This window comes from Rosa rugosa, chromosome 6, assembly GCF_958449725.1.
Source record: "Rosa rugosa chromosome 6, drRosRugo1.1, whole genome shotgun sequence".
In the NCBI taxonomy this organism is placed as follows: domain Eukaryota; kingdom Viridiplantae; phylum Streptophyta; class Magnoliopsida; order Rosales; family Rosaceae; genus Rosa; species Rosa rugosa.
In genome coordinates this window covers 1,715,664-1,786,279 of record NC_084825.1, presented here as the reverse complement: position 1 = coordinate 1,786,279, position 70,616 = coordinate 1,715,664, and the positions used below count along the sequence as shown (strand labels likewise).

At 39.2% G+C, this 70,616-nt stretch overlaps 6 protein-coding genes and 1 long non-coding RNA gene across 12 annotated transcripts; 1 reads left to right on the top strand and 6 right to left on the bottom strand.

Moving 5' to 3' along the window:
* Positions 1-4,440: 4,440 nt before the first annotated feature.
* Positions 4,441-6,556, top strand: LOC133718570 (uncharacterized). The gene is made up of 3 exons (XR_009850379.1): positions 4,441-4,590; positions 4,763-4,896; positions 5,471-6,556. It is a non-coding gene; the product is annotated as an uncharacterized LOC133718570 (long non-coding RNA).
* Positions 6,557-12,160: 5,604 nt separating this feature from the next.
* On the bottom strand, positions 12,161-15,460 carry LOC133716056 (uncharacterized). The gene is made up of 6 exons (XM_062142793.1): positions 15,130-15,460; positions 14,994-15,046; positions 14,806-14,861; positions 14,110-14,715; positions 13,442-13,616; positions 12,161-12,642 (listed from the first exon to the last, which is right to left on the bottom strand). The coding sequence occupies exons 1-6, from the start codon at positions 15,275-15,277 to the stop codon at positions 12,406-12,408; spliced, it is 1,275 nt and encodes a 424-aa protein (XP_061998777.1). The 5' UTR covers positions 15,278-15,460; the 3' UTR covers positions 12,161-12,405.
* A 1,415-nt stretch (positions 15,461-16,875) lies between these two features.
* LOC133715444 (E3 ubiquitin-protein ligase BIG BROTHER) lies at positions 16,876-21,653 on the bottom strand. Of its 6 annotated transcripts, XM_062141938.1 has the most exons (9): positions 21,378-21,648; positions 21,174-21,219; positions 20,663-20,845; positions 19,832-20,056; positions 19,383-19,417; positions 19,167-19,211; positions 18,348-18,475; positions 17,648-17,756; positions 16,876-17,526 (listed from the first exon to the last, which is right to left on the bottom strand). In XM_062141938.1, the coding sequence occupies exons 3-9, from the start codon at positions 20,805-20,807 to the stop codon at positions 17,476-17,478; spliced, it is 738 nt and encodes a 245-aa protein (XP_061997922.1). In that variant the 5' UTR covers positions 20,808-20,845; positions 21,174-21,219; positions 21,378-21,648; the 3' UTR covers positions 16,876-17,475. The 6 variants fall into 6 exon arrangements, 5 of the variants coding, with proteins under 5 accessions (XP_061997922.1, XP_061997920.1, XP_061997923.1 ...); XM_062141936.1 differs by lacking the exon at positions 21,174-21,219 and having other exon boundaries at positions 21,378-21,646; XM_062141939.1 differs by lacking the exon at positions 21,378-21,648 and having other exon boundaries at positions 21,044-21,183.
* Positions 21,654-39,699: 18,046 nt separating this feature from the next.
* On the bottom strand, positions 39,700-42,930 carry LOC133715194 (ADP,ATP carrier protein 1, mitochondrial-like). Its single transcript, XM_062141587.1, has 4 exons — positions 42,145-42,930; positions 41,070-41,566; positions 40,607-40,978; positions 39,700-40,250 (listed from the first exon to the last, which is right to left on the bottom strand). The coding sequence occupies exons 2-4, from the start codon at positions 41,556-41,558 to the stop codon at positions 39,954-39,956; spliced, it is 1,158 nt and encodes a 385-aa protein (XP_061997571.1). The 5' UTR covers positions 41,559-41,566; positions 42,145-42,930; the 3' UTR covers positions 39,700-39,953.
* Positions 42,931-47,105: 4,175 nt separating this feature from the next.
* LOC133714524 (uncharacterized) lies at positions 47,106-48,854 on the bottom strand. Its single transcript, XM_062140645.1, has one exon. It carries the CDS (start codon positions 48,852-48,854, stop codon positions 47,106-47,108), a length of 1,749 nt encoding a protein of 582 aa, XP_061996629.1.
* Positions 48,855-52,288: 3,434 nt separating this feature from the next.
* LOC133715193 (ADP,ATP carrier protein 1, mitochondrial) lies at positions 52,289-55,800 on the bottom strand. The gene is made up of 4 exons (XM_062141586.1): positions 55,640-55,800; positions 53,671-54,167; positions 53,205-53,576; positions 52,289-52,847 (listed from the first exon to the last, which is right to left on the bottom strand). The coding sequence occupies exons 2-4, from the start codon at positions 54,157-54,159 to the stop codon at positions 52,551-52,553; spliced, it is 1,158 nt and encodes a 385-aa protein (XP_061997570.1). The 5' UTR covers positions 54,160-54,167; positions 55,640-55,800; the 3' UTR covers positions 52,289-52,550.
* A 1,839-nt stretch (positions 55,801-57,639) lies between these two features.
* LOC133714520 (uncharacterized) lies at positions 57,640-58,662 on the bottom strand. The gene has a single exon (XM_062140637.1). The coding sequence runs from the start codon at positions 58,660-58,662 to the stop codon at positions 57,640-57,642; it is 1,023 nt and encodes a 340-aa protein (XP_061996621.1).
* Between the last annotated feature and the right edge of the window lie 11,954 nt (positions 58,663-70,616).

The window sequence follows — 70,616 nt, the reverse complement described above, 5'->3', positions numbered from 1 at the left end:
AAGGCCACTCGAGGCCGGCTGTTCTTCTTTCGCAGCCTACTTCCGGGGGCAGACTGTCAGACTTCTGTCATTCCCCTGGAGGTAGATGTGGTTGTGAATCGCGCTCTCCTGCAGACCATCTCCATTCCGGACGATAAGCCACTAGAAGGTTTGAGATGGAGATTTCCTTCCTTCTGCCTCTGGTACAAATGAGAGCAGCTGCGACTCACACCTAAAAGATCATGTGGGTGAAGAGAGGAAGACTATTCATACCTCAGCCACCCCCTTTGTCATCACAAGATCCAAGATCCAAGATCCAGAAATTTTCAGCAGACCTCTTATGATTATTAAGCCACTTTTGGCCTTGTAAACCGCAAATGCAATTATTTTGATTTGTATTGCTTCTGGCCGCAAAGCCACTTTATGAATGAAAAAGTTTCTGAGTATGAATTTCTGTATAAAAGAAAACTGTTCTAAAAATAAAGCCCCATATATGGGCCATTGTAAATAATTTTCAACACATGTTGTCAAAGGATTCAAAATCACTGTTAAATAAAATAAGGCCTCATGTATAGGCCATTACATAAAATTCTTAACACATGTTGTCAAGGAATTTAGGAATATTGAAATAAATGTATAGAGTGGTGCCCCCCTAGTATTTGTAGGCGAAGCAGATCCATGAAACAAAGGCCACAGGAAAGGCCTAAAGGGATGATGGGAGCCGAGGAATACTATGGTTGCCCCCCAGGCTGGGAGACAGGAGGATCTGCAGGGTCCTCATATTCCCAAACACTAGGGTAATATTTCTTCAGGAAGCACCCGTTAATGGGATTGCGATGGATGTCGCCGTCCAAATCTTTGAGGTGAAAAACCCCGCGCTCCAGAATGCGGTGAACAACAAAGGGTCCTTCCCATCGTGGAGTCCATTTACCGCGACCGGTCAATTTCTCGCCAAAAGGCAGAATTGCTTTCCAAACGAGGTCACCTTCCTTGTAACTGCGGCCACGCGTCCTCTTATCATAGGCGCGGGCAACACGCTGTTTTTCCATCACTAAATTATCCAAAGCCGCTAAGCGCTGCGCGCTCAAGTCTTCGTGCTCCTGCCACATCGCTTGGACATAATCTTCGCCAATCAGGTGATGCTGATCCTGGACGCGCAAGGATTGAACGTTGAGTTCTAAAGGTAAGACTGCGTCATGACCAAACATTAGTCCATAGGGTGTGGTAGCAGTAGGGTTCCTCTTGGAGGTGCGATAAGCCCAAAGAGTCTCATACAACGTGTTGTGCCACAAGCGAGGGTTCTCAGTAAGCATCTTCTTGATAATGGTGATAACAATCTTGTTACTGGCCTCTGCTTGACCGTTGGACTGAGCATAATATGGTGTACTGTGGACAAACTGGATGCCCAAGTCGTTGACAAGCTTCTCCACCTCACCGCCCATGAACGCTGCCCCCCCTGTCTGAGACAAGCACTTCAGGGATGCCAAACCTGCAAATGATGTTCTGAAAAAATAAATTGTCTGATAGTGGCACCTGAAGCCTCTTTTAAAGGCTCAGCTTCGACCCATTTGGTAAAGAAATCAGTGGCCACAATGATGAACTTGTGTTGGAGGGAAGAATGAGGGTGAATCATCCCAATCAAGTCCAATGCCCAGCCTCGTGCAGGCCAAGGCTTGATAATAGGCTGCATGGGAATGTTAGGAACGTGTTGCACTGGACCATGTGCCTGGCACTCTTGGCAGCCTTTCGCGAACGTAATACAGTCCTTCAGAATGCTGGGCCAATAATAACCATGGCGGCGGATAAGCCACCGCATCTTAGGGCCCGCTTGATGGGCGCCACATACTCCTGCATGGGCCTCGCGCATCAGGCGCTTTGCTTCGCGACCAAAGACACACCGGAAGTCTATGCCATCTTCCCCTCGTCGTCGCAACTCGTCACCCCTGAGGAAATAGTTTAAGGCAAGAAAACGTATCTTCCTGTCTGTTGTAGGATCTGGTTGCTGAAGGTAGTTGATCAACGGAACTCGCCAATCGACGTCAATAGGCTCCAAGACAGCGACGACCGGATCGTCCGGCGGGTCAAGCCGCTCAAGCCACGAAGGCAACGTGCGACGCTCGACTTTCAGAATGCGCTCGCGAACCCCGTACTTCAATGTGATGCCTGTTGCCAGCTGAGCAAGCTCATTGGCCGCAAAATTGCGTTCGCGAGGTATGTGTTGCAAATCCGCATCATCAAATTGATCCAGAAGCTCAATGGCGCGATTCAAATAAGGAATGAGCAGACAGCTTGCACACTTGTACTTCTCTTGGAGCTGACTTATCACGAGCAGAGAGTCACCGCGTACCTGAACGTCCCTTACGCCCAATTCCAATAACACTTCTAATCCAATGATAAGGGCTTCATACTCGGCTTGATTATTTGTGCATTTGAACTCCAATTGGAAAGAGTAAGAGAAATGATCGCCTGCTGAGTTTTCCAGTACAATCCCAGCCCCTGCTAATGTTTCGGTTCTGGAACCATCAAAAAATAATATCCAGGGTTGTAAGGAGATTGTAGCTTGGTGCCACATGGCATACTCTGGAATGCGCGCCAAATCTGGTCGAATTGCGGTAGCGGTAGGTATCTCTAATTCCTTCACTGGGGGAATATCCAACATAGGATGATGAGCCAGAAAGTCTACAATAGCCTGTCCCTTCACTGCCTTCTCTGGAACATATTGTAGCGAGAATTCGGATAGAGCCAGTACCCACTTACCAATGCGTCCCCTTAAAATAGGTCGCGATAACATGTACTTAACCAGGTCGGTTTGAGCAATGATGGCTGTAGTAAAGGATAGCATGTAGTGTCGCAACTTGCAAGTAGAGAAGTACAATGTGAGACACAATTTTTCCATAGGAGTATACCTTGTCTCGCAATCCGTAAGTGTCCTACTGAGGTAAAAAATGGCATGTTCGACACCTCCTTCATCATCTTGGGCCAGTAGGCTACCAATGGACGCCTCAGCTGCTGAGATATAGAGCTTCAATGGGAATCCAGCGCGATGAGGAACAAGCACTGGTGGACTCGCTAAATAGGCCTTGATTTTGTCGAAAGCCTCTTGATGCGGAGATTCCCAGACAAACTCTTTCTGTCCTTGCAACTTCAGCAATGGAGAAAAGGGCTGGATTTTACCTGCAGAGTTAGAAATAAAGCGACGCAAGAAGTTGATTTTACCAAGCAAGCGTTGTAGCTCCTTCTTCGTTCGTGGGGGGGGGGGGGGGGGGAAGCGTTGATGACTGCGCTTGCTTTATCTTCAGGTACCTCAATTCCCCTTTGATGGACAATGAAGCCCAGGAAATCTCCTGCTTGAACTCCAAACACGCACTTGGCGGGATTCATCTTAAGTTTATGTTGCCGCATGCGCTCGAAGACTTTCCTGAGATCTGTGATGTGATCCCCTTTCTTCTTAGACTTCACCACTACATCATCGATGTAAACCTCTAAAATCTTTCCCATGATATCATGGAAGATCAGGTTCATGGCTCTCTGATAAGTCGCCCCAGCATTCTTCAGCCCAAAGGGCATAACCACATATTCGAAAACGCTCGCGAACCCAGGGCACCGGAACGCGGTTTTATGTCTGTCCTCCTCAGCAACTGGAATCTGGTGATATCCTGCTGTGCCATCCATGAAGGACAACAATTCATGTCCTGCAACGGCGTCTACCAACATATCTGCCACTGGCATGGGGTAAACATCTTTAGGTGTCCCGAGATTGAGGTCTCTGTAATCCACGCAGACCCTCATCTTGCCGTTCTTCTTGCGAACCGGCACTATATTGGATAGCCACTGATTGTATTTGGCCACCCTGATAATGCCTGATTTATGCATTTTCTTGACTTCTTCCTTGACGAGGACTTGAGTCTCTGAATTCATTCTTCGCGGCTCTTGCTTCACAGGCCTCTTGTCAGGGAGTGTTGGCAGCTGATGGCAAACCAAGTCCTGTGACAGGCCGGGCATATCTTCATATTTCTCTGCAAAGCAGTCTTTGAACTCCAATAATAGCTCAATAAGCCTCTGCTTTTCGCTGGGCTCTAAGTAAGCGCTGATAGCCACTTCCATAGGCTCAGCTGTTGTTCCAAGATTGATCTTCTCGGTAGGGTCTCTGACCTTGGGGGGTGTATCGTCCAGCGCTGCCGGAGCTAGCTGAATTTCGACCTCATCTTCGTGTGTAATGCCCCGTACCTTAAAGTTTTTACTAGTTACATTTTACCGTGGTTGACCGAAGAGTGACTTTTTCTTTAGTCCGGTAAATTAGGAAATTTATTTGAGAATGTCGTAGTATACGAAAAATCGAGTTCGTGGATACGTAGTCTGTGTTAATCAGAGTTATATCGGGAAAGTTGTGACCAAAAAGGGAAGTTACTATTCATAGTTATTGTTTTTAAAAGAATTTCCATTTTGGGATTGAGGTCTCAAGCTGCCAAATCGGGACAGACCCGACCTTCCCCTCCTATTTTCTTCTTCTTTCGCCGTTTCTGGTTTTCCGGCGATTTCGTCGCCGTCCGGCCACCCCAGGTCGAACCGCTTGGCATGGCGTGATCCTCTCCTCCTTCTCTACTTAGTCATGTAAGTTTTTCCTCTTGGGTACCATGGAGTTTTGAGTTTGAAGAGGAATTTCCAGAAATGGGAAAAATTGGATTTTTGCTTTGATCTCCGGTTTCCGGCGATTTCCGGCCGGATTCTTTTGGGGGTTTTGGTTGTTGGGGAAGTGCTGAACGTGTTCCTAACCTTGTTGCAGCTCGTTTTGATCGGTGGAGGAAGATTTGAAGGTGTTTGAGACTGTGAACAGTACCGTGAACAGTAACTGTCGAATTCTTGGGTTCTTGTTTGATTTTTCCGGACATTTCTACTTGAATTTGGTTGTTGTTGCAGGTATAGAAACTGTTAGATTTAATCTATGAATTTTGTGTTAGATTTAAGGTTGTTTGGATGGTGAGTTTCCTTGGAGTTTTGATGTTGGATGTGGTTCTAAGGGTGTTAAGATTTTAATCTTGGGTTGAGAACTTGTTGTCATATTTTTAGTGATGAGTTGAGATTGTTGAGAGGTTGGAGAAGTAAAATGGGTTTCGAATGTCAAAAGAGAAATTGGAAATTTGGAAGAAAATGTTTTGTTATAACCTTGTTGGCTAATTGTTGGTGGAGAAATTGGAGAAAGAATTTGGAAATTTTGAAAAGGGAATAATTTTATAATTTGGTGGTTAAGTATAGTTAAGGAGTTGGAATTAAATTGGCCAAGTTGTTGAGCGATCCTTGTAAAGGTTAAAGAGTAAGTGAGGGTGTTGAATCGTTAAGGAAATTCCGATTTGGGAATTGAAATCCTAAATTGAAGAATTGGTTGTTAGAGGAAATTTCTTTTGAGTAATGAGTATTAATTTCCGAAGGATTAAGCTCTGTCTCTTAGATTAATTTCTTATTGAGGGTAATTATAACCCGCCAATTGTTACAGGACGTACTGTGCCCTCGAGCGAGGAGGATACGGGCAGGCAGCAGGATTAGCTGCGAGACTCACCTGTGAGTGGACTTTTATTTTATTTAAATAATGCATGCAGCATGGTATTTAATTTATAATGGAATGTTATTTGAGTAAATGTGGTTTTCATGGAAAGAAAAGAATTTAAGGAAAGGAGTTGGGAAGGAGGCTATTCTCGGCGCATGCGTACATTACCTAGTCGGCAGTCCCCTCTAGGTAATAGTCTGGTCGGCAGTCCCCTCCAGACTATATCCCGGTCGGCAGTCCCCTCCGGTGAGTCATCTGGTCGGCAGTCCCCTCCAGATGAGGTAGTTAGTCGGCAGTCCCCTCTAACTACCTGTGGTTAGTCGGCAGTCCCCTCTAACCACCGCCTCCTAAATCCGGTCGGCAGTCCCCTCCGATGCGTCATCTGGGCGGCAGTCCCCTCCAGTTGGCATGAGATGACTAGACAGCAGTCCTCTCTAGTTATCGAACGAGTTTTCTTGGAAATGACATTTTAAAAAGGAATGGTTGGAAATGTTTTGCAAATCTCGCTGCATGCCGGATTTTGTTAACAAGAAAATGGGAAAGCATTCAAGCATTGGTTTCATAGTTTATTTTAGTTTCGTCCACTCACTCTTAACGGTTTTTAAATGTTTTCCCCTGGGCCCTTCGGTTTCAATTGCCCAGATTTCAGATTGCCGAGATTGCGTCCAGGAACTAGAGGCTTGGAAATCAGCGCTTCCGTTTTGTTCGTAGGTTATTACTTAACCTACCTTGTATGATATCGGCTTAGTTATGTAGAATTGCTCTGATAACCCCTTTCAAATTTGGAGAATGTTAATGCTTGAGAATATGTTATCTTATGGAGGTTAACGTGGAATTCGTACTTCCGGAATGTAATATATACGCTTGGAATGTAAATGTTAGAATGTATCTTCGTGTGTGAGCTTAGTTTTAAGCATGTCCAGGTTTTGCAAATTTTTGGGTAGCTCATTTTAGGGGAGGTTCTGCCGATTTTTCGTCAGAATTTCCTTTAAAATGGGTCCCGCAGGCTCGTATCCGGGTTTCGGGGTGAAACTTGGGTCGGGTCCTGTCATCGTGTTCGTGATCAGAGAGTTCTTCATTGACGGTTTCTAAGGTCGCGATTCGATCATAGGCCTCTCTTTCCACTAAGTATGATGATAGTCGTTCATACAACGAGTGGAGGGCCTCTATTCCTTCCTCCGGAAGGTCGTAATCCATTAATCGCTTAAGGGTTTGGGCACAGCGTGGCCAGGCCTTTCCAGACCTTCTTTTGCGAGCGTGAGCCCCCACTGTGCCAATTCAGAGGCCGTCACCCTTGTGGGGCGGCCCTTGTTATCGACGCCACTCACCTGCAATGGAGTAATAGGCTCCAAGTAATATCTGGCATCTACATAGTTCGCGGACACTGGGAATGGACGAGGGTCCGCTTTGATCACCTCAGCCTTATCTGTTTCCCTGTTCCACATAACGAGTTCCTGATGGAGAGTTGACGGAACACAGTAGCTCCGGTGGATCCAATCTCTGCCCAGAATAGCGCTATAAGCTGCATAGCAATCTGTCACAAAGAACGCATAAACTCCCTCTGCAGGGCCAACCTTGATGCGCAAGAAAAGCAGCCCTAAATTCTTTGTCACAGTCCCCGCGAAGTTCTTGAGTGTAAGGGATGTAGACTGGATTTTCTCGTTCTTGATCCTGAGCAAGTGCATGGTCCTGGTAGTGATGACGTTTACGGCAGCTCCGGTGTCAACCATGATCTTGCTAACTTTGGTACCGCCAACTTCTGCTGTAATGTATAAAGGTCGCATGTGTTGGACCATAGCAGGTGTTGGCCTGGTAAAACTCATGAAGAATTCGCTGCTGGTAGCATCTTCTGTTTCAAGAAAGACAGCCTATTCTACAGGTGCCGTAACTGCTGACGTAATCTGCAAGGGATGTGCACTACTTTCCTCAGCTTCCACACAATCCTGCGCGGCGACGGGCAGTGCATACCTCGCGGGCAGTACGTAAACCATGTTGCAGGACGTATCAGCCATAACTGTTGCATCCATGCCCTCATCTAGGTCCAACTTGGGTTCGTTGACAGGGATGTCAGTGTTGAACTGCTTAGCCAGCCGGTCCACCAACGATTCTTTGGTGAGACCTTTTACCTCACATTGCTCATGTTCCTGCACTCCGGTAGCCGGCTTGGGAGAGTTTGACTTTGGTTCCCTGGCCACATTCCCTTCAACAGGGACAACGACTATACTCTGGACCTGTTTAGGCTTCCACTGTAAAGTGTCGGTAGTCCTGTCCTTGCCCCCCAATCTCTCAAAGACTGAAGATTTGGCCTCTGGATCCTCACGAAACAGCTTGCGTCTGACAGGCGGTCGCCTAGTCGGCGAGCTCTCTTTTCGAGCTGGCGGAGGTCTTCTTTCGTCGGTGATCCTGCAAAAGACACTGGGCTTAGATGCCCCTGTTACTGAATTTGCCTGCTTCTGGAAATTGCGGGGAGTCATTAAGGGCTTAGCAGCGAGGGCCTCCATCTCTTTCTGATATTGCTCAGGTGATTTGACCAACTGCGAAGGTTTGATCAGGCCCTGGTCTAGAGCCTCTAGCGCGCGCTTGGCTTCTCCAAACCTGCGCTGCAGTTTCCGCTTCCTGGAAGGACTTATTTCTACTGCCTTCCCCTTCTCTCTTGTATACCACTTACCTTCCTTGATGGTGGTGGTTGAAGCCGGTGGAATATAAGGCTTAGTCAGAACGTCTTTGTGCTTGATCGTAGCCTTCTCCTCTTGTGTTCGATCAACCGCGGCCGCTCTCAGCTTCCTAAACAGATTAGAATCTTTTGGAGATGGCGGTGACCCCACTTTCTCCTTTTATTTTGGGCTGGCAGGCTGATAGTTTCGCGGTGGCGAGGCCCACTTGATGGGCGGGAGAGAGCCAAAGCGAAATGTCTGTTCGACCTCTTCGTGTGACACCTGGATGCCACACTCTTCCTTGCATCGCGAGCATAGGACCACAGATGAAGCTTGGCCTGCTAGTTCAGCCTTCTTCTTTGTAGGGGCCTTATCACTGTCAGATTGGACTCCTTTCCCCTTTGTATTCAAATCAGGGTTAGTTTCCTTTGGTGCTGCTTGGCCCAGTTTACATCGACCATGTTGATCCTAGTGTCCGGGAAAGGGTTCAGGTCAACGAGCGCTGCGGCTGATACTGGAGCTTCAACCTGCAAACTGCCATTATTAAGCCATACCTGAATATGGTCTTTGAGTTTCACACAGTCGGCTGTATTGTGATTCCACAGGTTGTGAAATTTGTAGTATTTCTTCCCTTTCAGCTGATCTGGTCGTGGGAAAGGTCCGAAGTCAGTCTTCACCATCTTCGCGGCGATCATCTCATCTAGAATTTCATGCGCTTTATTGACATCATATGTATATGTCGCGAATTCAGGTTTAGTGAAGGCCATTGATTTGAGCTTGACAGGTTCCTTGGAGATTTTCAATTGTTTCAAGGCTGGATTCTTCCTCCCTGTCAGCTCATAAGCAGCGATGTCATTATCTTCTTCTTCATCTTCTTCCTGCACCAGTTCTTCTTCATGATGATGGTAATAAGGGTCATAGGTAGCTGGCTGGTAGTGAAGGGCTGCAACTGTATGATGTTTTCCTGGCACATATGTCCCTTTGGACGCATTCTTTCTTGCATCAGTTTCTCTAAGAAGATGCTCAAAGCTGCCCACTTCTGTGATAAGCTCTCCCATTGACTGGATCATGTTGCTATGTTGCTTCTTGCGCTGGCGAGGCTCCAGCCCTTTGATTGCCAACTTGATCAACTCTTTCTCAGGCAGGATCACGTTCAGTTTGGCCTTCTGGATCTGGAAGCGCTGAAGGTATGCGACAGCGGACTCAGTAGGTTGTTGGGCCATCTGAGTGAGAGAAGCCAAATCCACCTCAGGCTCAATGGCTCCAAAAGTTTCTCGAAAGAGCTTTTCCATTGCTGGCCAATCTGCCACTGTTCCTGGTCGGAGTTTGGAAAACCACCTAAAGGCAGCTCCAGAGAGAGAAGTGCCAAAGATCCTGCACTTAAGGATGTCATCATTCTGGTACTGGCCGCATTGCACCTTGAACCTGGCCAAGTGAGTTATTGCATTTTCGGTGTCCTCCCCTGAAAAAGTAGCAAATATGATGTTTTTATAGCCTCTAGGGAAAGGCGCGAGCATTATATGCGGCGGGAAAGGTCCCTCATAGACCCCATCCATCTGGGCCCTAGGGTTGGCCAGCCTGATCATCTCCTCTACCTCATCTCGTCTCACATATTCTGGACCCGGAGGAGGAGGAGGTGGTACCGCCATCGTATGGCGAACAGCCTGCACAGGTATTGCTTGGTTTGCAGCTGTTGTCCCTTCTCCTATCTGTACAACGCGGGTTGTAGCTGGTTGTTGAAGAGTCACTACTGGCATAGGCATCTATTTTGCCAAAGCTGTTATCTTGACCGGGTTACCAGCCTGGTCAATCCCATAATAGCTTCCTGGCAGCTCTTGATATACGTTCTCTGCCCCATCGCTGTCGTACTGAATGAACACGGCGGAGTCGGAAGACGTTTCAACACCTTTTGATACCTGCTGCTTCTGTCTGGCGGTCTGCCCACCTGACAGCGTGGTCTTTTCATTGCTGCCGCCAATAACCAGGGCTTGCTCTTTACCTTTCGATTGCGTGGTAGCAGCGGTTGCGGCGGGCGTAGCGGTATTGCTGCTAACCTTCTCTCGCTGATTTGGCGGCACATATTTGCCTGAACCAGATGGTTGGCCAAGGAAACCAAGGATAGCGTTAGGATCTCCTAACGTCTTATTCAACAGTTCTTTGGCTTGGTTCAACTCAGCTCTTTGCATGGCCACCTCGGTTGCGAGAGTCGCTCCATCTTTGCGAAGACCTGCCATATCTGACGCTGTCTGCTTGGTATGGTTTGCAAGAGCATCAATGATTCTTTTCTGCTGCTGACTCTGGGCATCTGCGATGCTTGTAGCATGAGCCCTTAATGCACCCTCAGTTTGTGACATTAGTTGCTTAGTTTCCACAGCTTGTTGGGAAATACGCTGGTTTATTTCGCGTAAGATCTTGTCTGTTTTCGCGTTTTCCCTTTCTAGATCAGCAGCCATCTTCTTGCAATGGTTTTCAATATTTTCCGAGATGATCGCGCATGAGACCTCGACGGTCGCTCCTTCTGGAATAGGCTTCTCAACGAAAGCCTCTCCTTCTTCACTCTCCACTGTATTGGAGACAGCGGTAGTGACAGGCTCATTGGCCTGATTATTAGTGACAGTTTGACCCTCAGCAGCGGTCGGGTGATTTTCTCCCTTTTCAGTTGACATATCGGAGTATTGGGAATGGAGAGAAAATCTTTGAGTCACTTGTTATTCAGAAAGACCACGACAATCCGCGCGAGGATGCGGTTTGTAACTGGAGGTCTTGTGTTTTGAGCAGTTAGCGTAGCTCTTTTGGTAAGGGTTTTCGCTTGACTTCCCAATGGCTAACGTTCACGAAGAGACACTTAGTGGGTCCCACTGGGCGTGCCAAAATGTTTGACGCGGAAACCAGTTGGCTTGCAAACTGTCTCTTTTGCTGCTGTGCGCGGGCGTGCCAGCACCGTGGGGTGCAGTCGTCGGGGTAGTCCCTTGACCTGACTTCTTCTTCAAGCGTTTGTGGACGAGGAGAGCACCAACCTCGCCACAAGGTTCTTCTCTAGCCTTCCGAGAAAGGACTTTCTGCCTTACGGATAAGGACTTTGGGTGTGATCTCTTCGCGTCACCGAATCGATACTTAGTATTGTAGACTAAGCAGAGCAATCACTGGGAAGTTTGGAGAAAGCACGGGTTGCGCTAAAGCGTGACTTTAGCTTCGCTGGGTTGCGAGGGCGTTACCCTTGCTTCGCTGGTAGTAACAGTGGCGGTTGAGCTCACAGTCGGCTCCTGGGGAGACTGGGACTGGAAGTACGGTCGCCGGGTTTCAACAAGGTTGAAGGTTTGCTCCGGGGAGGCTTTGTAATCGCTAGGATTGATTGATATGAGAGAGGTCTTTACTTTGTCCTTGAAACCTGGCATATATACCTAGGGTTTCGACTGTTCCTTGTCATAGAAGGGATATTGATTGAAGTTTCCTATTCAATCCTCGCTACCCGACTCCAATAAGGTTTCGTTTTCCTCATGGATCACGGAATGGGTGAAGCTGTAACCCAAACCCGAGTAGGTTTATTTTTGGGCCACAGGTATCGGCCCGCTATGCTAAATCCACTAAAGGATCTTGCCAAAATTACTTTTGGGCTTAAACAGTCACAAGCCAAATCTCTTCAGTTCTGTGATTATATATAGTTTGTTGTTTGATTTGATCTTCTGAATATTGATTAGGTAATATTTGACCAACACTAACTTCATCAAAAGAGACAGCCAAAGCCATTTAGCTAGCTCTCACAATGGGAAGGGCCGACCAATTTTATTAGATATTATTTCTATACTCGCCAATGCACTCAATTGGTAATTCCAAGAAACTCATTGAAACAACAGATAACAATCTCCACCTATTTGTAGTGAAGCAAAACTATTAGAAAATCTAATAAAAAAAAGTAAAACTCCATGCTCTGCACTTGGATCCCATACGTGTGTAAAACAGTACCACAATGTTAAAAATTGAAACTTTATTCATATTACCCTAATGCAATTCTTAGGAGGCTGTCATTACATTACATTTACATTTATTCAACTCTATAGTAATTCTAGATGCTTTTATGTAAAAGAAGAGCAAATGGTTACAAATGGTTACTAGAAGCTACAATGTAAAAGAATGAATGAATGGTACTGGAAATAATGAAAAAGAATGAATGAATGGTACTGGAAATAAAAGATATAATGAATATGAATTTCTTAATCAATCTTAACCACTTTAGGTAGATAGTGTGCAAGGTTTTAAAAACCAGAAAACGTCCAAGGTTCTTGCTTCTTTTCCATCAGCAATATAAACGCTTTTGGCTTTTTCTGTGGAATCATCCTTGGTTATCAGTTGTTTAGAATCATCCTTGGTTATCACTTGTTTAGAATCATCCTTGGTGATTACTTGTTTAGAATCACCCGTGGCGATCACTTGTTTGTTGGTCTGCCCTTGAAGGATCCCCCCCTTTTCCTGCTCATTCAATAACCAATCAATCAGGGAAAGCTGAAATGCTTGATTTATATTATAATCTTGTAGTAAAATTAAAATCTACAAAATTGGCATGAATGGTCCTTATGTGAACATCTTTATAGTTCCAGCAGGATAACAAGTCAAATCCAAAATTGTACTGATTTTTAAGTTTTTTTTTTAATCTGTCCACAGTTTAGCAACAGAACTTGGTGGCTGATAGAACAAACCTATTGGAAAATCTCAAGCATGTTAATACACTGTTCTGCATGAAATGTCAAACATGTGAATCAAGCATAGTTCTTCTGCATGTGTTCGTGTGCATATAAGTAAGCTTAGCTAGCGTGGGTGAGGTGCAAACATAATTTAGTTTCAAGCATCGAACTTCAGTGACAAAACTATTGGAAAATCTCAAGCATGTTAATACACTGTTCTGCATGAAATGTCAAACATGTGAATCAAGCATAGTTCTTCTGCATGTGTTGGTGTGCATATAAGTAAGCTTAGCTAGCGTGGGTGAGGTGCAAACATAATTTAGTTTCAAGCATCGAACTTCAGTGACAAAAATCAATTCCTGTGCAAGCAGAAGAATGAAAGACCGGAAGGAAACAGAAGTTTAACATCCAGTGTGTTTAACAAAAATGTCAAACCTTAATTCGTTTAACAAAGATATAATATGTTTGCATTCAAGGACCAAGTGTGTATAGTTTAGTTTTTCATCCAGTGTTTATTATCTTGGTGCCTTAATTCGTTTAACAAAGATATAATATGAAGAAGCAGAAGGATACATCTAGTTACATACCATCAGTTTGGACTTCGAAGCTTTTGAAGGTGTGATTTTGCTGGGGGGCCTTGTAGCAGAAAAGCATTGAGGAGAGGGAGGGTTGGTCCGGATTTGCAACAAGTCCTCTCCCCCTTTACGCTTTACACTCTCCAAATTTAAAGAGACTGGAATGTTCTCTGCATTGTCAACTCTTCTGCAGAAAGTGGTCTAAAAATTAAACCATGCTTACAATCATCAACGGACAGCAAATCAATATAAAAGATCAGTTGCATTCACTGACTACCAAAAGGACCCCAATTTTTAGCTAATCAGAAGTTTACAACCATTGGATCATACTCTGTTAACTTCCAGCATAGAAGTTATGAAACAGGAATCCTTCTGATCTATTACTACTTGACTAAATGAAAGTAGAATCATGTTTAACGGATAACTTTTATGCATAGTGTTACTGTAAGTCATCAACTACATGAAGGTTAGATGACTTGTGAACATTCTTTCTAGATGTGGAGTCCTTGCCCTCATACCATCTGCACCAACTGTTTCTCCTATCTCAACTAAAAGTGGCATGTTCATCCAACTAACACTAGACAAATTTATACTTGAAGACACAAGCATGGCTTTATATACTTGCAAACCAAATAAATGTATATACTCCAGGACATAAAATAAAGGTATAGTAAACTTACTTCTTAATCCTCTTTCCCTCCTTTAAAATTCTCCCCTCAAATCCTTCAGTTTTCCCTTTATTCGCATCCATCAATGGCATTCTTTCTCTTTGCTTCCCATTCACCTCACTCCCAGCTTCGCCATTACACTCCTCCTCCTTCACCATTGTTTCTGTTTTCCCTTTTCCCAATTTAAGCAATGGCATTCTCTCTCTTTCCCTCCCATTCAACTCACCATTAGACTCCACCTGCTTCACCTCCTCTTCCTTGTTATTCACCACACCTTTCTCCACTTCCTCTCTCTCCTTTGCTCTCGCCATCGCCATTCTCTTCAATTCGCTGCAGAAGTCAGTGATCTGATTCAGAATCTCCTTTCCTGCGAATAAGTTCCTCGCCGACAGCGTGCTTTTCAGCCTGGGGAGCACCTCATTGTTCTGTGGAGCAGTGTCAGTTGGTTGCTTCTTCTCTGTACTTGATTTGATTGCTTCCTTCATGGCCTTAGCTTGATAATTTGGAGGGGTTGATAGGTTGGGGTTCTGATTTTCACTATCCTCCTTGAATCTTGAATTATTATTCGTCGGATGAACTGAAGAGCTGGTGAGCCCTCTTCTTTTCAATTTCACATCTCTACATTACAAAACAAAGATATTAAAGTTACATATAGAAGAAGAAAAAATGAACGAAACGGGAGTATGAAAGATGGGATTCATGGGTTACCTTTGGAATTTATCACCAAGCGGAGAGACCCCAGAAGCATCAGATGGGCTCGGAACCTTTCCCAAATCAAGAAACACAGATACAGAAATGTCAGAAAACCAAATTAATGAAGCTTTGAAAATTCTATATTTGGGTCACAGTTCCTTAATTACTAGACAAAACCAACAGAAAAGGAAGAAAGAAGAAACCTTGAAAGGTGAGGATCTAAGAAAATCTTCAGCCGTCTTTGGGTGATTGCATTCTGTAATAAATATATGATATTCTTGGTGTTAATAAAAATTGGAGAAAGAAAAAAACAAGAAGAAGAAGGAGGAGGAAGCTGACCAGGTGTGCAAAACCAGGCGTGGTCGTCGACGAGGTTGTCATTGGGGTTCGAGAAATCGAACCACTTGGGGGCGTTGATCTGCTCGTAGGCTTTGTCCTCTACAAATCTCCATTCCAAGTTTTTCCAATCTATTTTTGCAGGTTCCATTACACTTGATAGATTAAACAACAACAAACAGGAACAAGCTAGACACACAGAGATAGAGAGATAAGTGTGTGTGAGAAAGAAACAGACAAAGACCCAGAAAGAAAGCGAGCTGTACAGTGCAAATTCACAAGACAGAGAGAGATAGATAGAGTGGGAGAGAGAGAGAGAGAGAGAAGGAGAGGTTTTGGGGTTGGAAGAAAGTAACCGTTATGAACGTTGGTGGGTCTAAAGGGTTCTACTCTTTCTTTCTTTTTTTGTTTTTTTTTTTGGTGACCGTTGCAGATTTATTTATTTCATTAATTAATGGGAGAGTCTTCAGTCTTGACTACCGAGCTGGATCTGGTTTTTGGGGGGACACGTGGCTCTACGCTTCTAATCTTGTGGCAAAGTTTTGGACATCATTCGGACTTTTTAATTATTACACCAAAAAATAAAGGTTCGCGGCCGTTCGCCTACGTTACATAATTTTACATAATGTATCCATGTATATATACTTTAATTATTTCAGTTACGTACTTATTCTACAAAAGAAAAAAATTAAGAAATAGACTAGTTCAATATTGAACATAATTCATCCAAGTCTACTTAATTAATGTATCGAAACATTAATGCACCATAAAACTTTTCAAAAAATAATCATTGATTTTTCAACAATTAGACAAGACTAACTTATATATTACTGGAAACTGATGCACTGATGGTGCAGCGCCAATTGACCTCTCAAGAGGGAGTTAATACATCGGTGCTGGGACGATTGTATGAAGATTTGGTAGCGGTTTTGGCTGCAAACACAGACCTCTCGGTCACCTATAAGGGTAGGAATGCTAATATGGCAGCTCATATCCTTGCTGCCCATGCCTGCAGTGAACCTCAAGAATTTTTCTTTTTTTCTACACCTTCTTTTCTTCAAGCTGCTATTGCAGCTGACATTGGCTTGATGTAGTTTTTCTTTGGTATTAATAAAGGGCTGACCTCCGTTCTATCAAAAAAAAAAACTTATATATCACTTTTTTTACTAGATTTAACGGCCAAAGATCTGAAGCACATAAGCATGGTAGAACTTTTGAGGATCAGAGACTCGTTTGTTTCACAAATTTGAGGCCTTAAGACGTGAAAGTGCTACCTTTATCATATTTGGCAAGTGCAAGGTTGAGTAAATGATTCTTCTATTCATGCAAGGAAAAATAGAGGGGGAAATGAATCATTCTATTTTCCGTGGGATTCATTTTTTTTGAGATCTTCCAAAGAGTAGAGCCTCGTGCTCACAGTGAGCCCATTCATAATAATCACTTATTGGAGAGTGACTTCTCAGACTTGGTAATGGTCGTGTTACTGGCAAATAGGTGAAGTTGTTTTGCTCACTGCCTCACTCATTTGATGTTTCCAGCATTCTGTTCTGGCAAACAAATTTCCAGTATTCGAATACAACGCAAAAATTGGTCCAATTAAAGGCCCAGCCCAGGTTCACAGTGCATCAGAGTATTTTGTTTTTTCTTGATTGAAGTGCATCAGAGTGTTTGTATATCAACTCAGCTTGATAACAAGGTCATAACCTGATCAATAGTCTGATAATTAAGACGGAAAAATTTAAAAAGATATACCGGACAAATATGTTTTCCATCATTCACAAAATTAGAAAGTCAACAAAATCACTTTGCTTAAAGGTATTAAGCTTCACTAATAATACTTGGCACCATCCAAATTGATACATATTTCAGAAACACAAGTTCTCATCTCTTTTCATAGAAAAGAGGTGAAAAGGAAGGGGAGACTTGTACTCTGACCTCGAGTGCAGGGTAAGCGCTCTACCACTATAAGTACATGCCCTAGTAGACCTGGCTTTAGTTCCACTGATTGCGTATGTCATAAATCATACTACAAGAAGCTAAATCAGGAGTTAATGACTAAAAACTATCCAAAAAGAAGAAGAAGAAGAAGAAGAAGAAGAAGAAGAATCAGCAGTTGGAAGTTTCAATGCCGAATCCGAGTCTCATATTAGGAGGTTGAAATATTTGGTTTCCTTTCTTTTTACTCCGGCAGAACGTATTAAAAGGTAAATGAGAAGAAAGAGGGGGAACTAGTCTATGTATATGAAAAGATTAGGAAAAAAAAAAAAAAGACAGATAAGAAAGGGGAGGAGAACAAATTTGAAGGATCAAACAAACACCGATTTTGTAAACAGTTAGCCAAATGATGCTTTAATGCCTTGATTCCTCGGCGAATACCTCAAGGTTGCAGACTGGGCATATCTAAACAATGTAAAATAAAAGAAAAAAAATAAGTATCTAGGATGGAGCCATCAGAATGAAAGAACAAGAGAATGCAAAATTCCGAATTCTGAAAAGCCTGGAGTTTAAAGTGTTGACAAACCTTGTTGATGCCGAGCCATTTGCTGATGCATTCGCTATGGTAAAAATGATTGCAGGGCAATTTCATTTGTCGAGCTCCTCTTTTGTACCTCGCCTGGCAAATTACACATCTGCTTTTCCAAACAACAGTATTATAAATGAAAAAATGCCAAAAGCTAAAAGGAAAAACAAGGATCAGGCTCTCCACTTCAGAAAAGAATGGAAGAAAAATACAAAATGTTCTTCCACAACCAGCACTACAAAGTAGATATTAATATGGCATGCATCAACTAGGGGAAAAAAAAAAAAGAACAATTCAGAGGTGAAATATGAATTATCAATTATATTACAGTAATAATATCTGATCATTGTTCAGAGTCTAAAAACAGAAGAGAACACCATGTCCTTTGCATGCAGTTTACTTCTCAAGTTCAGTACAGAGGATGTTGATAAGTTGCTCTATTTCTTGCAAGGCAAATTCTGATGACATAATACATTTACAGTGATATATGCCAGTGAGCTTTATCAATGGCATGATTTCCAAATTTCAAATAATTGCAGACTAAATTTCAGATTGTCTAAACAGGAAAAGAGAGGCAATCATATTTACTTCTGAGATGAGTGGGAGAAAGGCAATGGAATAAAATGGTCTGAAAATAGGTTTGCTGCTTTAGGTATATAAAAGTCTGTATTACTTGAATGCCAATAAGTCAGAATGTCACCTCTCTCCAGATTTCTTTCTTGAGAAAAAGCTTCCACACTTGTATTTGGTTGTGGGAAGCAAGCTAATAAGTTCGTCGGAAAGCCCTCGGCTTTGAGTACCAACAGCCTCACCCAAATCGAGTAATTCCTAGGACCAATATAAAACTACACATATTAATGACATTCGTTAAGACCAAAAAAGTATGTATGTACGTGTGTGTGTGCATATACAAATGAAGTTTATAGGCAAACCCTTGCCCTTTGTACCCATATTTGTTTCCAAGTTTCAACCATGAATCGCCAATTAATCTAAGACATGTGATAATCTTTCAAAGTCGGTCTATGTTTCATACAATATATGCTTAAACCAGAATGTCATAAAAGGATGACATTGACAACACTGCAAATCCTATTAAGCTTCTGTATAGAAGAAATAGGTAACTGTACTATGAATATGATAACATATATATATAGGCCACCAGCCTAGGTCCCGGGACATAAGAGATCACAATTCATTCACTCCTTGACTTTTACGTTTTCATATTAAGCTTTGTATAGTCTAAAGCCAATTCTAATCTTGTTAATGCAGCAAATTTGTGATAATCATTGTTCAATTTGTTTTGAAACCTATAGATTCATCAAAAGAACATCATGCATTGATAAATTAAAAAAAGCAGCCGAACAAAGTTTTGTGTGGTCATGAATGTGCAACCACTCATGTTTGTGTTATTGCTTAACGTCCCTCCCACGAAAAACAAAAGGTGGTTTAGCTCTAATATCTAAAAGAGACGAGCCACAAGAGCAATGCAGAATATTAGGACAAGGTATATATAACATACCTCATATGTCATGTTATCAGGATCGATGTTCTCTTCCCATTCCACCTGCAAACATACAGAGAGCAACAGTTCGAATTTTTAACGTAAGTACAGGGGAGGAAGTCAAATTGGAAATACATTATTTGATTTATGCCAAATCAAAATAATATAGATTTAGTGCATAAGCATTGATTCAGAACATAGCAGAAGAAAAAGGCTGAGAAGGAAAACCCGCACCTGAGAAGTATTTGTGTTTTGCTCATTTGGAATGGCTGAAAAGGCGAAAGAACTATGGTTAGAGAATATATTATTTCCAATGGTTAAATGAATTAACAAAACAGGAAAGGATAATATCTATCATGAAAATTTAAATCAAATAAAGATATTGAAGCTCCATGCAGAAACCAATTGCAACAGAAAGGCATTTTCAAACCTAATGGTACTTGGTTTTAAACCATAGTTCTTAAATATCATCAAAAAATGGTACATGGTTACTCCAACAAGCCAGTAGCATGATATTTGAGTCCATACAATAGGTAGCTGGCCAAGACTGAATGGAACTAAAACTTAATTTTGATTCCAAGCATAAGTTTCAAAGCACAATGAAGCGACAAAATTAGGCACCATACAGTCAGTCATAACCAATATACAGTATGGGAAACAAATAAACAGTTGTTCTGACTAACATTCTTCGGTTATGACATCAACTTCCTCGACTACAGTTTCTTCTGGTTGCGAAGCAGTGGTAGCAGGCTCTTCTGAATTCGTCATTAAAGGATATTCCCATGCCCTCCTGCTCATATCCATTCTCGGAAAATGAGGATTTACCTCATAAGGACCATAATAAGAAGTATTCCCCGGACCAGAGAGTCCAAATTTGTAGGAGTGCATATTCATTGACCAGTATGCAGCTTCCTGGACACATATTCTACCCATAAGTAAAATTCCAGTTCATAGAAATGATAAAACAGTATTTCACTAACCAAAATGCTGACAGTAAACAATATGGGTAACATCTTGAACACACAAAACATCATAATGGTGTAGTTCACCAAACAGGTGGAATATTCAAACTTGACTAACTACAAATATAAATATCACACTAGGTAAAAGCATTAGAATAGTTGAGCTTCCCCAATTGTAGCAAAATAGATTGCTACAGGATATAACATCATGCACTAGAAATTCCTGATATATGAGGTGAGTAGACTTGACCTTGTTCCACAGTAAAAATGATCATAATCACATTAACTTCTGAGAACTGATTATTTTAGACTTTCTGTTAACTAAGAAAAGAATCCAGTGCATGTTAATTGAGGAAATACAAAGCAAATGCATCCAAAATTTGTCACTGAAAAACCAGAAATGCATCAGAACAAAAACTGACTTTCCGAATTCACAAGCAACATGGATCTAAAACAACTTTACAATATCTAACCAATAACAAAAGCATGAACATGAACACTCTAATAACTTACATCAACAAAATAGCATACTGTAAATGAAGAAAAGAGAACATGCCTGATCATGCACGGGCATGGCGTGACCATAGTTCACGGGGGCATGAGTAAGACCTTCAAAGAAGTCCATAAAGCTTTCAGTAGCCGTGTAAGGGAAGCCGGTGTCTATGTAATGCACCTCCATTTGTCCATTCCCGTTCATATTTGCACAACTAACCAAACTCAGATTTGCATAACAAGCTACACAAGTAAATGAAACCATTCAAATTTCACAGGGAAAAAAAAAAAACAATAGCAAATTTAGAGCAAAAGATAAGCTTTTGGACTCCTACCAACTACAAATCAGTAAATAAAAACTCAATCTTTTTTCACTGGTTCTTGGACAATGAATGTGGGTAAAGAAGAAATTTGCCAAATGTAGAACAAAACAAGGCATACCTACAAAGCAGAAATTAAAGCCTGTTTCTTTGGCCAATTGTCTTCCTTTTTTGGCTACTAATACAAAACTTATAACTTTCAAGATGGAAAATTTTGGTTTCTTGGTTTGGAGGAGATGAGAAGGGTGTACCTAATTGAGCAAAAGATCCCTTCACATTTCGCTATGAAACAAAAATCTGGGAGAAATTAGAGGAAAGAAAGAAAAGCATTGAAACTGAATTACAAGGTTTGTAAAACTCTAGAAATTTCAGTCAATGTGAATGTAAATTCATGAAAAGAACATAGAAACAAAGAATTGGGTGAACTCAGAAAGAGAGAAAGAGAGAGGACATACACTGAGGAGGTTGGAACAACAGACAAGGATTGAGTGAGAGAGAAGGAGAATGGGAATGGGTTTGGCTTCTCTCACAGTTTTGAGTCTACAAACAAAGATAGAGACAATTGGCTCTCACTCTCCCTCTCTAAATGGATTTCTTCTTCTCTCTCTAGAGTGTATAGTGTGGAGTGTAGAGAGTAATAGTGTTGGTTTTGGGAGGGGGTCCGGTGGCTCGATTTCGTTTCACGAGCACGCCAACTTAAACAACATCCCATATTTCTATCTGTGTCTTACTACTACACAAATACAATGCACACCCTATTACTTTATGTAATTTTCTTATTTTATTGTTCTTCTTATCATGTTTTGGACGGCTATGATCATGATGTTTGTCATAGTTTGAGATGGCTCTTTCAGCTATGTTCAGAATTCAACAGTTTGTTTCTAGGGAAACTGGCCTTGTATAAAGGCGAATCAAGGACGCCAAGAGATTGTCATGGACAATTTCGCCTAACACTCCTCTTGACACATGTCCAAGTGTGAGTCTAACACTTCCTTTTCATACGTTAGAGCGCATACGTTCAATTATAATGGCCAACTTATTGGCCTCCAATACTGTTTTTTCTTTTAAAAGGATTGTCAATCTATTAATAAATGTAAATAAAGGTACAACATATCATAACTCACTCTCGCAGGTTACGTTAAAATTGAGTCATGCTAGACTACTCTAAAACAACATAGCTGTAATGATCCTAAAGTACAGCTCTAGTAACTAAGACAATGTTAGGAGTATGGACCAAAGTCTGCCCTAATTTATTCGTTAGAACTTAAGATCACCCTACATGAGAAGGCTCTCCCTATATCGCAAATACAGGCCTAATAATGAATGGGCCGAAAAACCACAACCAACAAAAAAGCACAGGCCCAAATAAGGACCCAAGCCCAAACAAGGACCCAGGCCCAACAAAAACTACTCTGGGCACTCAAGCAGGACGCAGCCGCTCCAGAATCACTGAGCATCACACCCCCGTCAAGTTGTCCCGCACATTGCCCTGCACTCGCACTTTGACTTGGAGACTAATCTGAGGACCAAATCCTCGACTTTGCCTGAAGCCAATACGAACTCTTCGCAAAGGCCGGTCTAAAAACCAATCGAAACACCACCAGCTGAACAGAAGTCGATGTAGGAAGCTAGCCGCCCGCTGCGCTACAACCAGTCTCCATACTATTCAGGAACTTTTTTATGATTATATTGTACTAGCATTAACACAAATGCTTTGCATGTGACAAAAAAAAAAAAAGAGAGAGAGAAGTAATTTTTTTTTCCTTAATTATTTTAAATAGAATAGTGGGAAGTTGAAGTTAATTACTTGTAGAGAGAAAATATAGAGATAAATGGTTTTTTTGTCATTTATTAATTACTATAATGTCCTTTAATTATTAAAACTAGAATTTGTCTATACACCTGATGATTGTGGATCGGTAGTTTAAAGAAATTTTTTTAATAAATTATTTTATTTTGACATTTTTGTCCCTGATAAGTAAAATGTTATCTATGAATTTTTAATCTTTCAAGGTTTGAAAGGTAAAAAATTTCACCACCAAAGATTTGTAGTTCATCCTAAACTAAAAGAAGAAATGAACAAAATAGAAACAATAGAGTATGTTTTTGCCAAAATTATAGATAAAACATAATAAAATCGAAGAAAAAATAACACAAAAAATTAAATAAGCGATAACTTTTTCGTATGCTGGCACTCACGCTTCATGCACACGACTTTTGACACACGCGAGCACTTACTTACAGGAAGGCTAGTCACAGAGAAGAAAGATGAAAGATGACATTGCCATATTGGCATCGAGTGATGGAGGGGAATGCAGGTAAAGCCGTTTCCACAGCCGGTGAGTGTTGGGCAAGCCGCACTCACCTGAGACAAATCTGTCTCCATTTTTAATCTTTGCCGTACAGCTCAGCTCAACCAGTAAAACCTAAAATCTAAAATCTTCTTCTCTACAAGGTTTCTGTCTTTCTGATCCCTACATTTTGTTTACCTAAACATAAAAAAGTTGTTTGGTCTCTCTCTCTCTCTCTCTCTCTCCCTCTTGGTCTCTATTCCCCAAGTAGCTTTAAAGGGGGAACAAGATAATGTTAACTAATAACTAAAGTAAATAGCTTTTTGTCTAAACTCACTGTAAACTCTTTTGATTTTCAAGATACCAATCCAATAGGCAATTACCATGTTCTTATATTTTTACAGTCCCAATGAACTCTAGTGCACGTTCAAGTTGGGAAATGTTGAATGTGTTTGATGTGTTTTAGGTGAAAATGGCGACCTTGAATTTGAATGAAGCCCTTGAATATTACCTCAAGTGCGTTGAATTTTGTAGCTCAAGATAAATCGGTTTGTGATAAATGTTCCATTCCGTTGTGGATCGAGTTGAACTAGTAGCGTATTGTCACACCTCAAAGACGCAAGCAAGAATTTTTCTAAATTAAATATATACTATTATTATTCCTCTTGCGTCTTTGTGATAAACTTATAATATAGAATATATGTGAGATATTGACTTGGAATTTAATTTGAAATCGATTCCAATTAAACCGATGATCAAAACTAGGAAAAGAGGTAAGGATTTGTCTAGTTTAAAAGGTTAGAAAAAAAACAAAAACAAAAATTTATGAGACATATTCTTCTTGAATAGTTCTACACTACATTAAGATATCAATAAATAAAGTAAACTAACTTCATACATTAGTAAACCAACTTGACTTAATCTTAAACTAGTTTATATTTGGAGTAAACTAATTACGTGATATATTAGTATATGGGGACGAACCATTTCTTCTTATTAATGATGAACAAAACATCCATCAAATCAGTTGAACTATCAAGTCGTGCGATAAATTTGTTAAAATCATTCATTAATTCATTAATATCAGTTGAACTATCATGATTTTTTTTTTTGATACGATTCAGTAATTCATGATTGGTTTCATTGTAAATCAGATTTGATTCTGTCCAATAATGCAATAATATATTTATGGGTCCATTTTGAAAGCTTTGCTTGTACGCAATGCAAGGAACAGTCCTACCCATGTTGTACCACCACCGCAGACGCAGACTCGTTCACCACCATATTACTTTCAGTCCATTCACAACCATTGAAACAGAGAATCTCGTGACATACCTCCTTTTAAATACCAGAGATACCAAGTACCATACCATTTTTTTTTTTCCTGAATGGAAGTACCAATTTATGCGATAATATTTGAGCTCGAATTGGAGATTTTAAATTTTAAATATTTGTCAAAATAAATTTGGAGAGATTAGGCACTTGGTGCATGACACCAAGTCACTAACACAATATGAAGTCCAATCAAAGCGATAACACTAGCACAATTAGGTCATCTAATCCTTTAGTATCTTTTAGGGAGAACATAATTTGGAGTCCACAATAACAATGAAATTCGACTTTCACTTTCTGCCTTCCCCTCATTTTACCTAGACATGTAATGCAGTTGTTTGGGACCATATGTAATGAAACTCCTACAATAGAACTGACCAAAAACCTGTGTTCTCCAATACCCTAGCTAGCTATATTAATTCCATATACAATTACATAGGCTCTTTAGTTGGACTCATAAAGCTTATTCAATGTGGATGTATATTAGATTAGATCAAATGGTAGTGTCACGAGTCCATGGGACAATACCACCACATAGAAGAGAAGTCCTTGTACTAGAAGCAAGGAATTCAAGGGGGTTCCAAAAGCTGGTCAAAAATAAACATAAAAGGATGAAATAGGGCATCTAATACAGTCAGTATTATATGAAACACATTAGAGCTATTTGTTCCAAAGTAACATGCTGAGTCAGCTTAATTAAAGTGTTATTAGCTTCTTTTTTTTCCCTTTCTTAAATTTCGAACTTCTATCATTAGTTGATGTTTCTATACTACTCTTTGGCCACCTTAAGATAAATATGCCATTAGACTACTATTTGTGTTAGCTCACCTTTTGGCTCGAGCAAGTTCTAATGTTGAGCAATGCATTTGGTTGATTTTATATTATCGAAGATGTCTTGTGGAGTCAATTTCTCTTTTCTTTAAAGGCTTGAAGTTTAGGCACTTTATCCCCTCACATTGTATTCATCAATTTCAATTTACAATGCACACCATGATGTTCTATCCTCCCAACTCGACTAGATATAGATAACTTTACTATAAAAAATAAAAATAAAAATAAAAAATAAAAAATAAAAAAGAAGAAGAAGAAGCTACAACGAAAAACATGGTAATTTTCTTTAGCAAATAACAAACAAATTCCATTACACAAAAGACAAATTACAAAACCCAGAAACTGGGGTGGGACAAGAAATAGATGCATATAGACTAAAACAAAGGACATAATGTTAGGTTTGGTGTCTATCCCTCATTGGTGGAGATATTTTGCATGGCATGAATACATGGTATTAATGGTTTGTGCATTTATGGTAACAACTTATGTATGAGAAATTGATGCTTTGAGAATAAATGCATGGTTAAATTCATGATGGACCTTTGGTCTTCCTTATGAGTTAATGTAGAAGGTGGCTGATGTTGAGATTGTCTTCTTGGTTCTCTCATCAAGTTGATAGAGAAATGTCCATACACATGTTGGATCATATATATATATATATATACTCTAAAATATGAAAATTATTTGTCCTAAAAGTCAAATTTAGTGTTGACTAATCTAATTCCATGTTTTGTAAAAAATCTTGACAAGATGAGAAAAAAAAAGTGAAATTTTGGCGAATTTTATATGCACCACCACTTTTGGCTGCACAAGTACTTCGTGAAACAATCCCAGAAAAATAGGAGTTTAAGTGGAGCAATGAAGCCATGGACCATGAAGTAATGATGCAAAGGACTAAGTTTGATCACTCATTTGGCCGGAAATTACAAGGGAAGTCCACGGAAATTGTTATGCAAAATAGTTGCTGCAAAGCAGGAAACTGCAGTTCAGAATCAGCTTATTGGGAACAGTTTTAGAGAGCTTTCCTTGCAACCTTCCAAGTAGACTCTTGCAGAAAGGGTTAGCTTTCCTTAGAGACATGATGTTGTAGTACAACATGAGCCCAAGATCTGGTCATAAACGTCATCAAGACAGCGGGAATTAATGCTCAAATTAGGCTTCCCGAGAAGGTAGAAACTATCAGCTTTTCACAAAGCTTTTTGGGAGATCTTTTCTGGCAACTTGGAGTTTTTCTCGAAGGTTGTTGATCATTCTAGAATACATGATGTTATAGAGTATGTAGGGGTTGAGAACCATCCAGAAACATGCCAATAGCAAGTCAAACCTAGTCCAAGAACGAAGCTTCAGAAGCAGAAAACGAATCCTAGTCGAATAAGGGTAACTTGGCCAAGAATCCATTTTGGACGGCTTTGTTGTGCATTTTTGGAAGGTTTATGATGCTGCAATTCTCAAGGAGAGTCTTAGAAGAATCTTACAAGATTGTGGCAAGATTAATCCATCATATTATCCTTTGGATAATAGGCATGGTGCATATGGTTCTCTCTCATGCTTGTCATTGACTTTGGTGACCCAAAACCACTCAAACACTATTCATTTTCATGTTTTCCATGCACAATTAAGAGAGCTAGTTGGTCCTCTCTTCTCCTAAGTCGTTTTTTTCTACTCTACACTCTCATAGCTCATCATTATGTCATTTCTCTTCTCCAACAGTTCACCTCTTTTTGTTGACTTTTTCTCACTCTTTCTCCCTTGTTTCTTACGTTTGAAGAGAGGGCTAGCTGCTCCTCTCCCTCTAGTTAAGGCTCTCTCTTCCCTTTTTATCATCATATCATCTTCCTACAAGCTTCCCAACACTCCATCACCCATACATTACCAATCCATTACATCTTTTTTTTCTCTTTATATTCTCTACAATACACTATCATCTCCTCCACAAAATCTCCACCATCACCACCACCATCAATCCATAACCTCCACTATCACCACCACCATCAATCCATAACATCTATTACCACCACCAAATTCATCATCTTTTCCATCTACCCATTCTATTTCATATACATAAAGCTTCACCACTCCACCATTTCACCACTTTATCATTTCTACATCTTATATTCCATCATCAATCTTTGAAGAAGAAAGAAAGGAGTCTAGCATCACTTGAGGAATCATCAACATGCACCATGACCAAACCTGCATGAGTTCATCTACACCATCCTCAATTTGATCATCACTAGTCACTTCTCTATCCCTATTTTTTAGTTTGATGTTCATAAACATTTTAGAGCTTATGTATTTGATTGCGAGTGAGTAGTTAGTTTGTTGGGGCTAGGGTTGAAAGCTCTGGCCAATATTGTATGACTTTGATTTAAATATTATGTTTGATGCACTTTTCTTTAGCACCTTAACATGCTAGTTCAAGAGTTGAATGTTTATGCTTAAACTTAATCAATTTGGGTATGGATATTTTCCATGACATGAGAAACAATTAGGGCTTGATTAACCTTGGTTGTTTGAAGAATGATAGCATATCATATGTGCATGTTAGGGTTGTGAACTACAATCACTTAGAGATAGGTTCAAGAGTTGAATGTTTATGCTTAAACTTAATCAATTTGAGTATGGATATTTGTCATGACATGAGAAACAATTAGGGCTTGATTAACCTTGGTTGTTTGAAGCATGATCACATATCATATGTGCATGTTAGGGTTGTGAACTACAATCACTTAGAGATAGCTTGGTTGGTTTGCATAATCTCTTCATCTCCAAGCTTTATGCACTTAGGTAAATGCATTAGATACCTAACCGGATTGAAATGCATGACTTAAGTAGTTAAGTACTACACCTGAGAGGGGTTGTTTAATATCATCAAAGGAGCATGTCCCTTGTCATATCTAAGAGGGATGCAAGGAAAGAAATTGGCTAATTAAAATGACATCATTCACTATAAAAGCATCATTGTTTGCAAGAGAGGCTAGAGGTGAAAACCTTAAGTCCTCACTCCCATCCATTTTATTACATCTAATTTAACTTAGCATAGTTTACAATTCAAGTATTGATTTAGCTATTTCTGAATCAAATCATCTCCAAAACCAAAATCAAACCACTACTTCACCTTGCATATAATTACCATGAACTTTGGTTCACTTGTGAGCTATTGTTTATGATTTGTACATTTGTACATTCATCTAGCATCCTTTAGGTTTTCCTTAGCTAGAGCGGGTTTTTCAATCCTTTGGGTACGATATCCCCTACTCAAATTCTCCTACACTATAACTTGGCTCTTATACTTAAGGGTGGCTATTTGGCTAACAACATAGTCCTAGACAAAAGATTTATTGGAAGATTCATAAACATGGAAGTTTGATGAAGTAAGCATTTATCGCAAGTGGTTGGATGATGGTGCGTGAATGAGCATTAATGAAGGGCTTTAGAGATTTCCATCATTGGTTATAAAGGGGTGTGTCTATTCACCATTTGTAGTATGAGAGAAAGAGAGCAACGCGAAAGCCTTGTTTGGTTCGCGGAAAGTAAACATCAGGAAAAGAAACTTGTTCCTTTCTTGTATTTGGGATGTAAATAGAAATGAAATATTTTCCTGAAAGAATGGAATAAGGGGGAAAGTGTTTCATTCCAAACTCAAAAGGAGTCACTTTTCCCCTTTCTTTCCTTACATTTGTTACTCATAACACATTATTTTATTGCATTAATTAAAAACTTTTTAACAAGTTTCCTGATAACTTTTTTTATGCTACCAAACATCGGAATGGAAAGTTCTTGGGAGAAATTTCTCTTCCTATGAAAAAGACAAAGGAATTACTGTCCTTTCCACAAATCAAATGAGGCCTAAGGGTCTTTGTGTTTAGAAGCAAAGTGAGTTGCGTTCAAGAGTGATAATAGCTCTTAGGGTAAAGTGATCTTTTAGGTTGAGAGAGAGTGTACAAGAGACATCATAATTTTGGATACAAGGACTTGGGGTGCGCATAAACTTGAGTGGTGTAATCTTGTACTTGTGTAATTCTCTCATTAGTGAAGATAGAACTCTCCAAGGACGCAGGTAAGGATATTGGCTGAACCTTGTTAAATTGTAGTGCATTTGTTAGCTTGCTTATTTCTATTTTCATCTCTATTTGTTGTGGGGGGGGGGGGGGGGGAAGGATTAAATTCCTAACACATAAATCAATAGAACTTAATGGTAGAAACCAATCCCTAATGACATAAACCACCAAACCATAATTTAGCCAAGCAAAAGATGAATAGTGATAGCATCACCGCAAACAAAAGTGGCATAAACAACAAACTAGCTATTTTAACAAAAAGTTAAAAATCTAACTAATTTTAAGATAGTTTACCACTACAACAAACTACTTATATAAAAGTCAAATTTAACTTTTTGTTAAAGTTTGCATAAACAATATTGAACCAGACTCGGATAGTTTGGGAGGAGACCACAACGATCTCAATAGAAAGCACCCAAAAATCTCATTTCCGGACACACAAGGAGCAATAAACCTCAAATCATCTCTGCTTCGGAGAGCATCATCCATAAAAACCAAAGCAAAGAAAAAGTCACCATATCTACAAAGAGATCAATCGAACAACCACCCAAATGGTGAACAATATATATGGTGTTGCATAATTGGAATCTTACCCATGTGCGCTAGTGGGTAAACTTTACTTAAAACCTGAACGGCGGAAGAAGACATAAGAGGAGAGAAGCTAAAGGCAGTGAAACCTGAACACCAAATCGAATCTGACAGGTGAAAAGAAAGTATATATAAAATAAAGAGATTCTGAGCGGAAGAGAACATAGCAAAACAAAATGATGAGCAAAATTCAGGAAGAGAAAAATGATGAGCAAAACATGAAGGAAAAAAAGAGGCAAGAGGCCTCAGAATCGGGCTATAGCCTAAGCAACAGCGCCCGTGATGGGCAGAGGAGCTCGCCGCCGACACTAATCAAGGCCGAGAGGACATCATCAACCCTTAAACCGGCTGCAGATCAAAGGGTAAAAGGTGAGAAGAGTTGTAGTATCCCATGAAAATCATTTACAATGTATTTGAATATGTTGTGATGAGCTTTTGTACCATTCAATGTATAGCGAGCTTCATAGAGATGAGAAAATTTCACAGGAGATCACTTTTAGTCTTGGTCCTTGGGGGTTATTTAATAATAAAATCACGTTTAGTCAAGAAAATTGGATCAACGATATTTTTGACGAAGAATTGGATTTAGTCTCCAAATTCTGTTTTTGACGAAGAATTTGACATTATACAAATTTTGTTATTACCATACTTTCAACTATAGCAACTAGTCGTGGTCACGGTAGGTAGCGATGGATGACAATGCCACCAATCACATTCCATGTTTAAACCTTTTCATCATCAGAAGGGTTATTTACCAACTGGCATAACGACCAACACAAAAACGAGTTGAAGAATAGAAAAGGGAAAATGTCCATTTACCCAAATTTGAGCTACACTAACCCCATTTACCCAAACATCTTATGAGATTGCCCACTTACCAAATAATTTACATATATTTTGCCCTAATACCCAATTAAGTATTTTTTTTATTGTTTTTATTTATTTATTTTTAGGACAATTTTGCCCAATTAAGAATTCTGTGACCGGCCGCAGACTCCGGTGACAGGATTCCGGCGTCTGATTTTATTGCTCCCAAATAATACCCAATAAACATTTTATTGCCCCCTAATAATCATATTATTACCTGCCCAATAATCATATTATTGCCCCCCAATAATTTTTTTAGAAAATTACTCATAAGTGTCAATTTGAAACTTTAATTAGCTATAAGGCCACCTAGTTTTTCTTGTCTTCATAAGGCCACTTGCTTCCTCAAACTTTTCCATTCCTGACGATTTTGCCCTTCTACTTAAGAAAACCAACTGCTTGAGATTAATCGATCATTCTCTATCCTCTCACTCTCTCTCCGACGAAATCCTCTGAGATTAATCTCTCTCTCTCTCTCGCCGGCGATACTCCCTCTTTCCACCATCACGTCGGCGGATGGAATTGGAATTGAATCTCCGACGCACGACGCCGATTGGAACTGGATCTCCGGTCCTCTCCTCTTCCTTTCTTCTGCGTTGTGAAAAGCTAGGGTTTCTGAAGATCACGACGACAAAGGGCTTGATCGGTTTGATTGATCGGATACAAAGGTTCTGTACTGTGCTCAACGACTACAGCGGTGGGATATCAGATCTAGGAATGAGCGATAGTAATAATTTCAGAGATCAGAGCTTTGTTTTCGATGATTCAAAATCGTTTGGCACTTCCTTCCTTGCCAAAAGAAGAGCATGACAGAGGCGATGACGTGTGCTGCCTGCGACGATCAAGATTTGCGTCACAAGCACCCTCGCAGTCATTTCGACGAAGAAGAAAGCAAGGCCGTGGGTGAGGATATGGAAACTCCTCCGCCTCTTGTTATGTTATCTCCTTCAAATAGTCCTCAGCCGGATGAGGATGTGGAAGAAGGTAAAATTCTTGAGGACGGTGCGGTGGTTATGACGACAGCGTTTTGGAAACAAAAGCGGACTTTGGTGCCGAGTCTAGTGAAATTGAAGCTCCTGAAGTTCGCAAACATTCTGATTAGCAAAATCTAGTGTACGTGTTCTGATTGCCCTCATCTCTCTTGTTTTTTATTAAATGTGCCTCTACTTGCTGTTTGGTAGCTGATGAATCTTTAACTATAGCAAGCTTGTTCATGATTTCTTTATTTGATTGGTTGTCAAGCATCATACTGTTCTCAAATTCCTATCATCACCATCATCATCGTCATATCCTTTTGAGCATTTTCATTTGTTTGCGAAACTAGTTAAAATTGAATGAAAAAGCATTAACTTGAATCAATTGGAATTTTGAATTCTGGAATTTAATGAAATTCAAGTGCCATGTGTTGTGGTTGTAGCTAGGCTAATTGTTATTGAGCGAGAGTTTCATTTGTATATTGATTTTGAGATAGTGAACAAGAATGCTTGCATTTAGTTTGTTAGATTGGCATTCATGAGTTTCATTTGTATTTGATTTTGAGAAACGAGAAAATTTCATGAATGGTACCCAAAGTAAGGACCACTATGCATTTCAGTACATCAAGTTCCAAAATATAAACTTTGGTACCTCAAATATGAAACCTGACCCAATATACGTACACGACGTCAATGACTCCGTCAATCCGCGTGCCATTACGCACATAATGAAGGGCAAAATTGGTTTTTCATTTGTCAACGTGTTTCCTCTCTCTTCTCGTCCGAGACGGCCCCAGCCTCTGCCACTTTGTCGCCTAGACCGCCGCTGTCACTGCTTCTGAAGCCGGAGGCGTGGTGATCGGTGACAACGAAAATAAGAAGGAAAAGAGATCCAAGCGGTGATGGATATGAGAGTGGCTATGAAGGAGATTAGGAGAGGAAGAAGTGAAGCCACAGAACGCATAGGGGGTCATGATTCTAGATCAAAATCTAGTGCTTCATAAATTGGATCTGGTGTCATTACCCACTATTGAACAGAATTGCTTAATGCAATTGCTGTGAGTGGGGAGTTGAGTTGTGGTACTTTGATTCCTCTATCTATAATACACAGCATCAATGCCACAACATATTTCTCTCTTTATTTTTACGATTGTGCTTTGTGAAAATGAGACCGTTGTTTGGAACACAAGTGTTGTTAAGAGAGTAGTGGCAGACATGGAACTGAACCTTCGGCACCCATTCACAGTGAATTAAGAAGAAGAAGAAGAAGAAGATTGGGAGGACTTAATCGGCGTTGGGAGAAGCAAATGAAGGATCAATTCGATCAGGTGTGTCGGCGGAGAAGGAGACGAGAGGCGAGGACGAGGCAGCGTCGGGGTCGGTGGAGAATCTGAACGGCGAGGGCTCGATGACGTGGTGCTGCTCCTGCTGCGGCTTGACTTGGATCCTGTCCGGGGAGGCGGAGGCGGAGGCCACGGCCATGGCGGGTCGGGGTTGGTCGGATCGGGAGAGTCCAAAAGTGAGAGAAGGAGGGGAGAGAGGGAAGGAAGGGGAGAGAGAGAGAGAGAGAGAGAGAGAGAGAGAGAGAGAGAGAGAGAGAGATGGGTGCCCAGAACAAAAGAAGAGAGATAGTTGGGTGCTCAGAGTAAAAAATGTGAAGAGACCATTTTACCCCTTGAAATACGACAGCTGGCACCAAATTAACGGCGTCATTAACATCGTGTATGTATACTGGGTCGGTTTTGAAACCTCATGTACTAAAGTTTATATTTTGGAACTTGATGTACTGAAATTCATAGTGGGCCTTACTTTGGGTACCATTCATGAAATTTTCCCTTGAGAAACTGATACTCTCTGAAAATGGTACTTGAACAGTTTTGAAAAGTTACCAATACTGTTAAAAAATAAATAAAAAATAAAAAAGGGTTAAATACTGCTTAATCCCTATACTTATAGGGTTTCATCGTTTCAGTCCCTGACCTTCGAATTTCACCTAAAAAGTCCCTGAACTCCCAATTGGTCCCTACCGTCAAGCATCCGTCAAAAACTCCATTATCTTCTCCTAAAAAGTCGATTATACCCTCATTTACTTAAAATATATATATATATATATATATATATATATATATATATTTTTTTTTTTTTTTTTTTTTTTCTTTTTACCTCTTCTTCTTCTTCCGGCTCTCTCGCCTCTTTCTGTTCATCTCCTCATCAAGATGGTTCCAATCCATAGACCTTCAAGAGGTGAAATGAAAAAAAGAAATAAAAGAGAGAGAGAAAATAAATTAAAAAAAAAAAAAAAAAAGTAAGTGAGGGCATAATAGACATTTTTGGCAACTTTAACATAAAATTTTGACGGCAGAGACCAATTGGGAGGAAATTGAGAGTTCAGGGACTTTTTAGGTGAAATTCGAAGGTCAAGGACTAAACCGATGAAACTCTATAAGTATAGGGAGTAAACAATATTTAATCCAATAAAAAAATACTATTATTAGTTTCTCTGTTTTTCTCGTTTTCTAGGTAACTGATATACTGCAAGGAAAAAAAAACTACTAATACTGTTTGAAAATGCTACTAGCATACTTTTGAAAAACTACTATCACTTTCAAACAAACCTACTGTGCATTTTGTTTAAGTACTCTATATGATTTCATTCATGTCAAAACTAGAAGCTAATAATGTACTTGATAGAGTTTTAGATTCATGTGTTTTCATTCACGCCCGTCTTTGATTTGTCATATCTTTGTTCTTCTAAAAATTCTTTTGCTTTTTATTGCAGTCAGTAGCTTTCTATAACTGTTATATATAGAGGCTTATAACACAGAGATAGTAGTTTCTATGCCTATGTTAGTATCTTTTCAAGCTATTAGTCAATAACTTTTCTATTTTCATTTTGATTAATTTCAAGTCAGTAGCTCTCCAGAACTATTATAGTGGTTTTTCATCACAGTGATAGTAGCTTATATGCCTATGATAGTATCTTTTCAAGTTGATTTCAGTAGCTTTTCTTTTTTCATTTTGATTGTTTTCAAGTTGTCTTCTATCAATAGCTTGTCAAATTGAAAAATCATGATTATGTATGAAATTCAATTTTCTTTTTGTTGTGATTTTGTATCTCTAGCATTTCTTGTTTGGTATTTGTGTTACACTATCAACATGGACAATCAATTGGTTTTGTTGCAATCAGTATTTATGTCGGTAGCTTTTTATTACTATTCAAGTAGCTTTATACATGAGTCATAGCAGCTTCATATACCTATGTCAGTAGCTTTTAATTGCTTGTCTTTAATTATTGAGTTGATAAGGAGTGCCAAGTTTGCGGTGCAGCAGTGCACTGCTGTTTTTAGTTTGCATTTTAAATACTAATGTTTTGTTTAGTTTTGTTGTATATTTGTTCTTGGCATAATTTTTTCCCTTTGTATCTGCAGTAGTAGATTTTGGAAATCATGTGAATTTGGATAGTGAAGTCTTCATTGACCAAGAGATCATTCGACCAACCAAGAAATATTGAAATGAAGTTTGGTGTTGAAGGTGGCAAAATAATGCCTATGGTTAGTGCTGAGTAGTAGAGTGTCACAGCAAAAAACATCAACGACGGCCAACTGAAAAATGATAGTAGCATTACAACATTGACAGTAGCTTTCTATTGTAATAGAATTTCACAACTATGATAGTGGCGTTTTACAACTATGGAAGTAGTTTTAATTTCACATAGTTATATCATTGTTGAACCCTACATACTTTTTGTATCATTGAATATGTTTTCTTTTCTAGATTGCAGTAGCATTTTTACTTTTATTGTATTTTTTACATTTCCATAACTTTGTTAGTCTCTGAGAATAGATTTCTCAGTCTCCAGAAGTAGCTTTTGTTTTGCTTGGTAGTAGTTTTTGTCCTACTTAGTTATTGTTCTTGGCGTTAATGAGAGTAACTTTTGGTGATGATGAGAGTAGCTTTCTGATTTTGGTGACAATAACGTTAGTTGTTAGTGAGAGTAGTTTTTGATGTTGGTAACAGTAGCTTTTGTTGGTGAGGATAGTAGCTTTTGGTTTTGGGAGCGTAGCTTTTGTTGATGACAGTAGCTTTTATTGCTGGCGACAATAACTTTTATGACCTCGTTGGAAATCTCACCAGCGTAGCTTTTGTTTGTGACAGTAGTTTTTGTTGCTGGTGATAGTAGTTTTTGTGACCTCGCCGGAAATCTCACCAACGTAGCTTTTGTTGCTAGTGATAGTAGCTTTTTTTGCTAGTGATAGTAGCTTCTGTGACCTTGCCGGAGGTTGCCGGAAATCTTCTCAGAGTAACTTTTGTTGCTAGCCACAATAGCTTTTGGTGTTAGTGACAGTACCTTTTGTGGTCGCCAGAGTTTGCCGGAGACGTGCCGGAGTTGACCGAAGACCTCGCCGGAGAGGAGAGAGAGAATGATTGTTGACTTTTACTTTAGTGGCATTTATGTAAATATCTTAGTTTTTATATCCAAAATATAATACATTTTTTAATCTAGTGGCCTTATGAGAAAAAAAAATTAATTAGTGGCCTTATGGCTAAAAAAACATTCAAATATGCACTTATATGTAATTAACCCTAATCTTTTTATTGTCCCTCCATAATAGTGCTACAATAATGCCCAGCTCTTATGCTTAAATATAGCAACTTTGCCCATACGTTTATAATCTTTTGAAGAATCAATTATTAGTTTCTCAGAATTCGCACTGTGGATGTCACAATCTCTTTCAACTTGATGACTTTTTCGTACAGAAACATCATCCTCTCCTGGCTGAACACCACTTCCACTGACATTGGAAACCGAATAATGGAGATCATCATTGAGAGGATTAAGAACCTCAATCTGTAACACACAGACAATACACAAAAAAATAATCAGCTAACAAAAACGTACCAAACACCACAACTTGCTTCTTCATAATCCAAAAGAACTACTCACCATGCCATTCTTTCTCACAACAGCCAGTAACTACAAAAATACAAATTGATACTCACCGTCCTCTAAGGTCAGAATGAGATAGATCCCGTACTTGTGTTCGACCGGGAACGGAGCAGATCTGACGGAGAGGCGCACCACCGCCGGCTGCTTCAACTACGCAGATGCGGATGAAGATCCAGCCTTAGATCGCCTGCCTTATGTACCCACCTCCACCTCCTGTTCCGTACAAAACCCCTCACACAAGTCTTTGCTAGTGATGACTGAGAAATAGCCGTCGGTGCGATTTCCGGCGAGGAATTGGAGCCACTGCAAGCTGAGAATAGGCGGCTGAGGAAATCGTTGGAGCAGAATATGAAGCTGCTCAAGAACCTAACTGAATCGCGCGCCTTGTAAGAGAAGAAATCGAAGAGGAGAGAGAGAGAGAGAGAGAGAGACTGTGATTGATCGGGAATAGGTGGGTTTTACTGGCGGAGTGGCAGTGACAGAGTTGTAATTTATTAATTGGGTATATTATAAAATTGTAATTTTACACTTAAATGGGGGTAATTATGCACATAAATCTTTAGTGGAGTAAGTGGATTCCAGTTAATTTGGGTATTTGGTCAACCAAAATGACTACCTGAACAGATCAAGAGATGGGTCCTGTAACCCAACAGCCTCCAAGGAGACCACATACATCAACCACATAGGGAAAAATGCATGAACAGTGTCTGGAGACTCTGAGGACTGTCAAAATGATACCTGAACTTTCAAACGTATCAATGTGATACCTGGACTTATATTTTCTTGTCAACGTAGTACCTACATCAACTTTCCGTCACGGCACCGTTAAATTTACCACGTGTGAGGCACGTGACATACAAAATGAAGGGAAAAAGACTGATTTGCCCTATAACTGACATTTAAAATGCACGAACAGTGTCTGGAGACTCTTAGGACTGTCAAAATGATACCTGAAATTTCAAACGTATCAATGTGATACCTGGACTTATATTTTCTTGTCAACGTAGTACCTACATCAACTTTCCGTCACGGCACCGTTAAATTTACCACGTGTGACTGTGTGAGGCACGTGAGGTACAAAATGAAGGTAAAAAGACTTATTTGCCCTATAACTGAAATTTTAAATATTTTTTTTGGTAAAAACATTTTAAATATTTTTTTTTTTGGTAAAAAGACTGATTTACCTTTAATTTTTTTTAATTAATTTTTTTCACCCCTCCACCTCTCGTCTTATTCCTCTCCCCTCGATCAACCACTCTCTAAAAAGACTGGTTGTCCTCGCCAATTCCTCCCGCAACAACACCTCAGTACTCCTCGATTTCAGGCACACAGCGCTGACGATGTTGACCTCGACGAAAGGATCGGCGGTGCACTTCATCGTCGATTTCAGATCTTTGACAAGCGAGGCTTCAAGAAGACTATGTCCTTCATTTTGGAGGACGAAATTGAAATTGAAATTGGGATTGAGATTGGGATTGGGATTCGGATTCGGATTTGGATTTGGATTGAGTTCTCTGGAAATTCCGACGGTACTCAAAGCGGGACTTGAGATCGAGGAAGGAGGGGGGCGGAGAGATCATCTATATCATTACTTGCTGGTGTTTTTGTTGTAGTTAATAACTTGATATTAATGGATTTTGAGTTTGAGTTCGAGTTTTGGTGGAGGTGTGGGTGTGGGTGGTGACGAAAAATGAAATTCAGGGTTTCTGCAACGTCTTCTTGGTTCTTCTTCTTCATTGCCCATTTCACAACAGGTTTGCATTGATGTTGTTGAGGCGATTTCAAAAGAGGAATGAAATTTTGTGTTAATTCGATCTGATACATCTGTGATTGTTTTGGTTGTTTTGCAATCCAAGTCTTCGTGTTTTCTCTGTTGGACTTGGAGGTGTTGAAGAGGCCATCGACCTCGCGGCGGAAGCTGATAAGGTAGCGGGTCTTCTCCTAGATCCAATGCTCGGCCTGCTTCTTCGGGGCGCGGACCTCGTGGTCCTTGCCGCAGCTGCTGGTGTTGCCACCAATTAAGGCAGACTTGGGAGTTGAATAGGGTTGAATGATTTTGCAGAAACAAGTTGGACTTAGTTTTGTGTTTTAGAAGTGAATCGAACAAGGGAGAAGCTTTGCTAAAAAAAATTATTTCTCATTCTTTTTTGTTCTTGGAGTTCCCAGATCTTTCATTTCTCTTTCAAAATGGGTTTGTCGAGTTTAAGAAGATGAACAAGAATGGGTTCAAGAACATGAACAATTGAGATTTCTTTTGTTTTTTTTTTTTTTTTGCCTTTTTGCTGGGTTTGAGAAGATGAACATGAAGAAATGTTAGGTTCATACTTATCGGATTAGGATTTTTTTTTTTCTTTTTGAGAATATATTGGATTGATCTTGGTTAATAGAAAAAGCAAAAAAAATTAATCATCTTTTATTTTCAATATAATAAATTATTATGTTTTTATTTTCAATTTTAAATTTATTCATTTAGGATTTGATGGAGTGGAAAAGTCTTTTTTGCCCTCATTTTCGGCCTCACATGCGTCAGACGTGACTCGAACTGACGGAGCCGTGACGGAAAGTTGATGTAGGTACTACAACCAAGTCTAGGTATCACATTGATACGTTTGAAAGTTCAGGTATCATTTTGACAGTCCTCAGAGTCTCCAGACACTATTCGTGCATTTTTCCCCAACCACATAATACAGTCAACAACTTAATACTGGCAGAGGAAGTCACAATATTGGGCCTTCTTTTCAGAATAACCATAATGAAAACAAGCACACGAATCCTTTGCAAAGCAATTGTTCCAGAGAAACGTGGCAATGCTCCTTAAACCAAAATGCAATACTACTCTAGTAGTTCCAGAAAACAACTTTAGAAAAAGAATTAACATTTAACAATTGAAACACTCAAAATAACCAGCATATCATCTGACTAAAATTCCAAATATGTGTGAAATTTACACCACTCACAGTAAAAATCTGGCTTATGAGAACAAAAATCAATCCCATTGTAAAAATCTGTTTGGGAACAACTCCCCTATAACTGAATTATTCAAGAAAAATTTTGCCGAAATAAGTACTTCAGACTAAAAAAAAAAGAAGAGATTTTCATCACCATCTAAAAGCTATCTGGCTTGGGAGACGAGACATTCTTAACCAGATCCAGAACCATACTTCTTCCCGAACACAATCAGCTGCAACTTGTCATAACCAGAAAGGACACCAGCACCAGCAATGCCACGGAGGATGTTTGCACCAGCACCCTTGAACAGGGACTTGGCACCCTCATTCTTCAAGATCTGCTTGAAGGCATCAAAAGAACTCTTGTACTTGACGGCTTCACCGGAGGTCATCATCATTCTTCTACGAACAGTGTCCATTGGGTAGGCAGCAAGACCAGCACCAGTAGTGATGACCCATCCAAGAGCAAAGCTAGCAAAGAAACTATCCTGTAGTTTTCAAAAACAAAAGGATGTCAGCTGGATACTCTGAAACATGTGTAGGGAACGCTCATAAGCCATAAAAATCGAGTCCAGAACAGGTCAAGTAAATATAAATACAACTACAGCAAACAAATAAAGAATTTGCATATCCTTAGAATCAATCCTCCAAAATAGAATAAATAGAAATTTACAAGCACATAGAAATACAAAGAACACAAATCAAAGTACTACAATTGCCAAATCAACAAATTTCTCATTTTATATTTAAAAAAATCCAGAAAACCAATTCAACAGAAGCAAAATATCAACACCATAATGATGAACCAAAAATAAAAACAAAACGTAAAATGTGATCCACTAACCTGCAAACTTCCCTTTAGGACCACAGGCTTGAGTGAATCATACAGTCCAAAGTACAAACCACGGTAAACAATGATACCAACAATTGATACACTGAATCCACGGTATAGACCAGCAATACCATCAGATTTCAATGTCTTCTTGTAGACATCAATCAGACCATTGAATTGTCTCTCTCCTCCCATCTTTGCAGCCTTAGAATCATTAGTCAAACGGGTACGAGCATAGTCCAAAGAGTAGACGAACAAAGAAGAAGAAGCACCAGCTGCAGCTCCTGAGGCCAAGTTACCAGCAAACCACTTCCAATAACCATCCCTGTCTTTCTTGAAATTGAATAGCCTCTTGAAGTAATCCTTGAATGCAAAGTTGAACGCCTGCCATGAAATACAGGTAGCAATTTCAGCATATCGTCATTGTCATATGACATTTTCCATAGAAAAGAAAAAACAGAGAAACATCACAAACCTGAGTGGGGAAGTAACGGATGACGTTGGCAGTGTTTCCTCTCCACAATGAACCAAATCCTTCTTCCTTGATTATTCTGGAGAAGCACTCACCAATGCCCTTGTAGGGTTGAGACAACCGACCAGACTTGATCATTTCATCCTGGTTCTGAACCAAAAGCTTGACACGCTCAAGGGGAGCAGCAGCGGTCTTAGATACAGCAGCAGAAACACCACCCATAAGGAAATCAATGACAAAGTGGCTTTTCTCTGCGGGGGCTTGCACAAAAACTGGGGATGCAGTTGATGGAATCATGGACAGATCAGTGGTAGCTCTGCAAGCAGGCATCATGGGATATTGCAATGCAGCATTGGAGTAATTTCCATATGCAGGACGTCTCTGGTACATCCCCTGCCTTTGGAAGCCAGTATCATATCCCTGAATGGATTGCTGAAGGAGCTGGCCAGCTACCTTTTGCATGACAGTAGGGTGTTGAACCTGATCAACCATTGCGTCTCCTACAAGTAAAACCAAAAACATTAAAAACAGGTATTAACTGATTATAATCAAAGTTCCACGATAAACATGAGCCGATGATCAAGTTTAAAAGTAAAACATATAGGATAAACGCAAATAAGAATCACATTGTAAAGCCTCAAATAGACTGACTAAATAGCTATAAAATCCATCAATCCAAGAAGACAGATGGCAAAAGAGATTGAGCACAATCACCAGGTCTTACAACACCAACAGGCAGAAAACAACTGAAATCAGACATAGAACACATTTGAATAAAAAATATTAGCAAACATAATTCAAAACTGGGCATACAACATCTCATTTATTATACTAAACCCCCCAAAATACAAATGAAGTTTTACATACAGTTTTAGGTCAAAGATATATACAACAAAACATGAGTAATTAAAAATAAAATAAATAAAACTTTTGATCTCGCTAAGAGCAAAGTCTAGCTCAGAAATGACTAAAGAAAAGAAAATCAAGCCAGATCTTTTGAAATTACCAACATATATGAACCAGCATCATCTATCTCTGGAATGAAAACACACAGATGTAGAACAAGAAATTGGTATACCTTCGAAGAAAATGAAGGGCGATTGAAGGCTGCGAGGGTCTCCGCCTTGAGCTCCTGGCTGCTGAAATGCTCAAAGACAAGTCTCCTAGAGAGAGCGGGCGTTGTGTGGAGGAGGCGAGAGAGTCTATTGCAAATTTGAATTTGAATATGTTGTGATGAGCTTTTGTACCATTCATTATGTAGCAAATTCAAAAGAGATCACTTTCGAGTCTTGGTCCTTGAGGGGGTTGTTTAATAATCAAAATCACGTTTATTCAAGAAAACTGGGTCAACGAAGAATTGGATTTAGCCTCCATCTTATACTTTTCAACGATCATAAAAGAGCCAAATTCTGATATTACCATACTTTACCAAAGGGAAGGTGCTTAATTTCGACGGGAAGACCGACGACCGCCGATGAGTTGCACCGTAGAGCTCCTTCTTCCACTGGACCTCGGCGGATCGAGGATGCGCCGCGGGAACTTGGACGTTGCTGCTTTATGGTCTCTGCTGTACTCCACCGCGCATTTGAAACTGAAATGACGTCGAACGAAGCCCACCATAGCTCCGTTGGGGATCGAAACTGAAACCATCAATCTTGATTGGACTGCTTTTTTGATCTACGCCGTGTTCTTGATCTCCGGTACCTCCTCCTCCTCCTCCCCAACCCCTGCTCTTCTCATCGATGCAATTTCCACAGTTTGTAATTTTAGCTTTGACCCAACCCGCCCCAAATCTCCAATTAGGGTTCATGTGGTTCTAAGGTTGGGCTTGGTTTTGGATGAAGAAGATGGAGATAAAATAAGGGTAGAAAAGACATTTTAATGTGAAAGGGATGTCACGTCAGCAATTTAACAGAGGGGAGTTGACGGCAAAGACTTTTTGTGTGAAATTCGAGTATCTAAGTAAAATTGAAAAATGAGGGACTGAAATGTCGAGAATAAACAGTATTTAGTCAATTTTATTTTCAGATTACCCTCTAGCTGTCTAGCATTCATATCTACGGAACAAAAGACGGGATTATTTAAAAGAATTTCATAAAGAATCTTCCTATCTAAGTGTTTCCAAATGACAATGTTGGAATTGCCGTGAAGGTTCACGGCAAGGTCTTTTGGCTCAAATCACCTTTCTAATCTCTTTTTTGCATTTAGATGTATTGTGTCTTCTTGACACTAGACTTGATGTCTTGATGAGGAGGCTTCTAAGAAATTAGTAAATAAGCTTCCTTTTAATAACTTTTGTTGTATACCAACTGTGGGTCAATCATTCTGGAGGATTGTTAATTATGTGGAATGACTCTAATTTTAATATTAATGTGTGCGTCTCGTTATATTCACTGCTTTTGCAACAATTCGCAGAATGGGGATGCTTGGTTTTTGACTTTCTTATATATGTTTCCTAATAAGCATATGCAGGCTGCTTTATGGAATCACTCACTAACCCGGCCTTAAACCTAATTCTGGTACTCCATGGATCATCATGGGTGATTTTAATTGCATTTTAACTTTGGATGAGAAAATTGGTGGTGTGCGAATGGCTAATAGAGTAATAGATATATGGTTCAATTTCGTGCTTTCCTAAATAATGCTGTTCTAGTTTCATTACCTTTTAATGGTAATGTTTTCACTTGGTGTGTAATAAACAACAAGATGACTGTTATTTATGAGCGTTTAGACCGAGTTGTTGCTAACCTGGAAGCTTTATCGTTATTCCCTCATATGTCTCTTACTAATCTCCCTATTTCTAAATTATCTGTTGTCTTCCTCAAAAAAAAAAATTATCTGTTGTCATTTTTCTACAACATTGTAAAAGTACTGACCTAGCCGCTCTCTGCTAGGGTTTATCGAAGAAAACTTTTCTTCGACAAAATCTTTCAATTTACCCAAACTCGATGGCGGATGCCATCCCTAGCCTTGTGGATGCTTGCCTCCTCTTAGCACTTGCTGTCGGCTTGATAGACGGACCGTCGTCGGCATTGTTCTGTTCACCACCTGCATCGGTGAAGTGGATCAATGGAGTTTGACCAGATTTGCCTTCTGATCTCTGGCTTTGCGAACCGCTGTACAAAGACGAGGCTGGACGTGGTGGGGATATATTGGGTGAGCCTGGCGGTGGTGAGATTGAAGGTTTTGGTGACGGTGGTCGTGCAAAGGTGGAGGAGACTATGATGGGCTTCTGGTCTCGTGCGGCTGGTGTCGAGATTGGAGCCTAGCAGTTGGATTCTCATACTGGGCGGTATGTGAAGGGGAGCGGCTCAGATGCGTTAGGTCTTGATGCTGGTTACGAACGTCGACGGTGGGTCGAGGTTGAAGGACGAGGAAGCTGGTGGTTGTGGTGGCTTTCGATCTTCATATGCAGGAGGTGTCGTCAACTGGCCGTGCTATCTCGGCGGAGGAGGCTGCTGCGGCGGCGTGGAGCAGGTCGGTGGCATAGGTGAACGGGAGCAGGGCGGGGTGCCCTTAGCAATTACAATTTGGACTCTCTGGGCTTCGTTCTGGACTGCGGGCTGGGCTTGGGTGGGTTGGACTCTAAACTTTGGGTCCTGGGCATCCTTAGTTCGGGGTGTGGAGGATGATTTGTCATCCTCTAATCCAAATATTGTTTAATTTCATTTGGGTCGCAAAATCTAGTTTGCTCGGTTGTTACATTTTATTTAACTTGCTTCTGAGCTTCTAGGTTTTGTTAGAATAAAGGTGTGTAAATCTCCTTCAAAGGTGGGTGTACCCGGGAGTGCGAGGTTCTGTTTGTTTAGAATAGGTCCTTTGTATGTCCTAAAGGACGGCTCTTTCTGTCGGCCCCTCAGGGGTGTGTCGTTTCTGGTACTGCTTGCTGAATTATAAAATTAGCTGACCTCCTTCGATTCAAAAAAATCTCCCTATTTCTGATTCAGATCATAACTCTTGGCTAACTGCCACTTTTAGTAATGCTATTGAGAACTTTGTTACAAAAACAAATGCTTTTCAAGCTTTGGCTAGAAATTGGAACTTCACTATTTTTGGTTATGTTTTCCACATAATAAAATATATTTATTCTAAATTACAATATGTTCAAGCTAATATTATCTCTCAGCCTAATTTCTTCTTGATCGCGAAGCTGCTTTAGTGAAAGAATTACATAAGATATATTTAGATGAAGAAGTTTTTTTGGGCACAAAGAGCAAAATGTAAATAGCTTCAACTAGGGCATAAGAATACCAAGTTTTTTCAGACACAAGCTTGCTTACGTAAAAAGAAAAATCTAATTCATAAAATTAAATATGACACTGGTATTTGGGTAGATTCTCCCAAGCTAATTTCTTCAGTTCTTATCTCCTCTTTTAAAAAACGTTTTACTTCCCCAACTACACCTTCTTTTCATTCTACTATTGATTTTCTTTCTTGTATTTCACATTGTATTTCAGCAGAAGATAATGCTTCACTATTAGCTCCAATTACTATGATGTAAGTTTATAATGCAGTCCATAGCACTGGTCCTCTTAAAGCACCAGGTCCTGACGGCATTCATGCCATTTTCTTCACACCTGTTGGAATCAGGTTAAGGATTCTCTTTTTCAATTAGTTTCTTCTTTCTTTTCTACGAATTTAGATCTTAGTTTGATAAATCGAACTAATATTGTTCTTATTCCAAAAACTAAGGCTCCCGAAACAGTCCACCACTATAGACCTATTAGCTTATGCAATGTTTCTTACAAGGTAATCTCTAAAGTTATTATTCATTGCTTACAACCTTTATTGAATAAATGCATTTCTCATAATCAAGGCGCCTTTGCACCTGGCAGATCAATTCAAGATAATAATCTTATTGCTCATGAATTATTCTCCACTTTTAACAAAAGGAAAGGTAAGCAAGGATCTATGGCTCTCAAATTAGACCTAGAGAAAGCTTATGATTATCTTAATTGGGACTATATATCTTACTTCTTGTTTATCAGCTTTTGCATTTGCTCCTACTAAGATTCATCTTATTAAATCTTGTATTATTTCTGTCTCTTTTTCTGTTTTCATCAATGGTTCTTCTAAGGGTAATTTCCGACCAAATAGAGGTCTTAGACAAGGACATCCACTTTCTCCTTATCTTTTTATACTTGCTATGGAACCTTTCATTAGACAACTTAATCTTTTGACACGTTCTCCTAGAACTCATGTTGGTATTTTATCTTCTAAGCATGGTTTCAAAATTTCTAATCTAATGTTTGCAGATGATTGCTTAATCTTTGCAAAAGTTTCTCATTCTGCAGTTGCTAATATTGCTGCAATTTTAGCTGGATTTTCATAAGCTTCTAGACAACTGTTGGTGCAGAAAAATGCCGTAGAGGAGTTTGACTCACCAATGAATGCGGACTGGAGCGGGAGCTGACCGGGAACAATCGAGAAGCTTCCCTCGAGCGTTGACTCGAAGTTTGACCGTCGGCTCGAGGAGGAGGGGGGGTACCTGCAGAAAACTCTCTGATGCCTAAGTCAGTGCGTTTCTTAGTAGTGGAGTAGAGTGAATTGGAATTCGATGGATTACCTGGACGTCAAGCCTCCTTTATATAGGCGATGTGATGCAGCAGAGAGCAACAGTAGGTGAGAGTATGATTTGGGTGGGTTTGGGAGTGTTGAGAGAATAAGAAAGCAGAATGATTTTAGAAGAAACAGAGGGTTCTTAGCTGTAGAAGGGAGAAATAGAGCGAGGAAGGTAAGGGGAGAGAGAAACCAAGGCACAAGCCTTCAAAAAAGATTTAATTTTAATTCATTCCAATCTGATTTGGCTTACAATAGATAACCATATTTATAGGCTCCAAACACAACCCTTAGACTCCTAGCACACCAAAAGACTACTAGAGACTTATTAATAATAAGACTCTTCAATACTTATTAAATAGACATAAAGACACACTCAAGACCCTTGAATACTCACCCTAAGATTTTAATACTCTTAAAAGCACTAGGCTCATAATTATTCTACATAAAACTGAAGATTAACCTGACAAGACCCTTAGACTACCATGGAGACTTTCCTTTGGACCAAAATGGGGTGGGCTTAATCTTAGGTTTCCAAAGCGGATATGTCTTTTCTAACCAAGTCATTGCTGCTGCATTAATTCTCCCCCTCTGAAAAGAACTCGACTCAGTCGAGTTTGGAATTGGACCAAGTATAGAATCATCACTTTCAGTCTGTTTAAGGAGGAACGTGCCAGCTGTCTTCTTGAGCTTTATGGTTGACAAAACTTTAGTTGGTACCAATTTGAACTCAGAACTTCCATCTTTGAAGGAATATGTGTTGTTATAGCCACAGTGCTGTACCTTCTTATCATATAACCATGGTCGACCCAGAAGAATATGACACACTTTCATGGGCAGCACATCACAGGTCACGCTGTCAACCAATTTCCCAATAGAGTATGTCACCAAACAACGATCATTGACCTTGAGATTTGTGTTATTTACCCATGCCACCTTGTAAGGATTTGGATGTGGTTCGGTAGGCAACCCAAGCTTGAGAACAGCTTCCTCAGAAATGACATTAGAGCAACTCCCTCCATCTATAACTAGGGTACACAACTGACCATTGCACCGAACACGGGTCTGGAAAATGTTACTCCTTTGCCAATCTTCCTCATGCTCTTTTTGCGTAGTGAGAACCGGACGTGGTACTAAGCATGGGTCATACACTTCTACCTCCATCTCTTGCTCAGCTTGCAATTCAACAACTTCATTTGCCTTTTGTTCAGGGTTGGCGGATGCAATAGGATCTTCCTTATCTGCAAAAGCAACTAACCGATTTGGGCATTGTCCCATCAAGTGTCCAAAGCCTTTACATTTCCAGCATCTAATTTCATTCCTCGTATTAGAGGCAGGACCAGCAGCCTTTTGTGCACTCTTAAGAGTAGAACTCACTAACTGGTTGGAAAATGAGGAACCACCATGAGTTTTCTCATCTGAATCGCTAGTTGTAGATGTGAATCCTCCAGAAGATTTGTCAAGTGTCTTCCCTTTGTTTGAAATTGACATGGACGATTTCTTCTTATACTCTTCCTCCATTTGGTATGCAATCTGGACAGCATCATTCATAGTATAAATTCGACTTGCTGCTAATCCCGAAGAAATATGAGGATTCAAGCCCTTGCGGTACATCGATATCATGATGTCTTCATTCCATGGAAAATCTGATTTTGCAGCCAAACTAAGGAACTTATTTGTATACTCTTCCACTAATAGGCTTCCTTGCACCAATTCTACGAACTGTAGGTGTACCCGTTGCTTGTAATTAGGTGGCACAAAGAAACGTGTCAAAGTCACCTTCATGTCTTCCCAAGTTCTAGTCACCGCAAAATGAGTTTGTTGGTATTTTTCCCACCAAACTCTAGCTGTCCCCTTCAATTTAGCTTCTGCAAAAGAGATTTTTCGCTCCTCTGCCAACTGGTGCCATTTGAAGTAACTTTCCAAACTATGTAGCCAATCAAGGAACACCTCAGGATTGCTGTCTCCATTAAAATCAGTAACATCCAGTTTCACACCCTTTTCTGAACCAAATTGTCTTGAGTCTTCGTGCCTAGAATCTGAAAATGAATTCCGGCCTATGCTTCTTTCACCATCTTTTGACTTCTCCTTAACCAAAGCAGACATAGATTGAAAACCATGTTCCAAGGAATTCAATTTTTCAAGCACCTCTTTGAACATCTTCTTATAACCTTCAGATTCTTGAGACAAACTGTCCACTTTGGATGAAAGCTCTGCGTTGGTAACCATTGTAGATCTAAGTGTAGGGATATGAATGAGCAGTTAGGATGTTTTGCTCTGATACCAAAACTGATGCAGCAGAGAGCAACAGTAGGTGAGAGTATGATTTGGGTGGGTTTGGGAGTGTTGAGAGAATAAGAAAGCAGAATGATTTTAGAAGAAACAGAGGGTTCTTAGCTGTAGAAGGGAGAAATAGAGCGAGGAAGGTAAGGGGAGAGAGAAACCAAGGCACAAGCCTTCAAAAAAGATTTAATTTTAATTCATTCCAATCTGATTTGGCTTACAATAGATAACCATATTTATAGGCTCCAAACACAACCCTTAGACTCCTAGCACACCAAAAGACTACTAGAGACTTATTAATAATAAGACTCTTCAATACTTATTAAATAGACATAAAGACACACTCAAGACCCTTGAATACTCACCCTAAGATTTTAATACTCTTAAAAGCACTAGGCTCATAATTATTCTACATAAAACTGAAGATTAACCTGACAAGACCCTTAGACTACCATGGAGACTTTCCTTTGGACCAAAATGGGGGTGGACTTAATCTTAGGTTTCCAAAGCGGATATGTCTTTTCTAACCAAGTCATTGCTGCTGCATTACGATGACTTACTTAGGGAGCAAGCCGTCATTATTCTGGCTTTTATGGCTGCATTTATTTACACACTTTATGATGACAATTATTGCTGCACTAATAACAGTTAATCATTGCGTACTTACGACCGTCATTTATTGCGTATTTATGATAGTCATTCATTGCGCACTTATAATCATAATCATTGTGCGTAGTTATTGTCGTAATAATCGCCGCATTCATGACTGAAATTTAATGTCATACTAACTACGGAGTTAATCGCTTTAATTGTGGGCCCAGCAGAATTTGACCACTCCCACAACAACAAATAAATTTTCATAAGTCTATTATTTACTTTTCCTCTAATGTTTCTAGTTCTGTTAAAAGAGATATTTCTGCTATATTAGGTATTACTCATAAATCTTCTATTGGTAAATATCTAGGAATTAATAACATCATTTTTTGGAAGGATCCTATAAATACGTCTTATTTACTTTTGAAAATGCAGAAGAAAATGGTTGGTTTGAAAGCCAATACTTTATCTAGAGGTGGCAAATTAACTCTTATTAAAGCAAATCTTTTAGGTATGCCTAACCATGTTTTAAATGTCCTAAAAAAGTTACTACTGCTCTTGATAACCATTGTAGAAATTTCTTTTGGGGTGTTAAGAACCCTCATGTGGCTTGAGAACAAGTTTGACTTCCTAAGGAAATGGGAGGTTTAGGAATTAGGCCCACTGAGTGGTTTGATAGAGCTGCTTTAGCTCTCACTGAGCCTCATAATTGGTGGGTTCAATTGGCGACTGCCAAGTACCTTAGAAATTCACACTTGTTATCTGTTAATAAGAAGGCTTCCAATTCTTTAGCCTGGAAATGAATCCTTGATGCTAGGTCTTTAGTAATGGAAGGTATGAGATGGACTGTTGGGAATGGTAAGGATATTTTATTTTGGTCTTTTAATTGGGTTCTCCCTTATCCTCTTTATTTGGTAATTCCTGAAGATGAGAGGAACCATTTAGATTGGACTCTTAAAGTTTCTTCTTTTATTCAGAATTTTTAGTGGAATAAAGATGCTCTTTCTTCATTGCTTCCTCATGATATTGTTATGCAAATTCTTGATGTTCTATTCCTATGAATGATATGCCGGATGAATTTGTTTGGGGATCTTCAGGCTGTGGTAAGTTTTTAATTAATAGTGCTTCTTAGTTACTTGCACAGAAGGCACACTCTCATTCAAAATCAAAGTTTTTGAATAAAATTTGGAGAAATTGCATATGCCTCCTAAAATTAAGATTTTTGCTTGGACTCTTTTGAGAAATAGACTAAAGACAAGAGACAAGCTCTCCCTCTATAATTCTAATATTTCTTCTTGCTGTCCTCTGTGCCAAAATGGCATTGAAAATTTAGACCATCTTTTTATGCATTGTAACTTTGCTAAGGCTGTTTGGAGATTTTCAACTCACACACATGTTCCTAACAATTGGCTTGGTTCTTTTCACTCTTGGATTGAATCTTTGTTTAATAATCCTAATCCCCTTCTCAAACCTTCTTTGGGGCTGCTACTTTGGGAGCTAACTATTGTAGAGCTAATCCTATTGTTTTTGTTGAATAGATGGGTGGCCTAGTCCAGTAGAACCACGGGATGTCTTGTTACTATCGCTCTCGGTCTCGTTTATTTGTAAAACAAACAAAGGTCAGAGGGAAGACCGGGTGTGCCGGCCTTCAACACTCCGATGCCTAAGTTAGTGACGTTATAAGATAAAGATAATGGAAAGCGACTCTTTAGGATGTTGGAGATGACAGATTTGTAGAGGATTCTGGGAGATATAGTTCCCTTGCTTCCAATGTGGGACGTTTGGGTTCCCGGTACTGCCCCATGGGGGGGGGGGGGTACCGGGATCCTCGTTTGGGGGTGTGTCATTCTTTTGTGGCTATACGAGCCTTGTGCTTCCGGTATTTGTGTCTGAGAGGTATATATACCAACACCTACAGTGTGTAATACTAAAATTTCTAAATACTTTCATATTAAATGGAAACCTCCAGATCATGATTAAATTAAAATAAATTTTGATGGTTCTGTGAGGCAGGGAAATGCTACTCTTGGCTTTGTTTTTAGGAATGCTAATGGTCAACCTATATTTGCTGCTTCTAAGAATCTAGAACCTGCTTCAGTTCTCATTGCAGAAGCTACAGCTCTGAGGAATGCATTACATGCTGCTCAACATGATTGCATCCTCAAGAAGGTAGCTACCCCTTGGCAGATTAAGATTTTCGTGGAAGATATTTGGAAGATTGCTTCTTCTTTCTCTTCCATAAGGTTCAAGCATATTTTCAGAGACTAATTTTGTGGCAGACAAATTAGCAAATTTTGATCTTTAGGATCGTTTTGCAGTACTTTGGCATAAGTGTCTCCTGTTTCCTATGTCTCAAGCGTTCCATTTGAAACAGCAGGGTAAGAGAGTGACTAGAGGTTTATCCTTGTAGTTTGTGTTCTTATTTTGCTTGTCATCGAAGAAGAAGAAGAAGAAACTAGTCATGGTCACGGTAGGTAGCGATGCAATGGATGACAATCCTACCAAGTCCATAACGACTAACACAAAAATGAGTTGAAGAATGGAAAATGCATACCTGAACAGATCATGTGATGGGTCCTGTAACCCAACAGCCTCCAAGGAGAACCACACGTTACAGTCAGCAACTTCATACTGACAGAGTAAGGCATAATATTTGGCCTTCTTTTCAGAATAACCATAATGAAAACAAGCACATAAATACTTTGCAAAGCAATTGTTCCAGAGAAACATGGCAACGCCCCGGAAAACAAAATGCAAACTACTCTAGTAGTTCCGGAAAACAACTATAGAAAAAGAATTGACATTTAACAATTGAAACACACAATAACCTGCATATCATCTGAATAAAACTCCAAATATGTGTGGCATTTACACCACTCACAGTAAAAATCTGGCTTATGAGAACAAAAATCAATCCCATTCTGTTTGGGATCAACTCCCCTAAAACTGAATTATTCAAGGAAAATTTTGCCGAAATAAGTTCTTCAGACTCAAAAAGAGATTTTCATCACCATCTAAAAGCTATCTGGCCTGGGAGACGAGACATTCTTAACCAGATCCAGAACCATACTTCTTCCCGAACACAATCAGCTGCAACTTGTCATAACCAGAAAGGACACCAGCACCAGCAATGGCACGGAGAATGTTTGCACCAGCACCCTTGAACAGGGACTTGGCACCCTCATTCTTCAAGATCTGCTGGAAGGCATCAAAAGAACTCTTGTACTTGACGGCTTCACCGGAGGTCATCATCATTCTTCTACGAACAGTGTCAATTGGGTAGGAAGCAAGACCAGCACCATTAGTAATGACCCATCCAAGAGCAAAGCTAGCAAAGAAACTATCCTGTAGTTTTCAAAAACAAAAGGATGTCAGCTGGATACTCTGAAACATGTGTAGGGAACACTCATAAGCCATTAAAATCGAGTCCAGGACAGGTCAAGTAAATATAAATACAACTGCAGCCAACAAATAAAGAATTTGCATATCCTTAGAATCAATCCTCCAAAATAGAATAAATAGAAATTTACAAGCACATAGAAATACAAAGAACCAATCAAAGTACACTACAATTGCCAAATCAACCAATTTCTCATTTTATATTAAAAAAATTCCAAACATACCAATTCCACAGAAGCAGAATATCAATACCATAATGATGAACCAAAAATAAAAACAAAACATAAAATGTGATCCACTAACCTGCAAACCTCCCGTTAGGACCACAGGCTTGAGTGAATCATACAGTCCAAAGTACAAACCACGGTAAACAATGATACCAACACACGATATATTGAATCCACGGTATAGACCAGCAATACCATCAGATTTCAATGTCTTCTTGTAGACATCAATCAGACCATTGAATTGTCTCTCTCCTCCCTTCTTTGCAGCCTTAGAATCATTAGCCAAACGGGTACGAGCATAGTCCAAAGAGTAGACAAAGAAAAGAGAAGAAGCACCAGCCGCACCTCCTGAGGCCAAGTTACCAGCAAACCACTTCCAATAACCATCCCTGTCTTTCTTGAAATTGAATAGCCTCTTGAAGTAATCCTTGAATGCAAAGTTCAATGCCTGCCATGAATTACAGGTAGCAATTTTAGCATATCATCATCGTCATATGACATTTAACAGAGAAAAGAAAAAAAAATACAGATACATCACAAACCTGAGTGGGGAAGTAACGGATGACGTTGGCAGTGTTTCCTCTCCACAATGAACCAAATCCTTCTTCCTTGATTGTTCTGGAGAAGCACTCACCAATGCCCTTGTAGGGTTGAGATAACCGACCAGACTTGATCATTTCATCCTGGTTCTGAATCAAAAGCTTGACACGCTCAATGGGAGCAGCAGCGGTCTTAGATACAGCAGCAGAAACACCACCCATAAGGAAATCAATGGCAAAGTGGCTTTTCTCTGCGGGGGCTTGCACAAACACTGGGGATGCAGTTGATGGAATCATGGACAGATCAGTGGTAGCTCTGCAAGCTGGCATCATGGGGTGTTGCAATGCAGCATTGGAATAATTTCCATATGCAGGACGTCTCTGGTACATCCCCTGTCTTTGGAAGCCAGTATCATATCCCTGAATGGATTGCTGAAGGAGCTGGCCAGCTACCTTTTGCATGACAGTAGGGTGTTGAACCTGATCAACCATTGCGTCTCCTACAAGTAAAACCAAAAACATTAAAAACAGGTATTAACTGATTATAATTAAAGTTTCACGATAAATATGAGCCGATGATCAAGTTTAAAAGTAAAACAGATAGGATAAACGCAAATAAGAATCACATTGTAAAGCCTCAAATAGACTGACTAAATAGCTATAAAATCCATCAATCCAAAAAAGACAGAGAACACTACGTCTTACAACATCAACAGGCAGAAAACAATTGAAATCAGACATGGAAAAACATTTGAATAAAAACGATTAGAAAACATAATTCAAAACCAGGCATACAACATTTCATTTATACTAAACCCCCCAAAATACAAAAGAAGTTTTACATATCATTTTAGGACAAAGATATATAAAACAAATCATCAGTCATTAAAAATAAAATATATTAAAATTTCAACACCACCTTAATAGTCGACCATATTGAGACTGATGGGAAGTATAAAATGTAATTAGGATCAAATATGAACAAATATTACCACTTCACAAGATCAGTTAGTAAACAAATTTGGTGCATTACTCAAGAAACAAGTAAAAGTCTCAAACAGTGTCAAAACACCAAACTTTTTTTGTTTAAAACTTAAAGATAAAGACCAATTTGACCGGACACCAAACAATTGAAACCATACTTGATGAAGAATAAATGAGCCACTAAACTCAGTGTCATCTTTAGCAAGCAGTATAACACAAACCAGGGGCTGTTACCCATAATTTTACGATAAACCAAAAAAATGGAAAGCCTTCCATGAATGGAAAAGAAGAGGTTCACCGGGCAAAGGATCCAACAACACAATTCAGTGTCATTTTCAGCAACAGTATCAACAAAAATCATTTTTTATTTCCACTTATGTCAACTTCATGATTATCTTTAGCAAAAGTATCAACACAAATCAATTTTTGTTACTACTAATGTCAACTTCATGATTAGACTGAGTTTAGAAACACATTAGACCACAAAAATAGACAATCAACATCCGCAAATCAACAATCAATATCCGCGAATCAGCGGTAGCTAGTAGTACAAGTTCTAGGCGCATTATCAACGTCCAAGACAGTAATTTCAGCCACCGTGTAACCAACCAGGAGTATTTGACTCATTTTGACTAGACATAGAATCGCTTAAACGTAGAAAAAAATGATCGAAATTTCAAAACATCCATATCCAGATCTACCGGATTCCAGATCCGCAGTCAATATACAACCAAGTAGATCGAATCCAAACAAATTTCAGATAAAATGTTACTGAAAAATCAGATCTGAGAAAGACGAAGCAGTCAAAACATATAGATCGAACATCAGATCTCGCTAATTCACAAAAACAAGTCAGATCTTGAAATTACGAACATATATCAACTAGTATCATCTATCTCTGGAATGAAAACAAACAGATCTGAAAGAAAATCGCAAAATTGAGACACAGGGAGAGCTATTACAGATCTAGAACAAGAAATTGGTATACCTTTGAAGAAAATGAAGAGCGATTGAAGGCTGCGAGGGTCTCCGCCTTGAGCTCTTCGCTGCTGAAATGCTCAAAGACAAAGACCTAGGGAGAGTGGGGCGTTGTGTGGAGGAGACGAGTTTTTGAGGGTAGCAAAGGGGGCTTTATATTGGCTGACCTGACCCATCAATTTGGGAATCGGTATTCGACGGCTCAAATCGCAGCCGTTAACTTTTGGTTCCAAGTTCCAACATTTGCGATTTCGCGTGACGGAATACTGGACTGTCAAAATGGACGGCGCTGTGACGACTCTGTCGTATGGGCTAAGCCCAATTTGGAAGCTTCTATTGGGCTGGAATCTGCCCTCACTGAAATTAACCGGATATGATACTTTTGGGAGTCTTGTTAACTTAATTAACTTAACCTTTTTTTACCTAGTGCTGCGGCCAAAAATCACTTCTGTTTTTTTTATCACCGTTTTGGATTAAGGTGCGTGTTAGAAACGCTACTTCTTTTGTTGGTCTTATGGCTGCTACTCTTTTGGCTTCCAAACTTATGATGAGAGATTCTAAGGTGGTGATTGTCTTTCGTTCTGTTGAGAGTATGGATCCCACATAGAAAATTGGGATATTGCCTATATGTTTATAAGGGTTTGGGTCACTTCATCCAATATTAATTGGTTATGGATATGAACCTCACATTACTTTGTCATGGTGTCAGAGCAGGTTATTCCATATGTGCATGTTTCGCTGCGACAGGGGCTTTACGTCACCCAATATAAGTTATCCATATGTATGACTTGAAAATTCGCCACACGTGCAGGGGCGTGTTGAGAGTATGGATACCATATGAAAATGGGGACCTTGCTTATGAGTTTATAAGGGTTTGATACACCTCATCCATTTCCAATTGGTTTTGGATATGAACCTCAAATTACTTTATCACGTTCTATAAAACATTGGTTTCCTCATGATGGATATTAGGACTGGCTTTGGTTCGGAAACCAAAAAATTTTGATTGGTATTGTAATGGCGCTGAATCGATGTGGGTTTTGTATTGGAATTTTAAGCAAGTATTTGATGTTAGCTGATTTAGAGTTTAGATAGATTTCTGGGTTTTTGTTGTGATATTTCTGGCAAACCCGATGTTAGCTTGGGGTAAATGAGGTGTTGTTTCTCTTTGTTTTCGGATTCTTGGGTGAGTTTTCTGAATTGGGTTCTGTTGTTGCAAAAATTTCAGCTTTTGACTTCTCAATCATCCATGTCTCCTCTCTTATCAAGCATTCTAATTCTCAAATAACATGTTACTGTAAACTTCTTTATGCCATTGCCTCTTGTAACTGTTATGCATCCGCATAAACTATTGAGGAAGCATGGTTTGATCCGATTGCAATATTGGAATCTGACTGTAATGAAGATTACCTAAGTGTTTATGATGGTAAAATTTTACAAATGTCTATTTTCAGTCTTATATGTATGTTTTTTTTTTCTTTTCTTTTCTTTTCTTTCTCTTTTTGTTCTGATTAATTGATGTTGTCTAGTACTTGTAGTTTCTTGATATGATGCCATTTACATAACTTACTTAAGCTGAACTGTAAACTACGCAGTTTATTTAAGGAAAATTGTAGTTTATTAGGTACCTAATATATGTTTCCTGGAATGCCTTGTCTCTGAGATTGTTTTTTTTTGTTTTTTTTTTTTTGAAAAGGGGTTTTGAACCCAGCCTAGGTGAGAGGCTCAGCCCCACGCCCGGTTCCATTTATTATATTAATAGTAGAGTTTTGCAACGGGGGGGGGACATAAAACCTGAACCCCGTGCTACAGGAAAACAAGCACAATAGTCTTCGTAGAGAACATCCTGAATAATAGCAGGTGTCTCATCTAACCAAACATCATCAATACAACCAATACTAGCAAGGTGAGCAAGCCTATCCGCAACACCATTTGCTTCATGGTAAATATGCCGAATTCTAACTTATTGAAAAGCAGTCAAATACTCCTTACAATCATCTAAAACTCGACTTACCTCTGAGAGATTCTTCTCCCCCTATTGAGAGCAGCAATCAGAATGGCAGAGTCGCTTTCAACATCTATGTCAGCCCAACCTTGGTGGATCCCAAGAAGTAGACTACACGCCTCCGCTTCCATATTTAAGACCGAGTGTGCAAGTAGAAAAGGTCTAGCCAAAACAGCAATACCCATACCAGCATCATTTCTGACTACTACCCCAATACCTCCATTCCCATCTTCCGGTCTGAAGGCCCCATCAACATTAATTTTAAGTCGACCACTAGGAGGATTTTTCCACTTAGTCAACGGTCTCTTCTGCTTCTTGACTGGCTTTTGGTGATACTTCTGAAAATCATCTAGCATTTTGGTAGTCCAGTGAAGCATATTCATTGACTGGAAATTAGCACCTTTCCAGACCATATTTTTACGCTCAGCCCAGATGGCCCATAAGCCCATAAAGAAAAAATCCTGTTGGTCCACCTCTAGTAAGTCAATCATGTCCAACACCCAATCACGAACACTTTTGGCTGGGTGCGCACTCACATGCAATCTAAGTGGTCCAAACAACCAAAAACAATGCAAAGCATGACAAGATTTGAATAAATGTGTACCTGTTTCTGTCGCTCCCATGCAAAACATGCAATTATGGTTGACCAAAGCAACTCTACGTTGCAATAGGGCTGCTTTTGTAGGTAGAATATTCTTCAAAAGTCTCCATACAAAAGACTTAGCTTTGGGATGAATTTGTGCACCCCAGACCTTGCTCCAGTACTTACTACTAACACCACCATCTTCCCCAGATGAAGTTGATGCACAATCTTTATTACTCATTGCTGTGTTATACACGTGGTAACCACTTCGAACCTGATAAAATCCTTTCTTGTCATAGTGCCAAACCAAGCAGTCCTCGACGCCACGAATACTAAGAGGGATAGAAGCCATCCTCTCCACTTCACCTTCCGTAAAGAGTTCCCTCATAAAATCAGTAGCCCAAGTCATTATATCCCCATCAATCAAATCAGCCACCACCAACATGTACTGGTGGGTTTAACTTTTTCTGACAATTTTCCCAACATGATTATATGCTTCTTCTCATTCCATGTTTACTGCAAGTTTTCTAATCAGCTCTATATATGCATGTGTTTCTCATTCCATGTGTTTTCTTGATTGTGTGCAGACAAGTATGAATAATGAGACAAAGCCACACCAACTAAAGACCTTTTTAGTTTCATATAATGATTTGCTTTGAATTTGTAATATTTTAGTTTCACATAACATTGGATTTAACCTATTATGAGAATTGTGAGCCCAATATGAATTAACTTTTGATAGTTCGATTTAATGAAAATCAACAATGAAAAAGAGTTTTAATGGGTAATGGGTTGGAAGAGGGTTTAAAAAAAATAAAAAATAAAAACATTTATTATTATTATTTTTGAGAAGGGTTTTAATAGATAATGGGTGTGAAAAAGAGTTTAAAAAAATGCAAAAAAAAAAAAATCATTTTTATGTTAGCGGGTCTTAACGGGTCTCAATGGCCAGTTTATTGTTAACGGGTTTTAGTGGGTAATTGATTAGAAAAGAATTTTAAAATTTAAAAAAAAAAAAAAAAAAAAAAAACCTTAGCGGTCTTAACGGGTAACCCACAAACCCATCGGGCTCAACCCGTTATCGTTAAGACCGCCAACCCGTTAAGTCCGCCCGTGACCGCACTGTAGCCAGGCCTAGATTCAGATAATGAATAGGGCTTGACAGCGTGAAGCATGGTGTGGGAGCTAGAAACACATTGCGGTGAGAGAATTTGGGGGTTTTTGGATTTGGGTTTCTGGGAATCTGGTTTGAAGAAGAGTTTGAAAAAGAGATTGAGAACTGGGTTTATGCTTGAAGGCTTGATTGCTATAGGTGTTTCTAAGTTTTCTGAGTTTTGCTCGATTGTGCTGGATGATCTTTACACTGGCAAAGCTCCCCTTATATAGACTCCATTGGAGAGGCTTTGAAGTTTCAGAACACATGAATTTCTAGGTAAAACAGGATAGTCTTCTCTATACACAAATTCTGCCCTAAATTCAGGAAATAAGATTCTTTCTTGAGAGATGAAAATATGGGAGAATGCAACGATTGCTACAGCGGTTGACACTCTCTGTAGCAGAGGCAGCTGCAGTGACGAGAAACAAGGAGCAAGGCAGATTAGGTGGTGGGGGAGTTGGAATTTGTAAGCTCATTGTTTAAGGAAGAAAGACAATACTCTTATCTGGTCACAAGATTTCCCTTTCAAGGATTAATAGTGGGAATCAATCATACTTAGAGATTTTGGCTAACTCTCTGTGTATTGGGTTGCTGCAGGGAAAATGTCAGATATTAGGTTGCTGCGGGGAAGAAAGTGAGTTTAGAACGAAGAAGAAGAAAAAGGGAAGTTGGGCTTTTCTAATATGGGTTTTGGGTTTCAAATGAGAGGCTGGCCTAATTTTCATATTCACCATTTCGTTCTTAATTTGAGTCATTGGGCTTGAATTTCAGGCCTAGGACCGAAATCACTAATGACACTAAATCAATAGACGAGCATTATGTGTTTCATTAACCTTCCACACCACACCCACTTCTGCAAGCCCCAAGAGCGTAGTTGTGCCTTGGGTCCACATGCGTGGCATGACGGTTCGATATGTAATTTTTTGTCGTTCCAAATGTGGTTTGCATTTATATTTTCCTTTTTGGGTTGAAATGTGCGTAAGGCATGTCTCGTGCTTTTTTGGGTATCAACATTAGCCCCCTTGATTATGTAGGCTATGCAATGACTATGAAATAGGCTACATAATCAATAAGAAAGTAGCCCAAGGTAGGCATGAAAATCAAGTATATAGAAGCCTTGGAATTTGAAAGAGTGTACTCGCATGAGAACCCGAAATTTTGGGTGATTAGATTTAAGAATATGTAGAAATTGAGTGCATTTTTTAGCATAATGATGATAAAATAAGTAGGCATGAGGTAATAGAAATGAGTTAAGTAAAAGTAAAATTGATAATGAATTAGAGTATAATGAGAGTGAATTTGAAAGTAAAGCATGTGTGCGATTGAACGAAGAAGAGTGAGAACAATATGGTAAAAGCTAGTAGAATAATTGTGTATACAAGAAAATGAACATATTTTAAATGTGATGAAAAATGCATGAAGGATTGAGCATAGTTTGTGGAAAATAAGTACGCAATGAGCAAACGAGGATAATCATCACGAGATCTAGGAAATATGTTGTTTTTTTTTAAATGAATAACATAAGGATTAGAAATGAAGTAATTTGCTGAGCGGAACGAAAAATAAACTAAAGAATAGAATAGTTAATTGTCTTTAAAGTCGATGACAAAGAGCGTAATGACAAGAGTGTTTGCAAAAGAATTGACAAATAGAAAGAAAGTTAAAACGAAATAGGTAAGTATATATATGTGTGAAATATGACGCATGGTTAGAGTACAATGAGTTGTGCAAAATGAAAATATAGAGAGCATATAAAGTTTTTAATAGATAGAATAGGCATTTGCATTGGGCTTATAAATATGTTTGATGGTTTGCTTCGTATGATATGTAAAAAGATATATTTTCTTTACTTGGCTTATACATGCTTGATTATGTGTTTGGCATGTGTACAATGAGAGTTTTCTTATGCTAGACTTAAATTCACTTGAGCTTGTGGCAACCATGCTTAGGCATGTGCATTAATGGTTTCAGCTTGAGGTTGTCGTAACCATTTAACAGACCAAGGGAGAGCACGTGGAATTTGAAATGTACATGCTTAGAGGAGTAAGCTTGGCATGGCTCTCATATGGTCTTGCATAGATACACGACCTTGACAAAGAGGAGCTCGGTATTGTTGATTAGTAAGTGCTTATTGGCATGAGCTTGAATAAGTATCGGCGTGCCTCTTTTGGTCGTGAATCCGCTTGGCGTTTTAGCTTGGCATGGATTCGGAGTATGCATTAGCTTATCGCGTTTATGACTTAGCATATGAATTGGTAATATGCATGAAAATGTGATAAGTGTTCTTTTAAATATATTGAATGATTAAGAGAGAGTGTGTGGGCATGAGCTTGTGAGAGAGTTGCGCTTGGATTTTTTTTTTTTTTTTTTTGGTTTGGAAAACAAGACTACTACTAGGTAGAAAACTTGGTCCGAGTTTTTTTTATAAGAAAATATTCTTTTCTCTTGTTATTGCAAGGTAAAGGGAGAGGTAAGGCCAAATTCCCCTTTTCTCACCAAATCATAAGTTTAAGACTAACAGATATTCTGAGGGATATATGCTTTTCTAATTCAGTACCAAGGCTGAGAAATCGGGAGAAATTCTTCTTCGTGAACTGAGCTCCAGGAGGTAAGATGGGTACTACAATCATGGACGGAACTGTGTACAAGGCTCCATGGGCTATAGCCCAACTGAGATTTGGGCTAAAAATGCCTCAAGTATGGGTGTATCTTACCCCTAAGCCCATAGAAAAAAAAAAATATATATATATATATATATATATGCCCTTATCTCAGTAGTGACCAGCTGCGCGACTTCGTTCTTCACTCCTCAGCCAAGACTCCAAGAGCCGCCTTCGTTCTTCACTCCTCAGACTCTCTTGACTCTCAGTCTCTCATCTGAAATTTCATGAACCCACTTTGTTCAACTCAGTACAGGTACGAATTCTTCGAACAAGCAGTTAAGCACTTTGAATTTCATATTAAAATTGATGGGTTTTTCTTGAAATTGAGTATCTTACCTCTGTGTTTTTGCTTGAAATTGAGGATCTCAGCCGGCAGCCGCTCAGGAAGACAAGCACTGAAGCAGACTGGAGGTTGACGCGGTGAGTCGATGACTGCATTCAGATTTCAGACCGGAGGTGTGGACATGCCGCATGCGGTGACTGGGACTCTGTGAGTCTTCATTTGGAAAATGAAATTGTTTTGCGGAATTGCGGCTTGTTTGATTATATATGGCTTGTTGATTGTTTCATTGTTTGATTATATCATTTATATGCTTGGACACTTGGCTGGTTGCGTCTTCATTTATATGCTTTGTGGGCTTGCGGCTTGTTTGATTATATCATTCATATGAAAGAGTCAGAAAGACAGAAAAGGTCAAACTGTCAAAGGGAATTGGTTATTGGTCAATCACTCAATTGGATGACTATGTTTGGTCAATGGTAATTGGATAATTATGTGTAGTCAAATGAAATTGCTTTCTTCATCTAATCATTTGTTGACGTTTTGCACTTGTGCTAGCATTTTTAGTGAAATGTGCATATTATTCTAATATTGGTACATATATAATATTATAGGTATTGATTTAAATGACGGATCACCGAAAACCCAAGCGATACAAAAATCTTTTGTCATGGTTTACAAATGATACTCGATCAAGTGGTAGTGGGAATGAGATTGGGAGTGAGAGTGGGAGTAGATAAAAATGAGAACGGGGTTTTGATTTTATGTCCCCCCCCCCCCCCCCCCCCCCCCCCGTTGTATGTTTTGAATGATAAAAATAAAGGCGTGAGGATGAGCCTCCCACTGGGTTCCAAACCTAAAAAAAATAGAAGTTTGCAAAATTTTTATGTACTTAAAATTAGCCCACCCCATTTTCAGATCCTGGTTCCGCCATTGACTGCAATGGTAATTTTTCTTTGGCTTTTGAATGGATAGGCTTCAAATGTTTGAAAAACTGCAATTAGAGCTTGATATCTAGGATGGTTAGGCTTGGTTTATGAACTCATGGCAAGTGAGGGTTTGAATATTGAGTAATTGCTTGTTGCATCATGGAATTTTGAACAGATTGCTCACATTCATGACTTCCATTGGATTTTGTTTTAGGATCGATATGAATTTACATTCATAAAGCATGAATCAATTATGAGCATAACTACTGAGGCGTGTAAATTTCAATTGATGAGCAAGCAGCTTCAATGTAGGCGTGGATCTTCACTGATTGCGGTGATCACTGCAGCAATTGGCCATGAATTGGGCCTTAATTGCAAAGCCCCCAGATGTGTAGACAAAATTGAGGAGCAATTGGAACACAAGATCAGACTATGCTTTGGTGTTTCAAGTCGATCTCGTGTCTGAGATTCATCATGTCAGTATAGCTCCTAAGTAGCATCTGTAAGTACACTAGCTTGCTTGTATCCATCGATTGCATTGAATAAATATAGGGATTCCTTTTGTTATTGCATATGGCATGACTCATGAAGTGGTCTCAATATCTCTCCATGAGTTGGCTTGTGACTAGTTGCTTGACTTTGTTTTACTCATGACCTGATTAAAAGAACCATGCTTTTGCAATAGTATGTAGTTCCAACAGTGACTTGTAGACTTGTGAATTCTACGAGTGTATAAATGATTGCTTTGAGTATGAAAAAGCTTTTTGCTTGAATTTTAACATATGAGCATAGATCCTCGCTTGACTAATTTACTGTATAGACACTTGGTTCAAGAGCAATGACTATATCTGTAATTTTGCTGCAGGTGGTAGTTGACCACAAAAAGCTGCAGAAAAAGGATTTGAGATAGAGTTAAAGCTCTTAAATTCTTGAGTTTGGACATGGATTAAGTTTATGAAGCTGGGTTCTGATGATAAATGTGTGTTCACCACCGCGGTAAACATGGAAAAAAGCCTTGGTTCAAGGAAAGGTTTAAATGTCAATTTTGGGTTTGAGTTGATATGGTTTGCTGTTGAAAATACTGTGTCTAAAGGATTGAATTTTTGGATCTTAATTAGATTTTTGTTGCTTGTGACTTCTCCATGGTAGAGGACACGAGTTACTGAAAGTGGCAAATGCCATGCATGAAGTGGACTGTTGGTAAGTGTATTAGCATGACTACAAGGATAAGACTAATATAATAGAGAACTTGTGATTACTGCATAGGGGATTTTGTTTGCTGCAGTAGTAAATCTTTGGATTCTAATTATTTTGGTTTGAGAAAGACTTGCAATAATGATCTTGGTTTGACATCAAGGCTGGTTGGGTATAAAGTTGAGTGTTGTGATCAATGTTGAGGTTTAGGTATGGAGTAGAATAGCTACTACAGTGGAAGTTTTTGCTACGGCAAAAAACTTTCTATTGTGGTAATGAAAGTGTGAGGCATGACTAGGAGTTGCGGGGAGAAAGAATAATGCAAAGTATAAATCATAGTATTAAGACTAGCATTGGCTTTTTGGCTTGAAGAAATACTTGGAATGCAAATGTCATCTTGACATTAGGATCACATGGCCATGGTGGAAAATACTTGACCATGGCATGTCCATAATTCTGGCTAAAAGCTTGAGAGAGATATTGGCTTGTTAACACACAATAGAGGGGCATTTTGAAAGATATATGCTTGAACTACAATATATATAGGATGGTCTCATGAATGAGTTAGTGACTACAGCTTCAGGATAACCCTGAAGAAAACCATTATCACTCAGCCCCTAAGTGTCATAGCATATCATTTGAGATACTTGTTGCTTTATTTTGGGAGTGATGATGAAGACTGCCTCTTGCTTGGAATTGGCTTGATTGAGTATTGATTGCTTGCTCAAATGATTTTGGCTTGATTGAGTATTGATTGCTTGTTGATTTTGGCTTGATTGAGTACTGATTTCTTGTTCTATATTGCTTGCTGCTTGATTGAATAGTGATTGCTTGTCTTAATTATTTCCTTCAAAATGTATTTAATATTTCAAAGCAGCATGATTGAGGTAGTGAGCTTTGAACAAGAGCACAAATGGATTGACTAGCTCTTATCCTTAAGTTTCGATTTTTCTTTTTGACTTGAAGGCTTGAATGGATAAACTTGTATTACAGTAAGATAAGAAAAGTCCACTGCAGCTCACAATGTGCTTATGAGAGGTACCAGCTTGATTGGTGGATATGGATATGCTTATGAAAAGTTGGGTTAAAGTATGGTGTTGGAATTTGTGTGCTTGACTAAAATTTTGGTTTTAAGCTTCTAGAAGAATAAAACTTAGGATGATAGGATAGATTTGGTTTGCTGAACAATTGTCTTTTTACTATTGCAATGTTGACCCTCTGGAGTCACATATATGACTACTGTGTAAAAGAGTACTTGCATATCGTGTAAGAAGTGTACTTGTACCTTTATCTAGCAGTGCATTTTTTTATTTTTAAAATGCTCACAGTAGTAATAAGAACAGAGCTTGGAATGCTTGAATTGCTTGGTGTGAATAAGGCTTTAAGTGCATGATACTTAAATTTCTGGCTCTGAGTGTTTTTTCCTCTCTTTTTTTTGCAAGAATAATTTTATTCTTCTCCTCCTGTAGCAATGATCTATGGAGTTGATATCATTTTCATAGATCACAATCCACTTGCAGTTTAGAGCAGCATAGATTTGGCCGTCTCCAACATAGTGATGGTTACCAAAGCATCCAACATAAATGTGAAGCTCCTAAAAGTAAGAAGGCTCAGGTTGAATGGTGATGAGATTATGCGTTCTTTGGTTTGAAGGAAAGAATTGAGGTGAGCTAGCTATTTGTGGATAGAGTTGCTGTCAAAATATTTGGAATGCTTGGATATAGCTTGAATAATGCTTGGTCTTTTTTTTTTTTTCAAGAGTGTTGCTTCTTTTGGTTAAGATCTGGAAGAGTAGTAGAGTGATGAGTGATAGGAGCATTTTAATGCGACATTTTAATATTTAACTCCTCATATTTTGCTTAGTAATTTCCTTTACTTAATCATTTTTAATTTAGTTTCTATTTTCTATATACATCAGAGAAAATGACAAGGAAATGAGCTTAAAGACACATGAGAAGGATGTGAGACGTTGGAGATGACAAAGGCAAGGCACAAGGGATGTAGAAATGAGCTGAAATGAAGAAATAGAGTATTCCTGGTCCGACTAGGAATCCCAGTCAAAGTAGGAATGCTGATGAGGCTAGGAAACCTGAGGGCACTAGGAGACCATGTGGCTTCAAGATGACTCAAAACTCAAGATTCTTCTAAAATACTTGGGAATTTTCGGCAAAATGAAGAACCCTAGATATTGTAGGGGTCTTGGAGGTCAAAGGAGTAATTTTTGGGGATAAATACATGATTTTCTGTGAAAATAAAAGAAGATTCAAGAAGGTGACGTTTTGAACTTATCCTGGAGAAATTCAAGGAATTACAACAAACAAAAAAGTTGAAAACAGGTCCAGATACATTCCTTGAGTTCCACACTCCATCCTTGGCCGAAATTGAGGAGATAAATCAGAAAATAATCATGTAATTAATGCAAAAATAATCTCCCTAGAATCAAGGTGCTAATTTGAAGGCTTCTTATTAGTTGGATGACATAGGAAGGATGATGTGGAATTATCTGATTGGCTAATGCTATGTGGATCAATCAGATAAATCCTAGAAAATAAAAAGAATAATTTTGAAGACTTGGAGACTAAGTTGCCATCCTCCTATAAATAGGAGCATCATTGAGACCACTTCACACACCAATTCTTTCATTCTTTTCACACACCAAAAATTCTCTCCATTCTCTAGTCTTCAGAAGCTCTGCGTCTCAACCAAGGAGAAGAAGAAGTCATGCAATACATCAAGATCCTATCCGCCATCCACCCTTGTGTTGTCCCTAGAAGATTGCTTGCTTTCAAGGATCTTCAAGTTCTTCGTCTCAAAGCTTTGTCATTCATCTTTCACGGTGTATTTCATACTTTCTTTTGTTTTCATTTGTTTGATTCATAGAGTTATGAATTCTAGTTAACATGACGTTAAGGGCAAAGTTTAATGCCCGTTTATATGTTTTGAAAAAAAGTTGTGAATTCTATATGTTGATTTCTATGTTGCTTATGTGAGATTGCTTAATTGATTTTGTTTTACAGAAAACTTTTGCATGTTTGTGTTCTTTGGTGGCCAACTTAGGATATATGCATGTAATTGGAGCTAGATTTAGGTTAACAATTCACCTAATAGTTTTGTGACCCTAAATCATAAGTAGTAAATGTTTTGGACAAAAGTCGAAATCAATTAAGGAGGATTGCAAATAGATGAACTTTTTCATACTAGGTTGAGCACTTTGGTTGACATCATTTCTTTGTTCTTAATGCATTGAATGTGTTCTTGAGTAGCTAGCTTTCCACACTATGATTGCATGTTCAATAGGATTAATTTAGGTGCTTTCACTTAGATTAATTATTCAAGGAAAGTAAAATATGGGAAATCTTTTGTTTACTAACGTTTCACATGGTCAACTTCTTTCTCATGACAGAGATAATCAACTATAGGAATTGTGATTGGATTTCATTCATATGGATGTGGTTTTAATCTTTGTTCCTTGCGTTCCACCCTTGTATATGTGTTTTTATATTTTCTTTGTTTTATTTATTTTAATTTTCCATTTCAAAATCCTAAAATATATCCCCTATTTTTGATTTCTTGTTTCTTTTGTATATACTTTATACATATTTTAATTCTTTATTTGTTTTATGCAATTACAGGTGTACCCTCAATCTCCGGCTTGAACGATCCCTACTTATTCTATACTGACAACTACATTTTGCAGGGTTAAATTGCGCGCTTACTTTTAGCGTGTCAATGAGGAGAGGTTACACTTTGTTGGATTAAAGATAAAATCAAGTTTAGCATGGAGCATGATTGTTTTTATTGGATTTGTCAGCATTATATTGACACTATAGCATGAGGATAAAGAATGGCTTTTATCATAAGAAATCTGGTTTTTTGCTACAGCACTAGTGGAATGACATATATGGTTTGAAATGAATTATGGTGTAGAGTGAATAACAAAAAATATATATATATATCTATAGCAATAGGGATTTGGTTGTAAGACAAACTTGAAACATGGAGTTCATCCTGACATAAGGTTATTTGGCTATGGCAGGTGAGGCTATGGTTCTGAAGCTTTTGGCTAGCAAAGAAGGAATGGAGTTTAGCTTGTTGAAATTTCGTTGGAGATTTTCTGAAGCCGAGAACATTACTGGAGTGCTTGGGGAGTAAAAATTAGGGATCTATAAATAGTCAGAAACTTCTTATCCGGCAAATCCCTCACACTCAAAGGGATGGATAAAATCTGTGAAAATTTTGGCTATTTTGGCTTTAGCAGCAGATGCATTGACTTGAGAAAGGCTTGTAATAAGAATTTTGGTTTGACTTCAAACATATCTCTATCTTGTTACTGCAGTGAAAAATTCTACTATGCAGGAAAAGTTGGTTTAATAAAGGCTTAAAATAGTTGGTTTGATTTGATATCAAACTTATTTGATCTTGAATAGTTTGATTACTGCAAGTGAGGTTTTGGTTAATGCGTGAGGGCTTTGACTCTGATGGTTGATGTTTTTGTTTGAGTTTTGACATCAGGCTTATTTAGGTACAAAAGGAGGAGGTGTTGGTTACAGCAATGAGAGTTTTAGCTGTGGCATAATCTACTTTGGTTTGAGGAGGCTTGTAATAAGGATTTTGCAAACTATAGCGGAAATTTTTACTATGCTTGATTGTGGTAATGGGAATGAAATATTTGACTATAGCTGTGAATACTTATTCCTTTTGCGAATGCTAGAATGTAGTAAAGCATGAATGGATTAAGTCTTCATGCATTTTGGCATGAACATAAGTGAATAATCCTGACCAAGAGTTGAACATTCACCTCTCAGCCCCCAAGTTCATTAGCATGAATATAGAAGTAGATTCAGGTGTACTTAAATACAATTCAACATTGTACAATGTTCTTAGATCACAACAATTGCAACCTCTGATCAAGCTTGTTGGCGGGGCTTGAGTTGCTATTGTGAACTATAGCTGCGGGGAAGCAACACAAATGCTTCTCTTCTGAGCTAGGAGCATAAAAATTTTGGGTAGGCATTGGAAGTTTTAGTTTTGAGAAAAGCTTGTAACAAATATTTCTGGTTTGAAACATTTTTGAATATGCAGTGAAAATTTTGGTTATTTCTGAGAAGACTCATGCTTTGGCAAAGAAGGGTACAACTTGGAAAAGAGACTTTCTTCAAGAACTATTTTGGTTCAACACCAGGCTTAATCGGGCTATAAGGCTGAATACTGTGACTGCTGCAAATGAGATCTTAACTATTGCAGTGGAATCCTTGGCTCTAGAATGAATGTTTTAGTTTGTGAAACACTTGCAGCAATGGTTTTGGGCGTAAGCCATTGTTTGGTTAAGATGACAACTTTTTTCTCAAAAATATACATTGGTTTGAAGAAGGCTTGGAGTGAATGGTCTTAACTGCAACAAAGTATGGCTACTGTGGTAGAAGCTTTACCTCTAATAATAAACTGTTATAGTTTGAGCAATGCTTGAAATGGACATTAACTGTAGTAAATGATGACTTGAATATAGGTGTGAATAGATGGTTGCTTTAACTCTAGCTATGGTTGTCAATACTTCTTCTAAAGAGGGTTTGAATGTGGTAACCATAAATAGAAGAAAAAGTCATTCTGGCATGAACATAAATTGATGGTTGTGGTGATAAAAAATTGAACCTGCTTCTAGATTCATTAAGAAAAGGCATATATCCATAGATCACGAGGATGTTTATTTATCTGAATTGAGTAGCAGATTAACAAGAGCCCTTGTTAATTGCATAGAACATGATGACAAGCATGGCTGCATTGCATAACTTTGGAAATGAAAGGCTACTTGCTGCAGTGCTTTGCCACCACTATAAATTCTTATCTCCACCTTTCATACTTCAATTGAATATGAAATTGTACTGCGTTAACCATATTAACAGGGGAGCCTCTGCTAATTGCATCCAACAATAGTTGTGAATAACACGAGCATGCTTGAATTGAAGAGTTGTAGGACAAACATATTATCTGAATCACAGCCTAGTCCCCAATGAAGTATCCAAAATGTGAGGGTCCTTTTTGAATTAAACAACGACTATGCCAAAATCAACCCAATAATCTGATTAATGGGAGGACTTTGTGTGTGATTCAAATAATGAATAGGGCTTGACAACGTGAAGCATGGTGTGGGAGCTAGAAACACATTGTGGTGAGAGAATT

Coding starts and splice junctions, on each gene's coding strand:
- LOC133716056 (XM_062142793.1), bottom strand. CDS start 15,277: ATGGAACCTGCAAAAATAGATTGGAAAAACTTGGAATGGAGATTTGTA. Junction 15,047..15,129: donor CGCCTGGTTTTGCACACCTG/GTCAGCTTCCTC, acceptor TATTTATTACAG/AATGCAATCACCCAAAGACG. Junction 14,716..14,805: donor CTTGGTGATAAATTCCAAAG/GTAACCCATGAA, acceptor TTTGTAATGTAG/AGATGTGAAATTGAAAAGAA.
- LOC133715193 (XM_062141586.1), bottom strand. CDS start 54,159: ATGGTTGATCAGGTTCAACACCCTACTGTCATGCAAAAGGTAGCTGGC. Junction 53,577..53,670: donor TCCGTTACTTCCCCACTCAG/GTTTGTGATGTA, acceptor AATTCATGGCAG/GCATTGAACTTTGCATTCAA. Junction 52,848..53,204: donor TCCTAACGGGAGGTTTGCAG/GTTAGTGGATCA, acceptor TGAAAACTACAG/GATAGTTTCTTTGCTAGCTT.
- LOC133714520 (XM_062140637.1), bottom strand. CDS start 58,662: ATGTTGGTGGTGGCTGATTTGATTGATGGGGATATAATGACTTGGGCT.
- LOC133714524 (XM_062140645.1), bottom strand. CDS start 48,854: ATGGTTACCAACGCAGAGCTTTCATCCAAAGTGGACAGTTTGTCTCAA.
- LOC133715444 (XM_062141938.1), bottom strand. CDS start 20,807: ATGAACGGGAATGGACAAATGGAGGTGCATTACATAGACACCGGCTTC. Junction 19,418..19,831: donor TGATGTCATAACCGAAGAAT/GTTAGTCAGAAC, acceptor TCGCCTTTTCAG/CCATTCCAAATGAGCAAAAC. Junction 17,757..18,347: donor AGAAAGAAATCTGGAGAGAG/GTGACATTCTGA, acceptor TTGGAAAAGCAG/ATGTGTAATTTGCCAGGCGA.
- LOC133715194 (XM_062141587.1), bottom strand. CDS start 41,558: ATGGTTGATCAGGTTCAACACCCTACTGTCATGCAAAAGGTAGCTGGC. Junction 40,979..41,069: donor TCCGTTACTTCCCCACTCAG/GTTTGTGATGTT, acceptor ATTTCATGGCAG/GCGTTCAACTTTGCATTCAA. Junction 40,251..40,606: donor TCCTAAAGGGAAGTTTGCAG/GTTAGTGGATCA, acceptor TGAAAACTACAG/GATAGTTTCTTTGCTAGCTT.